Here is a 71444-nt window from a genome sequence, read left to right on the forward strand (position 1 = left end):
GAGTCCCCTCAGGGAAAAGGGCGGCCTATAAATCCCAATAAACTCAAACTCAAACTCTTGCGGCTGAAAACAAGGCTCGGGACGGCCACATGCACATTTGGGCATGCAAGAAGGGGCAGGAAAGGAGAAAAGGAAAGAGGAAAAGGAGAAAGAAAAGGAACAGTGGGAAGAGAGCCAGGAAGGAAAAATAAGGAAAAGGGAAGGAAGAAGAAAGAATGAAGAGAGAAGGAAAAAGAAGGGAAGGAAGGAAAGAAAGAATATAATGAGAGTGACTGAGGGTCTGAAGGAAGTCCTGCCTTGGCGCTTGGCCACCACAGGTGCCTCCGATACGATTGATGTCGAGCTGGCCTTGCCTATTCCAGCCACACCACTCCGGCCCTCCGAGGTCAAATGCAACCCCTGATGAGGCCCTCAATGAAATCGAGTTTGACACCCCTGGTATTTAGCATGTCTATATGGGTGTTATGTGTACCCTTTTGAGAGCAGGCAATAGAATTTCATTCCTAATGTGTGCCAGGGTGCTCACAGTAAAAATTGACAATAAAGGTTATCTTAACCAGTTACTACTGGTTGCTGCAGTACATCCCAATATTTGATTTCCATAATCAATGACAAAGTTTAGTAGCAGAAGTTCTCCCTTTTATTATGAGCTGAGTCATTTATCATTAGAGGAATCCTTTGCATCTGGAGTCCTTTCTGTGCCTGTGATGACTGCATCTGGATATCTTCTTGTGGTGTGACACTTGCTTTGGCACCATCGTACTGTCACCAAGAAGGATGATCTGATTCAAGTCCCCCCTTAATCAGGGGCTGCGGGATGAGCTACCCTGTAGCTAAAGGTAAAGTAGAAAAATATTAACCCACATATATCAAAGACGCAAAATCAAGGTATTTGTCCGTCAAAAAAGGGCTCCCTGGGTTTATTCTTCTTGCAAAGATCCCCAAAAAAATCCTTGTTTATTTTGACAAAGCAACAGAATTAATTTTCTGGAGTCGCCTGTTTCTGAGAATTGTTACTTTGGACTTCCTTGGAGTTCTTTTTCATTTTCTGGACAAGTGTCCTATTAAAAAGTAAAAGGAACAAGTAAGTTATAAGAAACACAGCCAACTTTCTGAAACTTTAAAAACCAAACCAAAAGTTAATTACCCCTTAACGTTTTTGTAGAAGGATATATACTCATTTCAATAAGAATAAGAATAAATTAAACCTATATGCCACCTGATTTCCAGAGACTCTGAGTGGCTTGTTTAGAGCTGAAAACCCCAAATCAGTGGTAGCAAACTACTTTATGTTCAGGTGGCTTGAAATTGATTCTCAAAAAGAATAAAGGATCCTTGGAAATAGATAAATGTGCTTGTTTAGCGACCACAACTGGGTCACACAATTCGGTCATTAAGCAAAATATTTGCTAAATGACACCATGACTGTGCTTATGATCTTACTTCCATTTTCCTTTACTTTACAGGCTTCCAAAGGTTGTAAATGCAAGGACCAACTGCAGAGTTACCTTTTCAGCAACTTTGTAACTCTGAACAGTCACTAAATGAGGCAGTCGCTAAATAAAGATTACCTTGATTCAAAACTTTAAAAATTCTCAGCCAGAAACAACAAACAAGGGCTATTTTCTGTATTTAACATAGCACAATTTAATCGTATTGTTTTTAACACTACTTATAACACAACTTGCCGGTGAAATATTAATACAAAGTAGAACAAATAGAACAGAGATCCTGTGTTTATATGCCAACAAAGAAGGGAATGGCATGAAAAGCCTATTAAGAGCTACTTTTTAAAAAGTCAACCTAAACAGTGACAGATTTATACCCCAAAAAAGTTGCATCTATTGCTATGTTAATAATAATGTTTCTGACACTGATATTGACCAAAGGGAGTTGCACTAGAAGACCTCCAAGGTCCCTTCCAACTACGTTATTCTGTTAAGGATCCACTGGGAAATGTTACATTCCTTAATAGGAAATTTGCAAAATAGCAAATTGAAAGCACTCTACTCTTAAATTTTTCTAGGAATGTTCTTAAATGTGCATGGCAGCGGTAGGATTCAAAAAAAATTACTACCAGTTTTTTTAGAGAGATTTTTAGAGATTTTATTAATATTTGTAGGCCGCCCTTTTCCCTGAGGGGACTCAGGGCGGCTCACATAAAATCAGGGAGGGGGAATACGAAACAATGACAAAGACACATATAATAAAAGTAATAAGCAACATACATTCATCATTCGGGAGGGGCGGCTATCCTTGTCCCCAGGCCTGACGGGCTAGCCAGTTCTTAAGGGCTGTGCGGAAGGCCTGGACGGTGGCGAGGGTACGAATCTCCACGGGGAGTTCGTTCCAAAGGGTCGGGGCTACTACTGAGAAGGCCCTCCTCCTTGTGGTTGCCAGCCGGCATTGGCTGGCCGATGGGATACGGAGGAGGCCCAACCTGTGAGATCTAATTGGTCGCAGGGAGGTAATTGGCAGAAGGCGGTCTCTCAAGTATCCAGATCCACTACCATGCAGGGCTTTATGGGTGACTAATAGCACCTTGAAGCACACCCGGAGATCGACAGGTAGCCAGCGCAGCTCGCGGAGGATAGGTGTTATGTGGGTGAACCGAGGTGCACCCACAATCACTCGCGCGGCCGCGTTCTGTACTAGCTGAAGTCGCCGGATGCTCCTCAAGGGCAGCCCCATGTAGAGCACATTTTTGGCGTGGCATGGCTTGGTGGGCATGGCAGAGGAAGGATACTGCAAAATCCCCATTCCCTCCCCAATCTAGGGGGAAGGATACTGTAAAATCTCCATTTCCACCTCATTCCAGGGCAAGGATATTGTAAAATCCCCATTCCTGCCCCACCCCCACTAACCTGCTTTCCAGCTCCATTCTCCTGTGCAGGGCAACAGAAGAAGACCCAGCCAATTAGCTGGGACTCCGATCAGCTGGGACTCGGGAGGCAGCGAATAGATGGGGGCAGAGCCAGCCAGAGGTGGTATCTGCCAGTTCTCTGAACTACTCAAAAATTCTGCTACCAGTTTAACAGAACCGGTCAGAACTGGCTGAATAGCACCTCTGGTGCATGGTGTTATTTCATTGGCTCCTGTATTCACCTACATTTGCATCTATATGCAGCACTTTTCAAAAAATCATTTGGATCCAGGAGTGTTTACTTACTTGTTTTTCTTGGCTTTCTTTTGTAAGAACTTAAGCGAAGTAAGGATGTGTGCCCTTTCCAAGGGCTTCTTTGTAAATTTCTTCTTTTGCTTGCTGAATATGACATTCAGGGCAGAGGAAAAAGAAAGGAGAAATAAAATAGAAACAGTTCATTAGCAAAGTTTACAGTCCAGTTTCCTTCCCTGCTCCCTTTCTTTTTCCTGTTCCTTGTTGTGAACCTGAGCTAGCAAACTATCAAATCCACCAGAGAGCTAATCTGAACAGAACTCCTCAATCTGATCTGGGTAGTCAGTGGAAACCATAATGTGGTTATAGGAACATCTGAACCCCCCCAAAAAAGGAGTCAAGAAGGAAGTGTGAAAGCATATGACATGTTTCAGTCATCTTGAAGTAGACCTAAGTGTGAAAAGTCAGTTGCAAGAACAGAAAACGTTTATATAAGTGTATAGAATAAACTGCCTACAGAAGTTACATTTGACATATTCAGTCAAATGTATGACTTGTGAGCAGCCCTCATTCAATTTCTAAAAGGAGGCAGATTTTCCAGAAGCCTGGAAACTAAAAAGAGAAAATGAATATTTATTTAATAAGGAAAAGAAATTGGGGAGAACTCAAAACAAATAACTAAATAAAAGGCAGCTTGAGTTGGGACCATAGTTGCAATTTTGAGAACATGTAGTAAGCACGCTAAAAAAAAAAGGCTGCCTTAGAAGACTTGCTTAATATGATGGGATGGATGGATGGATGGATGGAAGGAAAGATTGGTTGATTGATTTATATAGCTGCCCATCTCGTAAGAAGTTATTCTGGGCAATATAAAATCATAAAACATATGAAAAAGAATCCTTATTAAAAGGTTTAAAAAGCATATGGCACATAAGAGAATAAATTAGCAAGAAAGTAACCTAAAGATCTGACTGGTTAGTCACAAAGAGTTCATTTACCAGAATTACAGTAAAGAGCCGAGGTGGCGCAGTGGTTAGGGTGCAGTACTGCAGGCCACTTCAGCTGACTGTTATCTGCAGTTCAGTGGTTCAAATCTCACTGGCTCAAGGTTGACTCAGCCTTCCATCCTTCCGAGGTGGGTGAAATGAGGACCCAGACTGTGGGGGCAATTTGCTGACTCAATTTGCTAAAAATCTGTAAACCGCTTAGAGAGGGCTGAAATCCCTATGAAGCGGTATATAAGTCTAATTAATAAATAAATAATAAATAATACTCTACCATACTCAAAGATCTAGTGTAGGACTCATTTCTGACTATAGGTAGCCCTTGACTTACAACCATTCATTTAGTGACCATTCTTACAATGGCACTGGAAAAAAATGACTGTTGTTTAACACGATCGTTGCAACATCCCCATGGTCACATGATCAAAATTTGGAAGCTTAGGAACTGGTTCTTATTTATGACGGTTGCAGTGTTCTGGGGTCATGTGGTCCCCTTTTGCGACCTTCTGACAAGCGAAGCCAAAGGGGAAGCCAGATTCAATGAACGACTGTGTGATTCACTTAGCAACTGCAGTTATTCACTTAACAAACATGGCAAGAAATGTCTCACTTAGCAGCATACATTTTGGGGTCAACCGTGGTCATAGGTCGAGGACGACCTGAAAACGGTGATGCTCCTGGAGCTTGGTTTTGTACCACACCGCTTCCTATTTAGTTTGTTTTATTTCAAGAACCATCATGACTATTTGTCTGAAGTGGTGTAGGGTTTCCTGCCTAAGCAGGGGGTTGGACTAGAAGACCTCCAAGGTCCCTTCCAACTCTGTTATTCTATTCTATTCTAAATCATTAAAAGGATCATCAGGAATGAGGAACCTGGGAGACATTAAGCAAAGTTTCTAAGGACTCTGACCGGTGCCTTAGATGTGGTACTACTATGCGCTTAGAATGCAGCGGTAGGCTTTTGTCCCCATTATTCTTTTGGACTATGCCCCTGGGAATCTCCCATAGGAGGCTAACACAGCAAATAAATATGCAAAGCAGCAATCAGGCTGCTTATGCACGGGTGGGCTGCTGGGACTTCGCAGGGGTTCAGGAGAACCTCTAGCTAAGATTCTGTGCAGTTCGGAGAGCCCTCAAATCCCACACCTGGCTGACGCCAGCCCTGCCCCTCCCCTCCCAGGAGTCCCCATGCGGCCCGTTTTGGATGCAGGCAAGTGCAGGGTGCGTGCAGAGGCTCAGGGAGAGCGAAAAACGGGATGACCGGAAGTTTGAGGGGCCTCCGGAGCCAGGGGAGGCCGTTTTCGCCTCCAGAGCCCAGGAGGATAAAACGATTCCCCCTACACCGTGGTGCAGGACGATGACTAGGCCACGCCCACCCAGCCCACCCCTGCTGTCATATCATGATTTTTCCTAATGCTGACAGATCTCTCTCTCCCTCCCTCCCTCCCTCCCTCCCCCCCTCTCCCTCCCTCTCCTTCTCCCTCTCTCTCTCTGCTGGCTCTCAAGAGCCAAAAGTGGGCATGCCCGGGGCACCTGTTTGATCTTAACATCAGCAGTGAGAGAGCGCCAATGTGACTTCAGGCAATTGGGGACAGCCAGAACACAGTGTCCTTCCCGCCTTAGCTTCTTCTTTCACCTTGACCTCAGAGAACATACCTTTGCAGTTTGCGAAAGTGTTTTATGTAATCCGGGACAGGACAGCCAGCTCTCTGGATAATGGAGGCTATGCTAAAAGAGAACAAAACAGGGGATGAAAGGCAGGAGGAGAATAGTGAGAACAAACCTACAGCTGACGATTCCTACCTAACTGCCTAAAATTTGAGGATCAAATGCTCATCTGCGCCCTTGCAAATACAGAGATTAGGGATAGACAATCTGGGCCCAAACGTGCCTTAATAGCTTCTCAAGTACTGCATCCCATTCCAAAAATCATTCCTCCATGGACATGCTAAAACCCAGGAGACTGTGAGTTCTAATCCGGCCTTAGGCATGAAGGTCAAATGCATGACTTTCGACCAATCATCAGGAGACCGTGAGTTCTAGACTGGCTTTAGGCACGACTTTGGGCCTGACTTTAGGTGACTTTGGGCCAGCCTGTTCTGACCCAGGCTTCCCCAGCAGCCCAAAGCTGAGTCCCCGTCCCAATAAACCCTTTTATTTAATTGACAGTGAATTCCTCTCCAGCCAAGTCTTTCCTCTCCCACAGTCTTTCAAGATAGTTCGCAATTACCGATCTTTATCAGGCTTGGAGAGTGGCCAGGCCCATATCTTTCAGACGCCCACACTAATGAATTAATTGTCTCCTGCAAACTCCACTCCCCTTTCACTCCTCTTTTATCCACTATGGGAGGGGCAATTCAACGTCAAGCTGTGGCTTTACTCCCAAGTCGACCCTTGTTCCTTAGCTCCTCCCTTTGTCTCGCAACTCTGCACATGAGCACACTGGGAACAAGCTCCAGCTGTTTGTCTGCCTCAATGATGTCTGACTCTGAAAGCAGCTGATAACTGTCAGACTGCCCTGGCCCCATCTCTGCCTCCTGATGCAAAGCCCCCATCAGAGCTTTCCCCAGAGACTCCAGGACTGGCCCATCTTCCTCCCCAACCTCCTCCCTGTCCGAATCTGCTGCCAGCTCTACAACACAGCCCACTTTACAGGGTTGTTCTTGTTACGGGGAAAATAGGGGAAGGAAGGAGCATTGTGTGTGTTTGCTGCCTTGAGTTATTTATAAAAAAATAAGAAAGGCAGGGAACAAATAAAGAAGGGGGAACTAACCCCCAGATTCTTTCTACACATAAGCCAAGATATGCAACTCACAGCCAGAGGGTCAAGGGCCTAGTGCCATTTTGCCAGCAGACCAGGAGAGTGGAGGAGGAAATATCGCCAAGCCAGCCCATGACTCATTCTTGAAGCCTTGACTTGCTCAACGATGGTCAAGCTCACGAACAAGATAAACAAAGCCCTGAGTGGAAGAGGTACCTTCGCAGTAATGGCTTGTCATCTTCAGTAAAGAAGGTAATCGCCTTTCCTGTATGCCCTGCCCGCCCTGTGCGACCTGTTGCAAAGAGAACAGTATTTAGCCTCGGTAACAATAAAGGGGGAACTCCTGAAGAGAGAAGCAGGGAGGTTGCAAAGACATGTTACATCTATTCAAGTTACTGTATTTTTCAGCGTATAAGATGCACCTATTTCCCTCAAAAAAAAGGGTGAAAATCTGGGTGCGTCTTATACACTGAATACAGCATTTTGGGCCTCTTAAAACCTTTGCAAAAATGGCCGTGCATAGCCTTTAGGAAGCTTCCAAAGTGCTCCCGGGGGTTGGGGAGGGCAAAAATGAGTGAGAAAAAATTCTTTGCTCGTTTTTGCCCCCACCTCCCAGTAGCACTCTACAAGCCTCCTACGGTAATCAGATATCTGGAAACCAGCCCTAGTCAACGAGCCCCACCCATCACCCAGGCCGTTACAACACAAAACAACAACAGACACACAGCCAGCACCAATCAGCACCAATCTACCAATCATGATACAATCACACAGCCAATCAATCCACTTACTGAAACAAAGCCAGCACTCCATACACACACACACCAAGATGCATATATATATATATGTTCTATTTGTGCTAATAAATAAAGGGAGACTAGTATAGATCTATTTCAAGCTATTTAGCTCTCATCAGCTAGCCATACCCTTATTGGGATTTGAACCTGGGCTATATCACATACTAGGCAGACTTCTTAGCCATTAGGCCACAGGCTCTTATCCGTTATCAGCGAAGCCAGGGTGAAAGGTATCTATTAGATTTCTTTTACAACCCCCGGTATGCCCAAATATGGGAGGAAGATCACCACTTCTACACTCTGTCCTTCGGCTCGTCACAAGAGACCATCCAGGCAGAAACCCAATATTGTTACTGTTGCCTTTTTGTTACATTTTGTTCTATTTGTGCTGATAAATGGCTAACGGATAAGAGCCTGTGGCCTAATGGCTAAGAAGTCTGCCTAGTATGTAATATAGCCCAGCTTCAAATCCCAATAAGGGTATGGCTAGCTGATGAGAGCTAAATAGCTTGAAATAGATCTATACTAGTCTCCCTTTATTGATTTATCAGCACAAATAGAACAAAATGTAACAAAAAGGCAACAGTAAAAATATTGGGTTTCTGCCTGGATGGTCTCTTGTGACGAGCCGAAGGACAGAGAGTGGAAGTGGTGATCTTCCTCCCATATTTGGGCATACCGGGGGTTGTAAAAGAAATCTTATATATATATATATATACATACATACACACACACACACATATATAGATATATATATATATTTATATACACACACACTCTCTCTCTCACACTGTATATACTGGGTTATATGAGTCATCATAATAATATATGAGTCATCTCCACTTTGCACTTCCCAGTTACTAGATTACACATTTGAAGAACAACAGATCATACTTCAGTTGCAGCCTTACTTGTCAAGGTCATGCTTTTATGTTCCTTAAAAGAAAAGAACAAGAGGAAGAGAGAAAGAGGGAACAAATGGAAAAGCTCCAAGGGATAGGCTGACATCTAAAAGGAAGTCAAGTCCTATATTACAAGTTGCAGTGAAAAAAGGTTGACTACTAAGTTTGGAAGGCTGCAATGCCAAGGCAAAATTTCCCTGGTAATTATTATGACTGGGATACAATAGCTCCTTCTTTGACCAATATATCAGAAAGCCAGGCACTACATTTGGTGCCTGGCTTTCTGGCATACAAATATCCCAAAGAGATTTGGGATGTTCTCACAGCAATTCCAAACTTTTTAAGGCTTATCATAGTTTGATAAACATTATGACAATCCTTGGGGGAAATCGAATGGATGGATAAAGTAATGGAACTGGCAGAGATGGCAAAGCTAACTGTCCTTAACAAAGGAAAGAAGATTTCCAGTTGTGTTTCTACCTGGAGACCGTTGCTAGACTTTGTCCTCGGAACAGAAAAAAAATGAAATTCTATTTTGAGTTTTGATTATTACTGTATTTTTCGGACTATAAGACGCACCAGAGTATAAACCACACTATCATTTTGAAGAGGTAAATTTTTTAAAAAAAAGTTTTTGCACTCTGTAGGCCTCCCAAACCATCTGCTCGTCTCATTTTTGCAAAGAAAAAAAAAGGGGGGGGCATGCAGAGGCTTTGGGAGGCTTGTAGACTGCTCCTGGGGAGTGGGGGGGCATTTTTGCTCTTTTTGTTTTGCCCTCCCCAGCCCCCAGGAGCACTTTGCAAGCCTTCCAAACCCTTTGACGTCCATTTTTGCAAAGGGGGTGGGTTTTGGTAGGCCAAAAATGCTGTATTCACTGTATAAGACGCACCCTGATTTTCACCCCCCCCCTTTTTTTGAGAGAGATAACGTTGATGACAATTATGGCATCGTTAGGAAACTTGACAGTTGCGTCTTATACTCCGAAAAATACGGTAGTTCACTTTGTTGTTCTAGAAATGACTGGTAGTTATTGATTACAGGTAGTCCTCAATTTATGACTACAATCAGCTCAAACTTTTTATTACAGGTAGTCCTTGATTTAACAACAGTTCATTTAGTGACTGTTCCATGTTACAATGGCACTGAAAAAAGTGTGTCATGACCATTTTTCACATTTATGACAGTTGCAGCATCCACATGGTCACGTGATTTACATTCGGATGCTGGACAACTGACTCACATTTATGATGGTTGCAGTGTCCCAGGATCATGTGACCTTCTGACAAGCAGAGTCAATGGGGAAGCCAGATTCACATAACAACCACATTATTAATTGAATAGCTGCATTGGGCTTTAAAATGGCTTCTACTGTACTGCCGTAAAATAGCTTCTACTATACAACACAGTGGAGTTTCCATGGTTCACAGTGCTCCACAAGGGAGCTCCACAAGGCTCCCTTTGGTAAGAGGGAAAATCCAACATTAGAAATTACATTTGGTCCGGACATTTTCCCCCTATAAATAAATACCTGGGCAATGCCAGGTTTCAATAAAGTTTTTTTTTAAAAAAAAGGAAAGAATCAGATACAATGGCAAAAGTTTCCAAGCACTGATTGGTATTCTCTCTTTCTTGACTAAAAACTTCCAGGTGAGTCTCAGCTGTGAAAGGCCTGGCTTGGATTCTCCTGCACCCCAAGTCAAATGCTGGAATGACGAAATGCTCTTCTTTAAAACGCAGAACCCTAACTCACCTATCCGGTGGATATATTCCACGGCACTGCTGGGGAAGTCAAAATTGATCACCATGTTCACTCCTTTGAAGTCGATCCCTCGAGCCAGCAAAGCAGTGCAAATAAGGACCCAGATCTTCCCAGCTCTGAAACTGCGCACTACATTATCTCTCTAGGGAGAGGGGGGAGAAAATCATCATGTAAGTCGTGATTAAATTCCTGTGTCAGGAATTTATATATATATATAAAATTCATGACTGGGAGAGACATGGAAACAAGGTCAGCCAATGAATAGGCATAGCAACTAAATCAGCCAATGGGAGCTTAAATAGATCTGAGTCTGTGCAGAGAATTGAAACAGAAACTTAAGCCGTCTGCTGCTCTGAGAAGTAAACTAGCAGTCTGTCTGCGCTTGTCTGCTGAAATGAAACTAACTGCTGAAAAGAAACTAACTGCTGAAATGAAACTAACTGCTTGTGTTTGCTTGTAACTCTCCTGTTGGTATTGTACATTTATTCATGTATTATTATGTATATAAAGAAGTTAATGAATCCATCTACCGTATTTTCACCCATATAACCCGCCCACGCAAATAACCCGCCCACGCAAATAACCCGTGGGTTTTCCGGATCGTGTAAAATATTTTCCGTATACCCCGCCCACGCATATAACCCGCGACGAGTAAGAGAGAAGGGAAACAGCTGAGATGGGGGGGGGAAGAAACGGAGAAACAAGCCTGCGCAAGCTGGGGAAGAGGAAAGGAACGGAGGAGAAGGAAACAGCTGAGATCGGGGTGGGGGAAGAAACGGAGAAAGAAGCCTGTGCAAGCCTCCGATCGTGTAAAATATCTTCCGTATACCCCGCCCACGCATATAACCCGCAGGGGGGCGCTGTGCATGTAAAAACCGCGCGGGTTATATGGGTGAAAATACGGTAAATCAGTTATCTGTGTATGCTTCTGGATTTGAATTTATGCAACACTGACAATATAGTCATAATAACACTCCTTTCTCAGAGAGTCAAGGACATCTTTCCCTGCACCTGGAGTGTTGTGACTGGGAGGCATCACCAGTTGGGATGGTGCCTGATTGGGCCATGTGATGGACATGTAAGTGCTGGGAAGGGGCTTGGACTTTCATTTGGTTGGGGAAAACCCGGAAGCTTTCAGAGTCAGGTTTTCCCAGATGTGCCAAAATGATATCTCTAATAAAATGGAACTTTGAGGAACTTTAAACCTCAGAGTTTTCTTTTGTTGGGGGTGTTACTTGGAACCCTGACAACCTGCAGAAAGAACTTCTCTTCCACCTGAACTCAAAACACACCCTCTTGAAGAGAGCCAGTTAGCAAAGCTCTCCAAAAAGCAAGAAGCAGGAGGGGAAAAAAACAAGACAAGACAAGCAGGAACTAACAATGGATGTAGTGTAAGACAACAGTGTAAGATGCACTGGAGTAAAAGGCGCACCAAGGTTTTAAAGAGGCAAATTAAAAAAAAAAGTAAGTAGATAGATAGAGGGATAGAGATGGGGAGAAATACAGTAGGTAGGTAGGGAGAGAAAGAGAGTAGGCACGTAGGTAGAGTGAGGGAGGGAGGGAGGGAGAGAGAGAGAGAGAGAGAGAGTGTAGAAGGTAGGGAGATAGAGTAAGTAGGTAGGTAGGTAGATAGAGGGATAGAGAGAGAGAAAGAGAGAAATACAGTAGGTAGGGGGAGAGAGAGAGAAGGTAGGTAGGTAGATAGAGGGATATATATATATATAGAGAGAGAGAAATACAGTAGGTAGGGAGAGAGAGAGAGTAGGTAAGTAGGCAGATGTTTCCAGGTGTATTTATCCATGTGGTGATGAAGGAAATCGCTGACAATCTGCAGCATCTAAGACTTTGTTTCTGCTGGCACAGCACTTTATCAATGTAATTCTTATCAATCGGGAGTGTGAGCTGACGTCGCGACAATACGATGTGTGATCTTGGAGCTCCAAGATCGCAGTCAATATTTCTGCCACTGGACGGTCCTTTTGGACCTAAACCATCCCGAAGAGATGGTGATAGAGAAGAGTACGTCCTGCTGATCTCAGGGACACCGCAAAGTCCCTGATTGAGCCAGGAGAAGCTTTTTTTTCCAATGACAGAAACCCAACTCTGAAGCTGCTAAAGTTGGGACAGCTCCAAAACGGAAAGAAAACTGAAGAGAAAGTGTGTCGGTTTGGTGAGGAAATTTTATTATTAAAAAAGAGACTACCTTAAGAAAATTAAAACTAAATTAAAATTGAAGACAAAAGAAAACAAGCAGCGAAATTAAGCTACATTAGACTTAGTGTGTTATCCTTTTTTTTAATTTTTCTTTTTATGAATGGAAGTTCTGCAAATGTTTCCTATTTTTTAAATTGGAAGGCTCAGTTTTTCTTCTTCTATTTTTTCTTCTTTATTTTTTCTATATATACTGGTGGATTGAAATTTTCTTTTTTCTTTTTGTTTTTTTACAAAGTTTGATTGGATTTTTTTTATTTATTTAGAATTTTTCTCCGTAAGTTTGCTATCTAAAGAGGGCTGTAACAGCAGAGAGAGAGAGAAAAGTAACACTGCCACTTTAAGGCTGGAGGCTTGGAAACATTGTTTTTTTCTTTCTTTTCTTTGATCATCGGAGTTACACTTCAAAGCCTTTCAGTTTGTTTATTGAGAGTGATAGTGGAAAGAGCACGTGGAAAGAGCACGGATTGTTTACAGAGGTGCCCTTTTGGAGTTTCTATTAGTACCTGGACTGCAGTGAAGATAAAGCTTTGACCTGAAAGACTATAATGAATTTGGTTGGAATGCAATAAAAGCCTTGAATGCTATAGTGGCAGTGTTTATAAGCTGGAAGACCTCAAAGTACAGAAGAAGAAAAAAGAGAAAATTTGATGGAAGTAAGAAGAAAAATCTTGATTGAAACATTGGTGATAACCAAACAAAAGTTGATGAAAGGAACAGATGGAGGGATTCGAGTGCTCATAAGGTATACAATGAGCAACAAGCTTTGAAAAGAAGTTCATAAAAGACCTACTAAGAAAACAACTAGAATATTAATTCCACAAATGACACGAGATATAAAACTGCACTACTACTGGAAAGACAAGGGTTAATGTAGTGAAAGTTTACAATAAAAATTAAGTCAAACTTAGTTAAACTTAGAGTATTATATATAGCCATATAAATGAGTAATAATGATAATAATACATATATAGGTACTAGTTTGAGGATATGAAATTTTATACAAACTGCAAATGAGGACTATGAGAGGAAATTTAAAAGTATTTGTTATTAATCAATTTTTATTTAGAATATGTTAGAAAGATGAAATGTTATTGGATGATTTTAGGAGGATCTAATGGAATGCTATTATATAGTTTTACTTGAAATTTAGGATATTTCATACAAAAGGATGTAAAAGCAATTTATAGTCAAATGAATGTTTAATAATTATAATACTTTTTTATATAATATACTGGATTGATATGAGAATTTGTTTGAAATGAGTTGATAATTTGTGAGTTCACATACATTTGAAAGTGAAGACTATGGAAGTGATGCACAAAAACTTTACAACCAAATGACATGCTGTACGTGATTGAAGAAGGTTCCGTGTGTTATGTATTATCTGTCTTTGTCTGACCAAAAAAGAAAAATATTCTTTTTTTAAAAAAAAATCAAGAAATGATAAACAAAGATTTTTGGGTTTGCGGAAATACCACCCCAAGAAAATAGAAATTAAGAGCTGGAAGAGACACCTGCAGCAATCCAAGTTCCCTTCCAACTCTGTTAACTAGCTTATAAAATGTTCTTCCATACCCCAAAAAGCCTGCCCCCCTACCTGTTGTTGAGTCCTGTCTGCATGAATGACGTCCACATTGATGCCTTCGTAAACAAGCTCATGAAAGAGCTCTTTAGCCCGTTCAATAGACTGGACAAACACCAAGACTGGAGGTGTGAAGCCCTGTAATAGAAGGGAAAGAAAAGAAGAGAGCCAGGGTGAGGTGACAATCCAGACAGGAAGTGCTGTGATGCTGTGACTGTCAGCTAGCCTAGTCAACTCCCTCTTCAGATTCAGAAAGTACTCTTAACTCTACATCCACACAATCCTGTTCTGACCGAGGCTTCCCAAGAGCATGAAGCAAACTCCTTGTCCCGACAAAAAACCCTTTTTATTAATTTACTGTGAATTCTTCTCATTCACAGCCAACAAAGTCCCTTGAAGATTTACAGTCGCAGACCTTACCTGGCTTAGAGAGCTGACAGGCCGATATCTGCAAAACTTGGCAAGGAGTCTCGAACTAATTAAGTGAACTAATTGTCTTCTGCAAACTCCACTTCCCTTTTGCTCCTCTTTTATTTCCTCTGGGAGGGGCCATTCATTGTCCACTTGTGGCCTTACTCCCAAGTCGACCCCTGTTCTTTAGCTGTTCCCTTCGTCTGGCAAGTCTGTGCATGCGCACACTGGGAACATGCTCCAGCTGTTCTTCTGCCTCACTGATCTCCGACTCCGAAGGCAGCTGATAACTGTCAGACGGCCCTGGCCCCCTCTCTGCCTCTGACACAGAGCCCTCATCAGAGCCTTCCCAGACTCCAGGACTGTCCCATGTTTCTCCCCAACCTCCTCACTGTCCGCTGCCAGCTCTGCTCGCTGCTGGCAGGCCACAACAAATCCTATCATATTCAGGGTATTCTGAAATAAGTCCAACTAAGTTTTAAAATAGTTGAGCCCATGGGATTGGGACTTGCCTGAGAAAAATGAATCGTTCTAACCCTGGTTAGAGACATTGGTAGTCAAAACAGACAAAAGCTTTCCCCAATCCGGTGCAGAAAGGAAGGGGAAGAAAAGAGAGAGGGTGGGCTGGCAAAGGGAGGGAGGGAGGGAAGGTAGAGAAGGAAGGAGGGAAGAAGAGAGAGAAAAACTAAAGAAGGAAAAGGAAGAGGAAATATACTGTATACATATACAGGTAGTACTTGACTTACAACAGTTCATTTAGTGACCATTCAAAGTTACAACAGCACTGAAAAAGTGACTTGTCACTGTTTTTCACACTTAAGACCGTTGCAGCATCCCCATGCTCATGTAATCAAAGTTCAGATGTTTGGCAAATGAGCCATATTTATGACGGTTGCTGTGCCCCGGAGTTATGTGATCAGCTTTTATAGTCCTCTTGCAAGCAAACTCAAATGAGGAAACCAGATTCATTGAACAACCATGTTGCTAACGTAACCACTGCAGTGGTTCACTCAACAGCTAGGGGAAGGAAAAGTCATAAAGTGGGGCAAAACTCAAATGAACAAATGTTTCACTTAGCAACAGAAATTGTGGGCTCAACTGTGGTCGAGGACTACCTGTATCAACCAAGTCAAGGGCTACCTGTATCAACAGACTAAGTTACTAAGAATATTTATTTCATTCTCAGGATGACCAGGCCAGCTTTCCTTGACTTGAAGCCAAGGCTGTTTGAAGGACCAACTCTCCATTCGCCCAGCTGATCAGAATGGTAAGGCAGGGAATGTTGAGGGTTCCATCTATTAGGGCAGTGTTTCTCAACCTTGGCAACTTGAAGATATCTGGACTTCAACTCCCAGAATTCCCCAGCCAGCATTCGCTGGCTGGGGAATTCTGGGAGTTGAAGTCCAGACATCTTCAAGTTGCCAAGGTTGAGAAACACTGTATTAGGTAAGTACTATATTTTTCCGAGTATTAGACACTATAAGATACACTTTTTCCCTCAAAAAAGAGGCTGAAAATCTGGATGTGTCTTGTACATTGAATACAGCATTTTTTTGCCTCCTGAAGCCCCGCCTCTTCACCAAAATGGCCGTGCATAGCCTTATGGAAGCTTTCAGAGAGCTTCTGGGGGCTGGGGAGGGCCATTCTTTTGCTCAATTTTGCCCTCCCCCAGCCCCCTAAGAGCATTCTATAAGGTTCCATAAGACTATGCATGCAGTTTTCTTGACCAAAAACAGGCCCGTTTTTGTGAAAAACGGGCTGTTTTTTGCTTGTTTGTGCCCCTTCCCCCCGAGCACTCTGCAAGTCTCCCAAAGGCTTTTTATGCCTTTTTTTGAAGAAAAAAAAAACAGGCCCGTTTTCGCGAAAAACAAGCCGTTTTGGGGAGATTTGCAGAGTGTAAAAAAGAGTGGGGCTGCGGAACTTGTTGCCCTCACCTCCAATAGTGCCGGAAGTACAACCGGAAGTCTGTGGATTTTTTTATTGTAAGCCACTTAGAATCATCTGCAAGTTGGGTGGCCGTATAAATTTGTTTAATAAACGAACAAGTAATATGAATTCCAGTGTTTCCTCCTGTGTTTCAGCTTCAAGAGGGTGGCCCAACATTACCCAGTGATCTCCAAGAACCAGCAGAGATTTGAGAAGTGTCTCAGCGTCTCAACTGGATGTTCTAATTCTGATACCACATAGCACCAGAAGAAAGATTAGATACAAAGAACAATAAAGCTCATTCTAAAATTCTGCCTTGATTTGCTCATAGGCTGCTATCTCACGAGACGAATAATCTTTGACTTGTTGATATGAAAATGTTAGTTATGTATCTGAGGCCTATCTAGGTTTTTCCTCCACTTCTCTCTCTCCTTCCTTTCTTCCAATATGAAGGTATCTTAAAGAAAGCATATTCTCACGGCATTTCAAGTGAATTCTGTATATTCTAAAACATCTGCATCTCTCAAGGTGTTCTATTCATTTATTCTGCTTTATTAACACACTAGCTGAGAACCCGGCATGGCCTGGGTATTTATTTATAGAGGGGAAATGTCCGGACCAAACGTAATTTCTAATGTTGGATTTTCCCCCTTACCAGAGGGAGCACCCTTGTGGAGTATTGTGAAGCCATTCCTATGGCAACTCCACTGTGCTGCATGGTAGAAGGCATTTTACGGCAGTACAATAGAAGCCATTTTAAGGCACAACAGACTGTATCTTAACAGAACACACACCCCGAGGAGTTTTAGGGGTGTCTTACCCACATAGTATTTGTTTCCAGAGAGTCATCTGTGTACCAAGTTTGGTTGAAATTGCTTGGGGTGTTCCAGAATTATACTGGAACATACACACTCACAGCTGTTTTTATTTATGGTACACAGATCAGGTTGATTCAGCGCAGAAAACTCAGCATGAAAAACAAATTACCTTTTTCACAAGATCTCTCATAGCTAACAGTTTTCCTGTCTCTGATCCAACAAATAAGAGCTCTTGATCCACTGTCTCGACTGCAGCATTTCTGAAGCAAAAAGTCAAAGACCTGTGTCAGTTCTGAAGACAGCTCAGGCTTAATAGACATTTTTTTAAGGTGAACTGAAGTCCCTTCTGTATTTGCCTTGTGCCATTCAGGAAATATTACAAGGGGTTTAGAAAACGTCTTTCATCAAAATATCCCAAAGGCGCTTTTCCAAAAGGCAACTGGACTTTCTTGGCTTTTTCCTTGAAAATGTTTTGTTTCTCACTCAAAAAGATTCTTCAGTTCTGAACTGAAGCAGCTTGTTGGATGAGAAGCAAAACCTTTTCAAGGAAAAAAAACCCCAAGAAAGTCCAGTTCCCTTTTGGAAAAGCATCTTTGGGACGACCATGACTTGGATGATTGATTCTCAATCAACCAAGTCATGGTCGTCCCAAAGATCCCATAGATTTTCATCACAATGTTTTCCTATTCCTCCTCCCCAACTAAAAAAGGATCATAGTTGGGTAATGTGTTTCTTTCAGCTGATAACATAGAACAGGGGTGTCAAACTGGCAGCCCGCAGGCCAGATGCATTACACACAGGCCACACCCACCCCAGCTCCATAAAGAAAAAAGACCACATGGTGATATGTCACATGACATGGAGTTTGACACCAGTGACATAGAAACAACGCATATGGAATCATATTTTTGGGTGGTGGTGGGGGTCTTACCTTCCCCTGTGTTAGGAATATAATCTAGCGGTTGGGTTGACAATATATAAATCATGTAACAATGCTATACCTGTTTCTTTAAACCATACTGTAAAATGTGATTGGTTGCTGTTTTCCTCAATCGGCTATAAGAGGGAGCCAGAATGACTGTTAGCTCTGTTAGATGCTGGGCTGATCTGAGTGTTTTGGAAGCTGGCTATTAGAAAGTGCTGTGAGCTATTGTAAGTTTTGCAACTGCTAGCAAACTTTGAATACTGAACTGATTATATGGTACTGGACTATATTATTTGGATTATCCCTTAACTGAAAGACATTGATGACTCACTGTCTTATACGTGTATGACTTGGACTGTTTGATGGACTCTGATACCTCTATTTCCACGAAAGTAAAAGCCTATTTAAACTGCAGTGTTTCTGTATGCTGGTTTGTGTGTTCTCCAACACAACTCTCACAATGCTTTGCTGAATGTACTCGCTCTCCCAACGGGGTCGTTACCTAACACCCTGTTCTCAACAGAATGGCTGTTAGTTTACATTTTACAGATGCCAAATCCTTGAAAGCACAGCCTATTTTACATTAGGAAAAGAACACTATATATTGCAACCTGCTGCTTTGTTCTACCTGCAAATTACAATCAACAAAATAAAGAGAAGTGAATATATGCAGCTCAGGATTGAAATATGGAGCTCCTGGTGGTCTCCGAGCTTGGCTGCAGATGTTTCATTACCAATTAGATAGCATGCATCATCAATGTCACTGAATGTGGGACCGTTTATATACTCTAGCTTGGCTTGCCAGTGTTACTGGAGCTCTATTTTTTTCCATTGTAATACATTTGTAATATTTTCTGCTTGATAATTTGTCTGGTGTCAACCCCTGCTTATCTGGGTGCTGGTTGCTAGAAATGATGTGCAAAATATTTTGGGCTCAATTGTGTCGATTTCATTCTGAGCAACTATCAAAATGAAAATGACCAATTTGGTCTTTTATTTTCTTCTAAGTTTATTATCTTTCTGGAATGGCATGAAAACACACTTTATCTCAATGTGTCTATTGATGGTTGATTTGTCTGAGTGCCAGGCTTCCAGCAATTCTCTAGAATTTTTGGATTTAGCCTGGTCTAGGATGCTTGGTTTCCTAGTTGAAAGTATGGTTGAGTCTGTCCAAGTGTTGTGAGATTAAGGAGAACACCAAAGACTTCACAAAATAAAAAGAGTTTAGTGAGCAGAGTTCACAGAAGAAGACGCAGCTCAGCAGCAGCAGCCACTTAGAACAATCTTGCTCCCTTTCTGTATGTGGGACCTTGGGAGACAGGAGGAAGAATGGCAGTCTAGACAACACTCTTAATAAATGAAATTTGAGTCCAAAGGACTCTGTACATCGAAAAGCCAAGCAGCCTCTTCAGCTTAACTCAAAAACTGCTCATCTCTTCAGCAGGACCAGCAACGGCAATGGAAAGTGCCCAGAAAAGGAAGGGGAGCAATGGAACTCCATGGGAAGAATTTGATTCCAGAACAGGAAGTGAATGAGCAAGTGACTTCCCTTCTGATAGAGACCAGGCAAGGAGAATGAATCAGGGAGAAGCAACCTTTAATCCCAATACTCACCTTGCTCCGATGGATACAGATATGATATTGTCAAGGTTGAGTTTACACCACTGTTCTACATCATGTGCAAATGTTGCGCTAAACATGGCTCTCTTGACCACGTGGGAGGAACACGCCAAGAAGATGGTTGCCAGCTGGTCTCGGAATCCTGTCTTCCCATCTTCAAACAATTTGTCTGACTCATCGACTACCAGCCATTCAACTCTAGGGCAGAAGATAAGGCTGCAATTAGGTGGTGATACATGTCTTGCATAGTAACATCAGATCACTGCTCACTGCCACATTCCAGATGGTCTTATTAAGGCTGGTGAGCAAATATCAGAAAGAGTATAGATGTTTAATTATTTGCTAATATATAGTCGACTCTTCTTAAAAGTTCCTTGTCAGCGTTCCAAGTATCATGTAGAATTAAATCAGAGTCCAAGGCAAAAACGATCCTTAAAATTCCAAATTAATAAAGCAGACATCTTAGCACATCTGTGTTAATCCCAATACTGGAAATGACATCAGAATTCCACCCAGTTAAAAGTTCATGATCTTGTCCCCACATCCACAATCCATCACATGGTCCAATCTTCTTCTTCCACGCTGGCATCCACACCCAGCTGCTTCCGATCAGGTGTGAAGATGCGGAGACAAAAGACGACCTTGGCTTCTAGTAAAGAATGAAAACAATACATTCCACAATCTCACTCCTGTCTATTCCCCCCCTCCCATCAACTATACTAAAGAAACAGCATAATGAAATAAGAGAAGGTGTGGCAGGCCAAAATTCTAAAAAGAATATAATTGCAGGCCTGACATTCCTGTGATAAACACTGTTTCTCCTACATGTTTCTTCATAACCATCCTGGAAGATCATAACTTGCTGAGATTTTCTGCCATCGGCTAGCAAAATCATGCAACTTTTATGGACTTTTATGTTATGCATACATTATAAACTTTAACTGGCATAGGATTTATTTGGATCAACATCTTTAGGCAAAATTAAATCTACAAACAGTACCTGCAGGTCCACCTTTTAGCAAATACGACCTTGTTTCCCTGAAAATAAGATCTATCCAGAAATAAGCCCTACCATGGTTTTTTTACACGTGCACCTATAAGCCCTACCCCCAAAATAAGCCCTACTTAAGAGCCTGTGCAACCTCCCAGCCTCCCATTCCATTTGGTTGCTCATAGTGCTGTGGCCATGAGGCGAGGCGCTGTGATGGTTGAGCTGCCCCATGCACCTCGCACTGGCTTATTTCAGCGCCCCCACCCCCCTGCAGCCAGGCCACCCACGCCCCGATACCCGCCTCGCAGCAGTAGAACCACTGCAGCAGGAGCCCACATGCCACAGGCCCACTTCTTCTGCTTGCAGTGTTGGCACATCTGCTGCACAGCCTCCTGCTCTGCCACAAGTAAGCAGAAGTGGGTCTCCCGTATAGCAGGAAAAAATAAGAACCCCCCTCAAAAATAAGCCCTAGTGCTTATTTTGTGTCCCAAAAGAAAGTAAGACCTGGTCTTATTTTTGGGGAAACACGGGGTAGCAAATACAGGAGTACATTTTTTAAAAAAAGGAGGGGGGGTTCTATTCCTTTTACCTGGTCAGATCTATGGCTGGGGGGTCTTGTTTCAACAGATAGATAAGTCGGTTTGGAGTAGTCACCAAAATATCTGTAGAAAAAGCAACAGTTAAGAAGAGCTAGAAGAAGCAAGTAGATGGGAGTTGAATACAGATCCCTGTTTATTTCTGCCTTACCAAATTTCTGAGAGGACTTCGGCCCAAACTTCTTCGCTGTTTCAGCAGCTTTGTGAATCAAATGTATCCTGAAGCCGATACCCTCAGACAACTTAAGTAGCTCTCTGTGAGTCTAAAAGGGAGACGAAACAGGCACATATTTACACAGCTGAAATACAGATTTAAATATCCGAAGAGTCACCATTATTTTCAGAAGCAGCAAAACAAAGCAGAGAAAATAAATACACAAGGGGGTACCATCATCATGGAATAGCGGGAAATGAAAGCCTTTTGCTGTTCACTGGGATATTGACTAAAGATTATTTAAATAATTTTCAACTTGATTTGCTACGTTATTTGCTGCATTCTAACCACTGACCCGCGGTGGCGCAGTGGTTAGAGTGCAGTACTGCAGGCTGCTTCTGCTGATTGCCGGCTGATTGCAATTTGGCAGTTCGAATCTCACCAGCCTGAAGGTTGACTCAGCCTTCCATTCTTCCAAGGTGGGTAAAATAAGGACCCTAATTGTTTGGGGGGGGGGCAATGTACTGACTCTGTAAGCTGCTTAGAGAAGGCTGTAAAAGCACCGTGAAGAAGTATATAAATCTATTGCTATTATCTGGAGAATAGTCACTGAGGAGATACACGCAGTCCTTGTTTAATGATTGCCTGTTTTAAGCAACAATGGGATTTTTAAAAAGCTACTTACAACCTGTACTAAAAGTTATGACTGCTGCACCCCCCCTAAGGCCACATTTTCACATTTCAGGCACTTGGCAACCGGCTCACATTTACAACTAGTTGCAGTGTGATGCAGTTACATGAGTGTGATTTGCGATTTTTTTAATTATTTTTTTGCTGCTGCTTTCTGGCAGAAAACCTAAAAAAACATTGGACATGCTGGATTTGCTTAGCAACCACGTGATTAACTTAATGCCCAGGCAAGTCCCTCCAGAGCAGCAGCAGCAGACAACAGTTCTGCATGTGTGTGGCCAGTGCATGGAACAGGGCGGCGGCGGGTTCAAGAAGTGTAGTGGCTCCGGTAATTTTTGCTGCAAGAAGCCTGCAGCCGCTGCATCTTTTGGCGCAAGAAGCAGCTCCAGGTGCACCGAAAAAAAGAGGAGGCAGCTGCAAGCATCTTGCGACAAGGGGGGGGGGTGAGATGCGGGCTAGTGGGGAGCCCATCAGCGACGGCTCAGCCCTGGCTTGGCTTCTCTGGTAAGAATGCATCGTGTGGCAAAGGGAGAGCAGGAGGCCTTTGATAGATTAGGCCAGACCTGGGCAGAAAATAGAGTAGAAATTCAATTTTTTTTCCTACCAGGTTCTGTGGGCGTGGCTTGGGGGGGTTCATGTGACAGAGTGGGTGTGGGCCATGCCTACTCACTCCCAAGACACACACCCCAAGCACGCCCACAGAACCGGTAGGGAAAAATTTTGAATTTCACCACTGCATCAAACCTCAACTTTTTACTTTTACATACTACTTTAAACTAGCCATTCCTAAAACAACAACTCAATCTAATCAGTAAAATTTCATTTTCATTTCATTTTACTATATATATATGCTGCCCTTTTCCCCGGAGGGGACTCAGGACGGCTAACAAATCAAATCAGGGAAGGGGGGGTACAAACAAAAAATAAAATAAAAAAAAACGAAACATAACAATACATAATTTAAAAACACACAACAGTCATACCATTCGAGACGGGGGCAACAGCTCTTTAGCCCCAGGCCTGTCGGAACAGCCAGGTTTTAAGGGCTTTGCGGAAGGCCTGGAGGGTGGTGAGGGTTCGAATCTCCACGGGGAGCTCGTTCCAAAGGGTCGGAGCAGCCACAGAGAAGGCCCTCCTCCGCGTAGTCGCCAGTCGACACTGACCGGCAGATGGAATTCGGAGGAGGCCTAATCTGTGGGATCTAATTGGTCTAGTGGAGGTGATTGGCAGCAGGCCAATTTTGGGTCAAACCCAAAATCAGTTTCATTCCCTCCCTCCTCCCCATTTGAATGTTATCTTTAAGCCAAATTTAGAAAGATGAAAAGTCATCTTACCTGACTAGCAAGTTCTCGCGTGGGCGAGAGCACAAGAGCTCTGAAACCTTTGTTCATGGGCTGCTTCAGGTGGGTTAAAATGGGAATGCTGAACGCCAACGTCTTCCCTGAGCCGGTGGGAGCACAAGCCAGGAGCTCACGACCCTGGGATGCCAAAGGAAAGCAACAAGGCTCAGCTGAACTCAGAGTATATAAACGGTGCTCGAAAAGGGGCAAAGGAGGGGGCCATAGCAGGTGGTGAATGCCAGCTGCAGGCTGGCATTTCTAATATCTTAAGGGCACTAAGCACTTGCAATAATTAAGCCAATCAATCTGACATCAGCCTCCCCCCCAATCAATCCTTCCACTAGAAAGGCAACAGTGAGATGTTTATTATAGTTACGTTTGCTCATAGGCAGCTACTGCACTGTACAGCTAACTCTTGACTTTATTTATTTTCTTTATTTAGTCAAACATGTACAGGTTAACAGTTATAAGTATAAACACAGGAAATGGGTACGAATAAATGGGGACAGTAGGACAGGGATGTTAGGCACGCTAGTGCACTTATGCATGCCCCCTACAGACCTCTTAGGAAAGGGGTGAGGTCCACACTAGACAGTTGAGGGGTAGTTACGGGAGTTTAAGGATGTAACAACATAGTTGAGTAGTGCATTCCAGGCATTGCCCGCTCTGTTGCTGAAATCCCTCTGCACATGCTTCCCCCACATGCATGCACGTCCTCCTGCCCACACCCTGCCACCACCACCCGCATATGTGCACGGCTTCCCCGGATAGGCCCCGGTTCCCCTGCGTGCCCCACAAGGCCCTGCGCCCATGCAGGTGCCCCCCTGCATGCACCCTGAACCCGCACACGCATGCCAGAGACCGGCGGAGCTGAACTGGGGCAACAGCTCGCGTGCCCACAGATTGAGCACTGCACGCCACCTGTGGCAGGTGTGCCATAGGTTTGCCATCACGGTCCTAAAACGTATCATGGCAACAGTATCCCCATTTTCTCTCAGAGGGAATTTGAAGGGAGACACACATGAAGCATGACGGGAATAGCTTGCATCTGAATTGGTGTGGGAATCTGGAATCCAGCAGCTTCAACATTCTGCATAATCTTAGAGTGGATTTTATATTCTCTCCCAAGTTCTTCAAAGGAAGTAATTGGGTCTGGGAGATCCGTGCCTTGAATGTAGATTTTATGCATATTTCTAAAATGATTTATCTGGGAAAAGGCAAGAGAAAGATTAAGTTTTATTTACATGTAATTTTCATAGTAAATATCAATAACTTAGATGAAAACTTCATCTCCGTTTCAACTGGACGCCTCATTATCTTGAAAAAATATATTATTTTGAAAAAATAGCATTTATCCTCGTTCAGTGACCATTTATTTTTAGAGAACATGCCAAAAGAGAAGCAACTCACCTTTTCTTGTCTAATTTGTTTTAATTTCTGTGATTTGGGTCCCTTTTTACCCTTGCTTTTTGGAATGTCAAGTTTTGCCTCCAGAGTGGACATCCATAATATGCCATCATTTTCAGTACCAGGAATTACAGCAACTGTTTCTGAAAGTTACAAGAACATCATCAAACAAGTGCTTCTCAACCTATAGTCTGCGGACTAATGGGGGGGCCACAATGTTGTCACAGGGGGTCCGTGAAGGCTTGCAGAAATGTTGATTTAAATCTTAAATCTTGGGGGGGGGGAGCACAGCCACAAAAGGAATTCAAAGGGGGTCGGTGGTGAAAAAAAAGGTTGAGAACCACTGAGCTAAACCTCTAATAAGAATAAAACTAATCTGTTGCAATGGCCACTATTTAAGATATTTTGTATCAGACTTTGCAACCTGGTCTTCTTTAAGGACAGTATTTTTCGGACTATAAGGCGCATTTCGTCCCCCGGCCCCGAAAGTGGGTGGAAATGTCTGTGCGTCTTATAGAGTGAATATTGCAACGCGGGAGAATGGGTTTGATGGGTGCCGATCAGCTGTTCTGGCGGCAAGCGGGCTGCAGAAAATGGGCTGTGGCAGCGGTGAAGGGGCCACAGTAAACGGGCCTTGGTGAATTGGTGGCGGCATTGAAGAGGCTGGGGTGAAAGTGAACGGGCTGCGGCCAATGGGTGAGGGCAGTGAAGCTAATGTGTGTCTTATAGTCCAAAAAATACGGTACAATGCACCACAACACATGTTGCTTCAAAAGTAATGGGAACTGAATTTCATTTTATACACGTTGTACATTTTATAGGATCCAATCTGAGTCGGTCACCAGGACCAGAGGTTTACTGTACTTTTTGCACTTGTGCTGGAGCCCAGCCTCAGAGAACTTCTCTCTGGCAGTGTGTGTGCTCTGGGCTATTCTTTGTGTGTTCTTAATACAGTGTCTGTTGTGTGTGGCTTTTTAGATGTTGATTGAGGTGTTGATGGCTGGCTATTAAGTTGTTGGCTGTTGTTTCCTTTTGATGCCAAGTCCTCGACTCCTAAGTATTTGATATGCCATAGACCACATGGGTATGGGTATGCTTGTGTAAGGCCAGTGTTGGGATGAATGGTCTAGGTCAGCGGTGGCGAACCTTTTTTGCCTTGCATGCCATAAGGGGGGGGAGTGCAGGGGGGGGGTCGTGCGTGGGCATGCCACACCCATAATGCAATGCGTGACACACACACCCCAGAGCGCATGCGCACATGAGAGGCACTCCCCCCCATTTTTTGCATGCTTTTTTCGCCCTCCCCAGGCTCCAAAGGCTTTATAGGAGCCTTGGGAGGGTGAAAACAGACTGCCCTGCCCCCCCCCCCCAGAGACCTTCCAGAGGCTTCAGGGACCTTCAGGAGGCTTACCTGAAGCCTCCGGTGGGCAAAAAAATGACCCTACGAGCAAACAAAGTCACTTTTTAGTCCTGAAGCCTCTGGAGGGCTTAAACCAACTCTACGAACAAACCGGAAGCCGTTCCCAAACTTCTGGTTTGCCCATTGGGCCGTTTCTTTGCGCTCTGGAGGCTTCAGGGAAGCCCCTGAAGCCTCCGGAGGGCCTCTGGGAGGGCTGGGGGGGGCTCTTTTTGCCCTCCCCGGGCTCCTATGAAGCCTTTGAAGCCTTGGGAGGGCGAAAATGGCTTTAAAAAAAGCTGGTCAGCTGGCCAGAGCGCGCATGCGCAGGGCAACTCCTTGCATGCCATAGGTTCACCATCCCGGGTCTAGGTGATGGTTCTAACTCTATGAATAAGTTTAATCTATATATTCTGGTTAGGTTTTACATACACATTTATATAAAACAGAACTCTAATAGCTAAATTCTAAGCCACATACGTCAAAACTGTAATAAACAAAGTGAAAAGTATCAAGATACCAAGAAACAACTGCAACTTTCCCCAAAGTGCTTTTTCAAGAAGCAACTGGACTTCCTTGTTTTTCTTTGAAGACGTTTAGCTTCTCATCTAAGATGCTTCTTTAGTAAGTGAATCTTCAGAGCTGAAGAAGCAAAAACGTTTTCAAAGAAAAACAAAGAAAGTCCAGATGCCTCTTGAAAAAGCACCTTTGGGACAACCATGACCTGGATGACTGAGAATCTCCATGGGCAACTACAACTTTCATGCAACTGAACGAGAACCAAAAATAATTCCATATTTTTTGCAGCTGATGGGTAGCCAGCCTTTCATTACCTTGGCCTTTTTTCTTTTTTCCTCTCTCTTTAGTACTTTCTCCATCTCCTTTTCTCTTCTTTGCAGCCTGTGTTTTCTGTGGTGCTGCTACCTCTTCAAGGGGCAAATTAGACAGTTCCAATGTTTTGGTTTCAGCTTCATGAAGTTCATTTTCTTTTCTTTTCTTTCCAAAAAAATCAAGAGATCCAAGAATCTCTGATGTTTTGGTTGTTTCTTCTTTAGTTCTTAGTACCTGAAATTAAATAGAGCCACACGCTTTCTTCAATGTAAAGCTAACAGAAACCCTTAATTGTAGTTTTTATTTGGCTGCTATATTCCCAGAGAGAACTAAGAGACAATAACACCTATCGGCTTGCGACCAGCGGATGACAGGGCCGGGCCAGGAACCCTCTCAGCATTTTAAAGCAAACCTTTACGTATATTCTTGTAGACAAGTGGAGAAGAAAGATGGTCAATTTGGATTTGGGAACCCCAGCCTATCTGTTCTTGGACTGGAGCACTCCCAAAACAGTCCCAACGGGCAGACTCAGTTTTTAAACTGGACATGGAGAGGCAAAGGGAGGCGTGGTCAAGAAAAACATTACTCAGTCCAAGGGCAGATAGGCTGTGTTAACCCACACTTGGACTCTCCAAGCAGCGCACTGGAGAAATTAGTAGCAACTTTTGATCAATTAGCACTGTCCTACTTTATCCCTCTTACAGACATATTTTGTGTTTGCATGTGTCTGCTTGCTCCAGCTGGCTTCTTTCACCATATTTAAACTTACACTCGCATTTTTATACAGTTTGTTCTACAACATTTTGTAATTTAGAGGTTTGTTTTGTGTATTTTGTTATTTGATTTTAATTAGTTTGTCTCACGAAGGCTGGCAATAGATCTAAAGTACTGTCTTCCTTGGATTTTTAATCTTGTTTAACAAATATACTTAATCCTAAATTGCTGGCTTCCTTGGAGTTGTAATCCTGTCTTGAACAGATTAACAAATCTGCATTTTTAAAAGGTGGCCTCCTCAGTTTCTTTGAGGGGAAGGAGGGAGGCTGAGTCTGCTTTCTGTCTTTTAAGAGCATGTTTCTCTATTTCTCCTTTAGGGAAATATAATATACTGCTTTTTTAATATTTCTGAAAATATTTCATTCTTCTAGGGTGGGGACTTCCCTCAATTGGGGTGTGGGAAATATTTTACAAAACATAGGATAGGATAGGATAGGATAGGATAGGATAGGATAGGATAGGATGGAAGGTAGGTAGGTAGGTAGGTAGGTAGGTAGGTAGGTAGGTAGGTAGGTAGATAGATAGATAGATAGATAGATAGATAGATAGATAGATAGATAGATAGATAGATAGATAGATAGATATGGATGGATGTTGACACTGGTGTAATGGGACTGGGTGTTTGTTAATATGATTTAATGGGTTAGGGATATTTTTTCTGTTTTCTTTTTTGTCTTCACTGTGAGTTGTATTATGTCAGGGAGGAGGTGCAATGAGGGAGCTCAACCAATCTCATTGTACATGTTGTGCACAGACAATAAAGAATTATTATTATTGTATAGATATATGTATGTATATATGTATATGTAATGTGTCTACATACACAAACAGATAAACATGTATATATAACTACACATATACACATATATACATACATATACACAAATATACATGATCAGCGTCTCTTCGCACTTCTACCATCAGGCAGAAGACATCGAAGCATAGTCAGCCGAACAAATAGGTTTAGAAATAATTTCTATCCTTGGTCTGTCAGACTCTTAAACACTGCCACAATCACCACCTACACACGGAAACATGTGACTAGTTTTTCTTCTTTTTTCTTTTCCCCTAATTACTTGCATTGGGATTATTCTTTATACTATTTATGTTGTTTGTATTTGTGGTCATGTGATTGCATCAGTGAGGCTAAAACCAATTTCGCTGTATGTATTTTGTACAATGACAATAAAGACTGCACTATTACTACTACTATTATTGTTACTACCACTACTGCTTACTACTACTACTATACCACACACACATTGTTAGAGATACAAAAACTTTCTCTTAAAATAAGAGAGTTTTCAAATAATGATCATAGCGACAAAACGCTTTCTGAGAGGCTGCCGTCCATTCATTTCGGACTCAACGCCAATCAATGGAGGGAGAATTTCCCACGGTTTTGCCATTCCCCCACAGTCCTCCCTCGCCCAGCCATGCGGCCTCCGCTCCTCACCCCGAAACGCTCCGCGTCCCGCCTGAAGCGCCTCACGTCGAATTTGGCTCCGGCACCCAGTTTCCGGAAGAGCTCGTGGGCATCCATGCCGCTCGCCTCTCTCTCCCGGCCTGCACCGCGCGGCCGCACTCGTGTTGCCCGGCAACCGGGAACTGGCAGGACCAATGGGAAGAGGAAGCGACGCGAAAAAAGCCATAGAGACGATAGGCGCGAGAGAGTCACTCTTCCGTCCTTCTTAGGCCGTAGAGATAATCAAGAGCGGTTAAAGACTTCCGGTTGTCATTCTAAGGTCTTAAAAAAATATTTTGCCCTGTAATCCTATGCAGATACGCACTTATGAATGGAATTATTGGGATTTATTCCCAATAAGAAAGTATAATAAAGTAGTGTTTTTCAAGCTCAGCATCCTTAAAATGCGTGGACTTCAATTCCCAGAATTCCCTAGCCAGCCATAAGGTGGCAAGAGAATTCTAGGAGTTAAAAGTCCATATATTTTAAAATTGCTGTGTTATTTTTAACAGTAACACAATTGCTGTGTTATTGTGAGAAACACTGGTATGCAATATAGGGATAGAGATTCAGACTGCATTAGATAAAGTCTCAGTTGAATTCAGTGGAGCTTACTCCTATGGTCCTAATACATCTTCAGAAAATGTTTTTTTTTTAAAACTTCTAACTCTTTGAAAGCAGATACACAAAGAATAAACAAGCCCTTCTATCCCACTACATCTAGGTTGCACTGCCCTTTTTTAATATACATTTTATATGTTATTCGAATTCATTACCCACTCAACTTCAATAGACTCTTTTTTATTTGGCTTTTCCAAATCTCCTGCTTTGAAATGGGACCCAGAACAACCAAGTTTACAGTTGGGAGATTGTTTTCTCTTACTTTCAAGTGCCTTTATTGGTACTAGTGCCAGGCATTTATTGGTCCTAGTCTTCTGAGCACCAGGAGAGGGCGCTTGAGGCATACAACAAACTTATTTCTGCTGAAAAAGCAGGATTTTCTCCAGCCCCTTTTAATAGCGTGCATCAGCACGTATTAATGACCAAAAGGCTCTTTCCATTTTCTGAGCAAACATTGAATTATGGTTTGATAAATAAGCATCCTAAACCAGAGGGTTGTAATTTAGCAGCTATGCATTCCTCCTTATAAACAGGATTTGCATAAACATTATTCCAAATGTAATTGAAAATATATAACATTCATTATAAAACATCGTTTATATTACATATAAATTATACTATATATAAATATACTATTTCCCCAGACTCTGTGAAAAGAAACTAGGTTTAAATTGTGCATTTTTCTGCAGGGTCCCTGTGATACTGACTTCCTGTCTTTTCAGCCCAGGTGTGAGATGCCTTAGATGTGGCATAGTCAGGGAATGGTAGAGAGTTATGAGCCCCAGATCTCCTTTTTGCCTTGGGCTACTGTTGTTCATGCTTCAACCCCTTGGATATATAGGGCTCTCTCCACCGGTCAGGGTTACCAGATGTCTGGCATGTGATTAAGTTACCTATGGAACCACCTTCACTCTATTACTGGTAGTTCTCCTCTTATGACCACAACCGAGCCCAAAACTTCTGTTGCTAAGCAAGACAGTGGTTAAATACCGCTCACAATAGAATCCCTTATGCCACCAGGCTTGAAATTTTGGGCTTGGGCAATCTGGAACCGCGATGCCTACGGTCCTGATGAAAGAAATGTCCTTCTTTGTTCGGCACCAAGTGGGGAAAAAGACACTGGAGACATGGAGGCTGCTTGGAAAGATGGCTTATTGTTGGTCAGGGCCACATGGCTTGAGCCCTGAACATGCTTCAATGTTGGTGGAGAAGAGGAGAAGGGCTGAGGGAGGGGCTTGCTAGGCTTTTTATAACCTCTTCAGTCCCACCTCTCTGTTTCCTGTTCCTGTGTAAGAAATGTATTCTGATTGGTTGTCAGACTCCCATGGGGGCATGCAGGGGCAACTCTCTAGGCTGCGTTTGGAATCCAGGTTTGGTTGAGTTCTCAGATGCCATGTGGTCAGTTGGGGCCAATATTATCATGCTTTAATCCCATCTCCCTGGAACTGAAGTGGAGAAGCCTTTGTTATGTAAAGTGGACTAGCTTGGCCTTCTTAATGGCCCATTGACAAAGTGGGGGTGGGCGGGAAGCTACAGGCAGCCATTCTGTCTTTTCAAACCTGTTTCTTTCTTTTCACATCCAGAGAAATATTCTGCCTTTTCAATATTTCCTAGGATATTTCATTTTTCTGGGAGAGGGCTGGGTGATAACTTCCTACAGTCCGAACTAAGCATAGTACACAAAATTGTCTGCTCCAACGTCTTGCCTGTCAATGACTTCTTCAGCTTCAACCACAATAATACATGTGCAAAAAAAAAAATTGATAGAAACTCAAGGTAAACTGCTTCAAACTCGATTGCAAAAAATATGACTTCAGCACCAGTGGTCAACACCTGGAATGCTCTACCTGACTCCGTTGTTACAGCCTCAAACCCTGACAACTTCAGCCTTAAACTGTCTACTGTGGACCTCACCCCATTCATAAAGGGGGCGTGCATAAGCGCACCAGTATGCCTTCCGACCCTGTCTTACTCTCCCCATGTATCTGTATTTACTTCCTTTGTTCATGTTTATGTTCATCCTATACTTGTTATCTTTTACATGTTTGACAAACTAAATAAATAAATAAAAATAAATGAATGAATGAATTGTGCCCCATTTTACACCCTATCTTGCCACCGCTGTTAAGAAAATCACTGCAGTAGTTGAGTTAGTAACACAACTGTTACTTACAACCTTCGATCTTTTGACAAGCAAGCCAGATTTAATTAACAACCGTGTTACTAGCTTAACTGCAGGGATTCACTTAACAACTGGGGCAAGAAAGGACGTAAAATGGGGCAAAACTCACTTGTGAGTCACCTGTGGCAGTGGTGGGATTCAAATTTTTTTTACTGTGGGTGTGGCTTTGTGGGCGTGGCTTTGTGGGCATGACTGGGGAAAGGTTACGATACTGCAAAATCCCCATTCCCTCCCCACTCTCATGTACTTGAGAGACCGCCTGCTGCCAATTACCTCCCACAGACCCATTAGATCTCACAGGGTTGGCCTCCTCCGGGTGCTATCTACCAGCCAATGCCACCTGGCTATTACCCGGGGGAGGGCCTTCTCTGTGGCAGCTCCGGCCCTCTGGAATGAACTCCCCGCAGGGATTTGGACCCTCACCTCTTTCCAGGCCTTCCGAAAAGCCGTCAAAACCTGGCTTTGCCGGCAGGCCTGGGGGTGATGAGTTCCCTCCTCTCTCGACATGTATGGTTGTGCGACTGTTGTCTACTTTTATTATTTGTATTTTGTCTTTTTATGTTCCCCTTTTTCTTCCCCTTGAATTGTTCGCCGCCCTGAGTCCTCCCGGAGAAGGGCGGCATACAAATAATAAAATACAAATACAAATACAAATACAAACCTACTTTCCAGCTCCGTTCTCTTGTGCAGGGCAACAAAAGAAGATCAGCTGGGAAGCAGTGGGAGTGGGGCCAGTCTATTTGCAGGTTGTCCAAACTACTCAAAACTTCCGCTACCGGTTCTCCAGAACTGGTCCAAACTGGCTGAATAACACCTCTGACCTGTGGTCATAAGTCAAGGACTATCTGTAGTTGGTCCATGCACCTTAAAGCCGCCAAGATGAGAAATACTGCTTTATAACTTTTCAGATGCCATCATGGTGGGATCCACACAGATCACAGGGGGAATCCTATTTCAAAGGGCACTACAACAAAGGAAGTACATTTCCTGGATCTTCCTAGATGAGATGATGTAATGGAAGAGATCCAAAATATGTCTGCTGTGTTGACTCTCACCGGCTGGGCAGAAACCCCATGAGATAAGAAGTGCCTAATTTTATTGGGGATTTTCCAGAAACATATAATAGAGAATTGAAATATTTGATTGTAAATGTGTTAATAGCTGCTAGAATTGTATTTGCTAAAAACTGGAAAAATGAGAAAATACCAACGCGGGAGGAAGTTATTCATAAAATAATGGAATGTGCTGAAATGAGTAAATTAACATTTGAAATTAGAGAACAAGAAGATAAACAATTTTATATGGGATTTATTTTACCAATGGTTAGACAAAAAAAAAATATGGAAATGAAATATGACTGGGAATTTTGCAATACAAGGACAATGGAATGACACAGAATATAACATAAAGATGTACTATTATTGGATGGATTTAGGAGGGCATAATGAATTGTTATAATTTAATAGCAATAGCAATAGCAGTTAGACTTATATACCGCTTCATAGGGCTTTCAGCCCTCTCTAAGGGTTTACAGAGTCAGCATATTGCCCCCAACAACAATCCGGGTCCTCATTTTACCCACCTCGGAAGGATGGAAGGCTGAGTCAACCTTGAGCCGGTGAGATTTGAACAGCCGAACTGCAGAACTGCAGTCAGCTGAAGTAGCCTGCAGTGCTGCACTCTAACCACTGCGCCACCTCGGCTCCTTAAATTAATTCAAAATTTGGAATAGCTCATATAAAATGAAGGAATAATAGTTATAGTCATATAAAAGATTAATAATGATAATAATGTATACATATATATTAGATTGATAATATGAGATTTTATATAAATTGTAAGTGAGGACTATGGAGGGGATGCACAAAGGTTTTGTAATCAACTGACACGCTGGATGTAACTAGAAGATGTTTTTATGTTTTATGTTTTGTGTGCGTAAGTTTGTCTTTAAAAAGTAAAAATTCTTTAAAAAAAAGAAGTGCCTCAAATAACCTGCCCTACACCATGTAGGATTTTAGAAAGGATGACCAGCTCCTTGAATCACACCTAGAATGCACACTGGGGCAACTCCATCAATGCTAGGAGTTTTCCAATATTTGTGGGCAGTGATGTGCGGTGAGGTTTATGGCTGGTGAGGCACTGACACAATTTTTTTAACTTGTGGACTTCAACTCCCAGAATTCCACAGACAGGCATGCTCAGTTCCGATTTAAAGCGACAGCATTTGTTTTTCTCCTTTGCGAAATAAGTTTCCTTCTTTCTTTTTCTTTTTCTTCTCCCTTCCCCTCCTCCCTCCCTCTCTCCCTCCCTCCCCCCTCTCAAACACACACACAGAGACACAAAGTTGGATTGGAGGGAGTGAGGGAGACCACAGGAGGAGGCAGGAAGCCAGTCAAAGAGCCATACTGGAGCACACACACTTTCCCCCAGCCCCGGAAGGATCCAGCCCAGCTTCACTGATTACAGGTTTGAAAAGACAATGTGGCTCTGCCTGCAATCAAACTACACTTGGGGAGGGAGAGCACTTCCCTCCAGCCTTTGCCCAAAGCCCCGCACCAGGAGGATGAAGTTTGAATTCCTCCCCCTCCCTCCGACCCACACGTACCTTTTCCAGCTGTTTCAGAGAGGATTTCAACTCTGCTTTTGCCTGTCATCATGAAAAGAAAAAAATGTAAAAGGAAAAAGGCAAGAGCTGAGGTCAGGCTGAGCTAGTTGCTGCCAGAGTCACCGTGGATGATTCTGCTTAACTGTTTAAAAAAGCTTCTAAAAAAGCGCCCTCTACAGGAGGAGGCAGGAGAACGACGTGCCTCATCTACGTCAGGAATTTTTCGGCTTTTAACCCTTGCTTAACTCTGCTCGAGTGATCATAAAATGCCTAAAGTCAGACTAGATGAGGCATGTCGTTCTCCTGCCTCCTCCTGTAGAGGGTGCTTTTTTAAACAGTTAAGCACTAAGCAGAGTCATCCACGATGACTCTGGCAGCAACTAGCTCAGCCTGACCTCAGCTCTTGCCTTTTTCCTTTTACATTTTTTTTCTTTCCATGATGACAGTGGAGAGGCTCTGCCTCCCCTGACTGCACGTCACTGTTTGAGGGGCTGCCACAAAGAAGAGGGGGGGGGCAACCTATTCTTCAAAGCACCAGAGGGCAAGACAAGAAGTAACAGATAGAAACTTATCAAGGAGTGATCCAACCCACAATTATAGAGAAATTTCCTAACAGTGAGAACAATTAACCAGTGGAACAACTTGCCACCAGAAGTTGTTGGTGCTCCAACACTAGAGGTTTTGAAGAAGAGATTGGACAACCATAAAGGGCTGTAATGGTGTATATGAAATGGTGTAGGGTTTCCTGCTTGAGCAAGGGGTTGGACTAGAAGACCTCTAAGGTCCCTTCCAATTCTGTTCCGTTAGATCCAGATTCCCTTTCTTACAGATGGGAATTGATCAACCTGAAGGGTGAATAGAAGGCCAACCCCAAAACCAGCTGATGCTGAGAGACAATTCAGGGGTCCTCCGTGCTTCCTTTAGCCCTCTGACTGTATTTTTCCGGCCAGTGATGGATTCTCCCTGGGTTTCCAAGTTGATTTATGGATCTTTGTTACACAAATTTCACCCTTCCCCCCCCTTCTTTCTCATACCTTGCCACAGCCATTAGTCATCATCCGTCTAAATGAAGAAGGGATCCGAGTTAATAAGCCTGATGGGAAGTTTTTGAAAACTTCTCTCTTGTGTTGGGGCTGTTCTTTGTTTTCTGCATAAAGAAAATGAAAAAGAAGAGAAGAATTGTTGCCATTTGAGAGAAAGAGAGCCAAACGAAACGGATTCGGGGTGCCTTGTCCCAAGCCCACCCACCCAAGCCCCAAAATGTTGCTTTTTCTCCCTTCCCAGAGTCAAAAGGTTGGCAGCAAAAAGGCAGCCATTCATTAGGTGGGGGGGAAAACACAGACAGAGAGGGAGGGAAGCAGCAATGTGATTTTTCACCCAGTGGCTTGTTATTAAAAGCAGTCACGCTAAGGAGGAAGGATAGCAGCGATAAATCTTCCCATCCAAGCAATCAACACCTATTTAATTACATTTCCTGAAAAGGAACACTGGTCAGAAAGCAGCTAACATGCTAAGCCACGATTAAACAGATTTGGGGTGGGGAAAGAATGCACGGAGTTTGCATTTCCATGTAACCATGAATGAACTTGGCTAGCTGAATTTTAATCATTGTTTTGTGACTGCAGCTCATGACAGCTGAATAGCAATCTACAGATGAGAGCCAGGAGAGTCCACAGGGGTTTTAAAAAGTCAGGATGGTGACCCAACTGTGCAATCAAAAAGCCTGCCCCCCCCCCCGTTTTTAATATAAATGTCATCATCTTGTGGGTTTTTTTTTAAAACCTCTTTTCTGTGGACATCCTAGATGAGGGAAAAATAGGGCACAAAAATATGTTTTAGAATAGATAGAATAGAAATAGAAATGGAAATAGAAATGGGAAAGGAATGGAATGGAATAGAAATAGAAATAGAAATTGGAAAGGAATGGAATGGAATAGAATAGAATAGAACAGGGAATGGAATGGAATAGATTAGAATAGAATAGAAATAGAAATGGGAAAGGATGGAATGGAATGGAATGGAATAGAAATGGAAATAGAAATGGAAATAGAAATGGGAAAGGAATGGAATGGAATGGAATAGAAATAGAAATAGAAATTGGAAAGGAATGGAATGGAATAGAATAGAATAGAACAGGGAATGGAATGGAATAGATTAGAATAGAATAGAATAGAAATTGGAAAGGAATGGAATGGAATGGAATGGAATAGAATAGAATAGAATAGAATAGAATAGAATTCTTTATTGGCCAAGTGTGTTTGGACACACAAGGAATTTTGCTTTGGTGCAGATGCTCTGTGTACATAAAAAGACAAGATACATTCGTCAAGAATCATAAGGTACAACACTTAAAGATAGTCATAGGGTACAAATAAGCAATCAGGAAACAATCAATATAAATTGTAAGGATACTAGCAGCAAAGTTACATTCATGCAGTCATCAGTGGGAGGAAATGGGTGGTAGGAACGATGAGAAGACTAATAGTAATAGTAATGCAGCCTTAGTGAATGGTTTGACAGTGTTGAGGGAATTATTTGTTTAGCAGAGTGATGGTGTTCGGGGGGGGGGGACTGTCTTTGTGTCTAGTTGTTCTGGTGTGCATTGCCCTATAACATCGTTTTGAAGGTAGGAATTGAAACAATTTATGTCCAGGATGCGAGGAGTTTGTAGATATTTTCACAGCCCTCTTTTTGACTCGTGCAGTGTACAGGTCCTCAATGGAAAGCAGGTTGGTAGCCATTGTTTTTTCTGCAGTTCTGCAGTTACATATGAGCATGCCAAATTATAATAATATCTTAGTCGCAAATTCATTTACCTATTTATTTATATATTCCTCCAATATTATATTTGTAAATAATGTAGTGAACATATCCCATACTTCAATTTCCCCCCCCCCAAAAAAAAACAACCTTGTGAGGTCAGTTAGTCTGAGAGAGAATGATTGACCTGTCACCCAGCCAGCTTTCATGCCTAAGGTGGGACTAGAACTCACAGTCTCCTGGTGATTGGCCCAAAGTCACCCAGCTGACTTTTATGCCTAAGGCAGGACTAGAATTCATCATCTCCTGGTGATTGGCCCAAAATTACCCATGCTTAAGAAGGGACTAGAACTCACCATCTCCTAGTGATTGGCGCAAAATTACTCAGCTGATTGTCATGCCTAAGAAGGGACTAGAACTCACCGTCTCCTAGTTTCCAGCCTGGAATCGTAACTTATACACCAAACCAAAGAAATCCAGAGCACATGCCAAACATCTGGTTAAAACATCTTCATGAAAACAGTTTAATAAACTATCTACCACCCTACAAAGCAATGGAAAGAATAAAAATCAACCACGAGAAAGTTGTTTTTAAAACACAGCCTAACATAGGGGAAAAATCTCTTATAAAAATGTGCATCTGCACCATGAGTCGTAGTGGTGCAGTGGTTAGAATGCGGGATTGCCGCCTAACTCTACCCACTGCCAGCAGTTTGATTCCCATGTGCTCAAGGTTGACTCAGCCTTCCATCCTTCTGAGATGGGCAAAATAAGAATCCAGATTGTTGAGGGGCAATATGCTGACTTTGTAAACTGATTATAGCATTGTGAAGTGGCATATAAGTCTAAAGGCTATTGCTGTTTTAGAAGACATGTATCAGAGGTGGGTTCCTACCAGTTCGCACCTATTCGGTAGAACCGGTTCATCAAATCTACCGAACCAGTTAGAAGAGGTTCCACCAGGGTACCTGGAAAGCAGGCCACACCTACAGAAGAGGTTCCAAAAATTTTTGAAGCCCACCACTCGTCCTTGGATATGATTATTCTACACTATCATGCTCATATTTATAAAACTCAGTGCCTCTGTGAAAGGTAAGGATGACTACTGCGTTTGTGGTGCAATCAGAACATTGCGTGTGTTGAAGTTGTTTTAACGCAAACCAAAGATGCCTTTTAAAAAACAAGTTGACATCATATTCTTATGCATGCCAGTGCTGTGTGTGAGGTAATTTAAGGTGGTTCTGACAAGTGTCGTCGGCATCTTCATATCCGGTCACATGGGCAGCAAGCCACTCCCATCCGGTCACGTGGATGGCAAGCCACTCCCACAAAGGAGGCCACACCCACAGAGTAGGTTCGAATAGTTTTTGAAACTCACCACTGGCCTGTAGGGCCGTTTTTTGCCCTCCGGAGCCTTCAGGGAAGCTCCCGAGGACAAAAAACGGCCCAATGCGCAAACCGGAAGTCCGTTCCCAAACTTCCGGTTTGCACATTGGGTTATTTTTCGCCCTCCGGAGGCTTTGAGGAAGCCTCCAGAGGGCAAAAAACAGCCTTAAAAGTAGGCCAAAGTCAGCTGACAGGGCAACCCCTCGCGTCCCCTAACAAATGGCTCTGTGTGCCACCTGTGGTACGCATGCCATAGGTTTGCCATCACAGGTATAGGGTCTCCTGCTCGAACAATGGGCTAAATTAGAAGACCTCAAAACTCTATTCTGATTGATTGATTGATTGATTGATTGATTGACCTATTCTGGGTCTTTGAAGTCCAGTTTTCACTTCCATAAAGTTTCACAGAGAATATGATGGCTTGCAGAGTTCTTATCACATAATTGGTACCCATCTGTTTCCAAACTTTGTCTTCCTTCTCAGGGTTTCATCCCGTCTCATGTCTTCTCTGCTTGAAAAATGGGACACACATTGGCTGGAGAAAGCCGAAATGGAAAGGGACAGAAAAGCCGGAGTCTCAGAGGGAGCCGTTCTTCAACTCAGTCGTGACAGATGGGATTCTGAATAGCACATCCGTGTCAGGTCATGTAAGCACAGGCTGGGCTACCACCTCTGAAGACCCTGTTGGGGCAAAGGTGGTCTTGTCAAGCCTTTTGCTTCGGTCTGAATCTAAAAAGGAGGCTGGGCAGTTGGTGGGATGAACTCACCAGTGGAATGATACAAAGGCTACAAAATGCTCATTTTGGACTATAAAAACGCTCCGGACAGTTTTATGATCCGGTGCAGCCATTAAACTGGCTGAGTTTCTCAGGGGGAGACAATGAGAATGAAGACAATGGAAGGGGGGGGGGGTTGAGGGAAAAGAGAGAGAGGGAGGGAGAGACAGACAGACAGAGGGAGGGGGAGGGAGGGAGGGAGGGAGGGAGAGAGAGGAGGGAGAGAAAGTGTTGAGGAGTGTTGAACTCCACACATTTTAAAGCTGTTGGTTTTTTCTTTTTTTGTTTTATTTTCTGGCTAAACCCGTTAGGCTAGATTCTTGTTAGGAACGCTGGGCTAACGTAGGATGCTTTCGACTGCTCTGGACTTTCTTTTGCAACCCAAAACACACGCAGAGGGTCATGACCAATATTGAATGGGCTCTGTTTGTTTGCTTGCTTGCTTGCTAACTTATTTACTTATTCAATTATTTATTTATTTGAGGGAGTTTTGCCCCCATTTTACAACCTTTCTTGCCACGGTTGTGAAGTGAATCACTGCAGTTGTTAAATTAGTAACACGGTTGTTAAGTGAATCTGGCTTCCCCATTGACTTTGCTCGTCAGAAGGTTGCAGAAGGGGATCACGTGGCTGCCAGCTATTGCAAGTGTCATAAATATGAATCAGTTGCCAAGCTGTTTTCTTTGTAAACAGTTCTATTCTGTTCTGTTCTGTACTGTTTTGTTTTGTTCTGTTCTGCTCTAATTTTATTCTACTCTACTCTACTCTACATTCTATTCTATTCTATTCTATTCTGTTCTGTTCTGTTCTGTTCTGTTCTATTCTATTCTACTCTGTTCTGTTCTACTGCCTACTGCCACATATCTCCCAGCGGCCGGTGAGATCCCACAGGGTGGGCCTCCTTCAGATGCCGTCAGCCAGACAATGTCGGCTGGTGGCTCCCTGGAGGAGAGCCTTCTCTGTGGCTGCCCCGACCCTTTGGAACGAACTACCCCCAGAAATCCGGACCTCACCCACTCTCATGTCCTTCAGAAAAGCTGTCAAGACCTGGCTATTCCGGCAGGCCTGGGGCTGTTGACCTCATTGTTGAGGTCCAGCCCCGACTGAAATGAATGGATCTGTGTTGTTTTTTAACTTGTCTATTTTATTTTTATTTTCTTTTGTTTTCTTTTCTTTCCCCTCTCTGTAAGCCGCCCGGAATCCTCCGGGATTGGGCGGCCTATAAATAAAATTAAACTTGAAACTTGAAAACTTGAAACTTCTGTTCTCTTCTGCTCTGCTCTGCTCTATTTTTATTCTACTTATTCTACTCTACATTCTGTTCTGTTCTGCTCTGCTCTAATTTTATTCTACTCTATATTCTATTCTGTTCTGTTCTGCTCTCTTCTGTTCTGTTCTATTCTGTTCTGCTCTGCTCTAATGTTATTCTACTCTACATTCTATTCTATTCTATTCTATTCCATTCCAACAACCGTGTGAGTAACTTAACAACTGCAGGGGCAACAGGGGCAAGAAAGGTTACAAAATGGGGCAAAACGCACTTCACCAATGTCTCGCTTAGCAAGAGAAATGTTGAGCTCAATTGTGGTTGCAAGTCGAGCGTTACCTGTATTACATTCTAGTGCATTCAATGGGCCCCAAAAATTGTTTTACTTCTCCCAGATTATGTCCTTGTTTAAAAAAAAAAAAAAGTTCATGTACTTAGGATGAGATTTACCTTCTGCATTCTTACTTGTCTTCCTTCAGATGGCACTAAACTGATTGCTCCAGTCTTTCTCTCCATCCTTGCTTTTGGTCACCACCACCCCCCACTCATTCTCCTCCCCCCCCCACCCGTCAATTGTTACCAGTCTGTTAATTCATCTCCATTATTGCCCTGCTGACCTCTGACCCCTGCTGTGTCCCCCATCTCTTTACCGGCCCCTGGTCCTTGGCCTGCGATGTGTATTGATGTCCCTTCCATTCTCTTCTTGGCAAAGAAACATGCTGCCCGCATTCAATGCCCCCTCCCTCCACTCCACGGCTTTTGTCTTGCCCGGCTGTTTCCCGTCTTGCAGCTAACCCACCTTGCTGCTTCTTGACCTCCTGTCCTCTCCAGGATGAGCTCCAGGATCGGCTTCGCTGGGATGGGGGGGGGGGTCAGGGGGGAGGAAGACTGTTCCGCTGCCCTTCTTTTCATCAGCGTCAATTCCCTTTTCAAAGCATCCTTTGCTCATAACATTCCAGCTTTTCCTTCCTTCCTTCCTTCCTTCCTTCCTTCCTTCCTTCCTTCCTTTCCTCGTCTATGTCCTTCCTCCCTCCCATTCCCTCCTTCCTTCCTCTCTCCTTCTCTCCATCTTCCCTTTCTTTCTGTCCTTCCTTCTTTCCTTTCGCCACACAACATGAACTTTGTAGTATTATTCCTTCCTTCCTTCCTCTCTTTCCTCCCTCTCTCCTCCCTCCATCTGTCCTTCCTTTTTTTCCTTCTTTCCTTCCTTCCTTCCCCCACACTACATGGACCTTGTAACATTATTGTACTTGCAGGGGAACACCAGGCTAAAGTACTTAGCCATGATTTATGGTCTACTCCTTCCTTCTTCCATCCTTCCTTCTTTCCTTCCTTCCTTCCTTCCTTCCTTCCTTCCTTCCTTCCTTCCTCTCTTTCCTCCCTCTCTCCTCCCTCCATCTGTCCTTCCTTCTTTCCTTCTTTCCTTCCTTCCTTCCCCCACACTACATGGACCCTGTAGCATTATTGTACTTGCAGGGGCACACCAGGCTAAAGTACTTAGCCATGATTTATGGTCAACTCCTTCCTTCCTTCTTCCATTCTTCCTTCCTTCCTTCCTCCACACAACATGGGCTTTGCAGTAGAAGGAGAAGCAGAAAGAGGGAGAGGGAGAGGGAGAAGGAGAAGGAGAAGGAGAAGGAGAAGGAGAAGGAGAAGGAGAAGGAGAAGGAGAAGGAGAAGGAGAAGGAGAAGGAGAAGGAGAAGGAGAAGGAGAAGATAAGATATTCTTATCTCATTTACAATCCCAGCGCTGGGAATCTTAAGAGTTAAGGAAGGCAAGGAATAATATCTAAACTTTGGGAAGCTTCAGGTCTCTTCAAAGGGGATTGGGGGGTGGGGGGGGAAGGTTGCTTTCTGATTCTTCTTTGTGTTTTGTAGGCTGAGAACCACTGGAAACAGGCGATGCCGATCTCCTTGGTTTGAAGCCGGGCTTCTTGTGAAAAAAAAGAGCCTCCTTGTCTGTCTTTCTTGCCATCTCAGCACTTACTCAACAGTTTTCTTTGGGGCTCAGAAAAGTGGCGTGGAAGGAAAGCTGTCTCTCTCTCTCTCTTTTTCTTTTACATGACTATGCAAATCCTTTGTCCCCCTGTTTCCCCTAAAGCCTCAGCGCACCTCTGGAGTTCCTTTGAACGCCCCCCCCCTCTGGATTTTTCTTTACACGAGACTCTTTGCTTTGTCTCGGTAGCGTAAGGAGATTTTAAGAGCCAAAGGAAACAACTCAGCTTTCTGGGACAGGGATCTGCCTTCTGTTATGCTGCACCTCACTTTAGCCCCCTTCAAACACGACCCTCCTGCTTTGTGTTGAATTATTTATTGCCACGGCCCTTCCCCCTCCCCACCCAAAAAAAAACACTTTATATATAGATCTATATGCATGCTTGGGGGAAATCGGGGGAGGAAGGAGTATTAGGAGTGGAGTATTTGATATGTTGAGTTCTTTATAAAAAAATAAAAGCACGATGGTAGATGTGTGAGAGATGATAGTAGTAGATAGATGAGAGATGAGAGAGAGAGAAAGAGAAAGAAAGAGAGAGATGATAGAGACAGATGGATAGATGGATAGATGGATGGATAGATAAGTAGATAGATAGATATAGATAGATAGATAGATAGATAGATAGATAGATAGATAGATAGATAGATAGATAGATAGATATAGATAGATAGATATGGATAGATATATATGGATAGATAGATAGATAGATAGATAGATAGATAGATAGATAGATAGATAGATATGTATAGATGAATGGATGGATGGATGGATGGATGGATGGATGGATAGATAGATAGATAGATAGATAGATAGATAGATAGATAGATAGATAGATAGATAGATAGATAGATATGATAGAGAGATGGATATATGAATGAATGGATGGATAGATGTATGATAGGTGATAGATGAATAGTTGGATGGATGGATGGATGGATGGATGGATGGACGGATGGACGGATGGATGGACGGACAGACAGACAGACAATGATAGACAGATGGAGAGAGAGAGAGAGGAGGGAGGGAAGGAAGGAGAGAGATCTGAGCTTGGTTGTTTTCTTGCAGACCTTTCATTGCCCAACTAGGCAACATCATCAGTGCTGGTGGTTTGAAGTTTTTCCTGGGAAGTAAAAGTAATGTCACAGCATCTGCTCTCTGGCATCAGATACCCCCTCCAAGAATAATAGAATAACAGAGTTGGAAGGGACCTTAGAGGTCTTCTAGTCCAACCCCCTGCCTTGGTAGGAAACTCTATACCGTTCCAGACAAATGGCTATCCACCATCTTCTTAAAAACTTGCAGTGTTGGAGCACCCACAACTTCTGGAGGAAAGTTGTTCCACTAATTAATTGTTCTCACTGTCAGGAAATTTCTCCTCAGTTCTAAGTTGCTTCTCTCCTTGATTAGTTTCCATCCATTGCTTCTTGTCCTGCCCTCGGGTGCTTTGGAGAGTAGCTTGACTCCCTCTTCTTTGTGGCAGCCCCTGAGATATTGGAACACTGCTATCATGTCTCCCCTAGTCCTTCTTTTCATTAAGTTAGACATATACCCAGTTTTCTCCTCCTTTCATTCCTGAAATTGCCCATGGTTGCATGTGAGTTTCTATTACGTTTCCAGTGTGCTACAGTTCTTGGCAACTTGAAAACAGCAAAATGTTCATTTTAGGAAACAAACTTAAGAAGACTTCTACTGGGAGGTGGGGGTGTCCTTGGGGCCCTCTGGGCTTGGTTGTTTTCCTGCAGACATTTCATTACCAAACTAGGTAACATCATCAGTGCTAGAAGGGAGTGGGGTTTGCTCTCTGTTAATGCGCAAATGGCTTGCCCTGTCTGTGTTAGCCGGAATATTCTTGTTGGTTCCTTGATTAGGCTGCTGTTTACTATTTGATTGTCTGAGTTGGTAGTATCTTGATTGGGTTATTGTTTACTGCTTGGTTTTGTGGCTAGTGTTAATCTTGGTGTTAATCTCTAGTTATCTAGGTGTTGATTATTGGTGAGGAGGTGTCATCAAAAAAGCACAACAAAGAATGTTCTTTCTGCACCAACTCAGAAAACGCAAACTGCCCAAGGAGCTGCTGATTCAGTCCTACAGAGGAATTATTGAGTCTGTCATTTGCACCTCTATAACTGTCTGGATTGGCTCTGCAACCCAACAAGACAGACACAGACTTCAACGGATAATTAGAACTGCAGAAAAAACAATGGCTACCAACCAGGGGTGGGTTTCTCGCCCCGTTCCAACCGGATCGGTTGGAACGAGGCCCGCAGCGTCCTCACGCACGCACGCGGCGCGCACGTGCACGCACGCGGCGCACGCATGCGTATTAGCGTCTGCGCGATGCTCCAGCTGCTCCTGGAGGATCGCGCAGGCGTTCTGTGCATGCGTGGAAAGCGCGAAATTAAAAAAAAACGGGTAAGGAGCGGGCGCGGGTGTGCGGGCGCGCGCGGGCACGGGGGGGGGCTTCGCCGTTCCCGGAAGTTACTTACTTCCGGGTTCGGCGACCAACCGGATCGCAGGGACCGGTGCGAACCGGTTGAAACCCAGCCCTGCTACCAACCTGCCTTCCATTGAGGACCTGAGTCAAAAAGAGGGCTGTGAAAATATCTACGGACCCCTCGCATCCTGGACATAAATTGTTTCAACTTCTACCCTCAAAACGATGCCATAGAGCACTGCACACCAGAACAACTAGACACAAGGACAGTTTTTTCCCCGAACGCCATCACTCTGCTATACAAATAATTCCCTCTGTCAAATTATTCACTAAGTCTCCATTAGTCTTCTCATCGTTCCTACCACCCATCTCTTCCCACTTATGACTGTATGACTGTAAGTTTGTTGCTTGATTGTTTCCTAGTATGATTTGATTGCTTACTTGTAACCTATGACTATCATGATTATCATGACTTATGATTTGTGATGAATGTATCTTTTCTTTTATGTACACTGAGAGCATCTGCACCAAAGACAAATTCCTTGTATGTCCAATCACACTTGGCCAATAAAGAATTCTATTCTATTCTATTCTATTCTATTCTATTCTCTACTCTGCTCTGCTCTGCTCTGCTCTGCTCTGGTCTTTTTTGTTTCCTCTTAAGCTTTTTCTACTTCTGCTAGGGTTATATGTGCTCTGTAATAAATGCAGCTGGACTTTCCTGCAAAGAAAAGGAACATAACTGGACAGCCCCCTTTTAACCTTCTTCACCACGCCTCCTGGGAGATGAATTATACAAATGCTGAGTTCCCACAATTGATTGACTACAGGCAGTCCTCGACTTACAACAGTTCATTTAGTGTCCGTTCGAAATAACAAAGGGAAAAAAATAAAATCTGTCACTACCTCCATTTCTTCCCCTTCTATTTGCCAGGAATTGAACGGGCCGGATACCATAATCTTCATTTTCTTAACGTTGAGAAGCAAAATCAACGGGGAATCCAAATTCACTTGCAACCGTGGTTATAACTTATCAACTGCAGTGATTCACTTAACAACAGTGGCAAGAAAGGTTGTAAAATGAGGCAAAACTCACTTAACAACTGTATGGCTCCTGCTTCAGAATTTCTCTGAGCCTCCTGCCTGAAAAAAGTGACTGAGGAGGATCACTGTTCACACTTATGACCATGGCCGCATCCCCATGGTCACGTGATTTACATCTGGATGCATGGCAACTGACTCACATTTATGACGGTTGCAGCGTCCCAGAGTCACATGATCCCCTGTTGCGACCTTCAGACAAGCAAAGTCAATGGAGAAAGTCAGATTCACTTAACAACCGTGTTACTAATTTAACAACTGCAATGATTCGCTTAGCAAATGTGGCAAGAAAAATCGTAAAATGGGGCAAAACTCACTTAACACATTTTTTCACTTAACTACATGAATTTTGGGCTCAATTGTGGTCGTAAGTTGAGGATTATCTCTAAAATAAGGTGTAATTGTTTGTGTTCATGACATAAATTGTTTCAACTTCTACCCTCAAAATGACTGTGCACCAGAACAACTAGACACAAGGACAGCTTTTTTTCCGAATGCCATCCCTCTGCTAAACAACTACCGTAATTTCCAAACCACTGCTGCTGTAACTTTAAATGGTTGTAAGTCGAGGATTACCTGTATCTGTTCAATCTCTTGTCTTGACTTCATTTCTGGTTGTGAGATATTTTCCAGCAGCCTGAGCTTTGTCTATATAGGAAACCTGCAAGTATATTTTGTTTTCCAGGTCTTTGATGGATAGAAAACCTGTAGGGTTGTAAGGGCTAAACAGCCTTGAGTATCTCTGGATGATTTTTTTTTTTTTTTTTAATGCCTGTAGATAGGTAATAGTCAATAATCACTTTGAATTCCTAGCCCACATGGATAAATCTTAAGGTAGAATTCCTTTTTCAGTCATACTTTATTTTTTATTTCCCAACTACATATGCTAGATATGTGATTTATTTTGGCACTTTTTGGATATAAGACTGTATTACTATTCTTCTTCTCTTCCTTCCTAGTATCTTATCTCTTCCCAATTATGACTATAACCATGTTACTTGTTTCTTTCAATTTATATTTGTTTTTATTTGTTTCCAATTACGATTTGATAGTTTATTAGTAACCGTGACTATCACTAAGTGTTGTATCTTTTTATTCTTGATGAATGTATTTGAGTGGTTTAGTGGTGGTTTATTTGACTTGTATGCCACCCTATTCCCAAAGGGACTCAGGGCGGCTGACAAACCAAGAGGGAAGGGGCACAAATACAAAAAGAGTAGAAACAGAACAAAACGACAATACAAAACAATTTAAAAAGTCACAACAAGCACAACCAATTCGAGTAGGGGTGGAACTCAGGAGCCCCAGGCCTGCTGGAACAGCCAGGTCTTAACGGCTTTACGGAAAGCCTGAAGGGTGGTGAGGGTCCGAATCTCCACGGGGAGATCGTTCCAGAGGGCCGGAGCAGCCACAGAGAAGGCCCTCCTCCGGGTGGGTCGACAGCCGGCATTTGCCGGCAGATGGAATTTGGAGGAGGCCTAATCTGTGGGATCTAATGCAGTGGTCCCCAACCCCCGGTCCGTGGACCGGTGCCGGGCCGTGGAGTACCTGGCACCGGGCCGCGCAGCGGCCGGGGGCCATGATCGCTGCAGCGGCCGGGGGACATGATCGCTGCAGCGGCCGGGGGACATGATCGCTGCAGCGCAAAAGCTCCTGGGCCGTGCGCAAAGGCTCCAGGGAAGAGAGCCCCGCGCTGGTACGCACGTGATATATAAACAATCAATGTGTCGTCGCGAACAACGCCCCCCCACCCCTGCGCGCGCTCAGCGGGCCACGGTAAAATTATCAAAGGCTGACTGGTCCGCGGCGATAAAAAGGTTGGGGACCACTGATAATGGGTCTATGGGAGGTGATTGGCAGAAGGCGAGAGCATATGCACCAAAGACAAATTCCTTGTGTGTCCAATCACACTTGGCCAATAAGGAATTCTATTCTATTCTATTCTATTCTATTCTATTCTATTCTATTCTATTCTATTCTAGGCAAAGCAGGTCATGTGAATATTGCAGTTGCTAAAACAGGTTGTGAGATTAGCGTATTGTATGAATCCTGCTCCAGAGTTGCTGAGTTTCACTAGCTTCCGGGCTGATTTATAGGCAAAGCATGTCATGTGAACCCAGCAATTCTCTGTCACTAGCCCAAGTTATGGATGTAGCCCTCAAGTTACAACAGTTCATTTAGTGACTGTTCAAAGTTACGACACTGAAAAAAGTGGCACATGACCATTTTTCACACTGATGATCTTTGTAGCAGCCCAACGATCGTGTGATCAACATTCAGATGCTTGGCAACTGGTTCATATTTATGACCACTGCTGTCTCCTGAGGTCATGTGATCACCTTTCTCAACCTTTTGATAAGCAAAATCAATTTTGTTGTTGTTAGTTGCGAAGTCGTGTCCGACCCATCACAACCCCATGGACAATGTTCCTCCAGGCCTTCCTGTCCTCTACCATCCTCTGGAGTCCATTTAAGCTCACGCCGACTGCTTCGGTGACTCCATCCAGCCACCTCATTCTCTGTCGTCCCCTTCTTCTTTTGCCCTCAGTCTTTCCCAGCATGAGGCTCTTCTCCAGGGAGTCCTTCCTTCTCATTAGGTGGCCAAAGTATTGAGTTTCCTCTTCAGGATCTGGCCTTCTAAAGAGCAGTCAGGGTTGATCTCCTCTAGGACTGACCGGTTTGATCACCTTGCAGTCCAAGGGACTCTTCTCCAGCACCAGAGTTCAAAGGCCTCAATTCTTTGGCGCTCAGCCTTCCTTATGGTCCAACCTTCACAGCCATACATTGCAATTGGGAAAACCAGAGCCTTGACTAGACGCACTTTTGTTGGCAGGGTGATGTCTCTGCTTTTTAGTATGCTGTCTAGATCTGCCATAGCTTTCTTCCCCAGGAGCAAGCGTCTTTCAATTTCTTGGCTGCAGTCCCCATCTGCGGTGATCTTCGAGCCCAGGAAAATAATATCTGTCACTACCTCCATTTCTTCCCCTTCTATTTGCCAGGAATTGAGAGGGCCGGATGCCGTAATCTTAGTTTTCTTAATGTTGAGAAGCAAAATCAATGGGGAATCCAAATTCACTTAACAACCGTGGTAATAACTTATCAACTGCAGTGATTCGCTTAACAACGGTGGCAAGAAAGGTTGTAAAATGAGGCAAAACTCACTTACAACAAATGTAGGGCTCCTGCTTCAGAATTGCGCTGAGCCTCCTGCCTGATGGGCTTTGTAACTCTTCCAGATTGTTCAGAATCCATTCTCCTCCTCCACACCAACCCAGCATATTTCCTTTTTCAGGAAAACTTTGAAGTGACTCCATCTCTTATCAAGCGGTCCCCGGAGAATCAGCCCTGTTAGAGATGCCACGTTCATTAGCATAAACTTGTCAAACAATTGAATCAGATAAACGGAAAGCACTTCCTTAAAGAGAGGGGGAGAGAGATCGTCTCTTCTTGCTAATCTGGGGTAGAAATCTGGCCCTTTTAAGCAGCCCCAGAAATAAGTGAAAGAAAATAGGTAGTCATCCTGGCGGGGTATCCAGATCAGCCTTAGCAGGTAAACAGAAGAGATGGGTGAGAAAAGTTTTACAAGGTTTACTCAGAAAGTCTGCCTTGTGATTTGGGGATATAGTAAAACGAAGCTTAAGTGATCCAGGAGACGAAGGAAGTCAAGAGTTGGCCAAAGATGAGGGACAGATGCATTTGGACTCTTAGGAGACCACGGGAGGAAAAAAAAATGAGTCCCACTGACTTGGGAGGAATCCAGGGGAAGTCTAGATTAGCCCACAGCAGTGTCCCACCCAATTGTTCCAAAACATAGAAGAAAGAAATACAGAATAATAAGAGTTGGAAAGGGACCTTGGACGTCTTCTAGTCCACCCCCTGCCTATACCAGTGGTGCTAACCTTTTTGGTGCTGAGTGCCCAAAGGGCGCACGCGAAACCCCCAAAAGCAATGTGAGCACCCCCACACATGTCCCCTGCACATGCGCTTTGCGTCCCCCCCCCCTTGCCCATTTTTGGCTTCCAGGTTGATGCAGGAGGCTTTCCAAGCCCAAAACAGGGGGGGTGCGGGCGCACGAACTCACATGAACCTCCCAAATGCAATGTAAGCGCCCGCTGCACGTGTGCCCTGCCCTGCACATCCACGGCAGAGACCTGAAGAACAGCTGGCCAGCGGGAGGCACAGGTGCATGCGTGGTGAAGCTGGGCTGGGGTGACAGCTGGCTGTGGCCACGCGTGTGGCATGCGTGCCGTAAGTTCCCCATCCCAGCCCTCTACCATTTCAGACAAATGCTTGTCCAGTCTCTTTTTGAAAACTTCCAGGGATTGATAACTTGATAATGGGGAGCCGCGTTATAGAAGCCTACGTGTTATTGCTATAATAAAAGCGTGGCAAGACAAAAACGAGCTCGACTAAGCCGCGCCCGATTAAACCGCGTCGCTGACGTCATCAACAGGGCGACAACAGCGAGCACGGAGAAAGAAGGGCGCTTTAAATAGTGCTTTGAAAGCAAGCCGATTCAACTTAAGGTAAGGGTTAGGTTTAGGGTTAGGTTTAGGGTTAGGTTTAGGGTTAGGTTAAGGGTTAGGGTTAGGGTTAGGTTTAGGGTTAGGTTAAGGGTTAGGTTTAAGGTTAGGTTTAGGGTTAGGTTAAGGGTTAGGTTTAGGGTTAGGTTAAGGGTTAGGGTTAGGGTTAGGTTTAGGCTTAGGCTTAGGTTTAGGGGGGGTAGGCTTAGGTTTAGGGGTTAATTTTAGGTTTAGCATTTACAGCGTGCTTCTGTCTCCGCGCTGTTGATGATGTTAGCTACGCAGTTTCGGCGAGCGCAGTTTAGTCGAACGCGGTTTTGTGGTGGAACCAATAAAAGGAGTATCAGCATGACTTTGGTTTCCTAATCGGATCTACCTTGAATGGTTGGCCACCAAGAAGCTATGGGTACAATCTGAATGCCATTTACTAACAATTTTGTCAAAGGGCCTGGCATGTATCGGCTAGATTAAGTTGATGCAAAAACACTGTCCCTTCTGGCTTTAGGGCAGGGGTGTTCCTGGGGAATTCTGGGAGTTGAAGTCCATAAGTCTTAAAGTTGCCAAGGTTAGACACCCATTCTCTAAGGCAGGGGTGTCAAACTCAAGGCCTGGGCCCAGAGCTGGATCCGGCCCACAGGGTATTTAGATCTGGCCCTCGGGGCTGCCCTGGAAACAGCAAAGGACCAGCCCGCAGTGCTTCTGCCAGCGAAAACGGGTTCCCGAGCTGTATTTTCGCTGGCAGAGGGTTTCAGGAAGCTGTGGCAGCCGAAAATGGACCTCAGGAGCCCGTTTTTGCTGGGAGATTGCTTGGGCCGCAGCAGGTGTCCCCAACTGGGGTGACATTGAGCTGGACATGCCCACCTGGCCACACCCACCCCGTCCCCCAGAGGTCAAACACAACCTTAATGCGGCCCTCAATGAAATTGAGTTTGACACCCCTGCTTTAGGGCCAGCCTATTTCAGGCAATGGAAAAGTTTTATCTTTCAAACCCAGCTCTTGCCTTGTGCATGTCTGAATTCCTAGCTTGGAGACCAGCATCAGTTGGTTGGGATGATCGGGGTCTCCGGGAATTGACTTGTAGACCTGGTGGGTGGAGGGTCTCCTCTCCAAGCCCAGACAGCTGACTTCTAGGTTGGGAGAGGTGGTGGATGAACAGAGAGCCATTTCTGACCAATAGCGAAATCTGTTTCGAGTATAATAGAATAACAGAGTTGGAAGGGACCTCGGAGGTCTTCTAGTCCAACCCCTGCTTAGGCAGGAAACATTACACCACTTCAGACAAATGGTTATCCAACATCTTCTTAAAGACTTCCACTGTTGGAGCATTCACAACTTCTGGAGACAAGTTGTGATTAATTGTTCTAACGTCAGGAAATTTCTCCTTCGTTCTAAGTTGCTTCTCTCCTTTATTAGTTCCCCTCCATTGCTTCTCATCCTACCCTCAGGTGCTTTGGAGAATAGTTTGACTCCCTCTTCTTTGTGGCAACCCCTGAGATATTGGAACACTGTTATTATGTCATCCCAGTCCTTCTTTTCATTAAACTAGACATACCCAGTTCCTGCAACCGTTCTTCCTATGTTTTAGCCTCCTGTCCCCTAATCTTCTTTGTTGCTCTTCTTCTTTGTGGCCTTATCAAGGCCTTATAAAGTGATATTAACACTTCACGGGATCTTGATTCTCTCCCTTCCCATCACAGGAAAGATTGTATGTGAGTCTTTGTTCACATGTGTTATAAGAAGACATCAGCAGTGATGGCCGAAACAGGGAGCTGGTTAACGCCATAATATGTTGGCTTGCGTCTTAGCTTATTGTGTAACGTTTGGAAACATGGCTTGTGGCATTGTCGGTAGATTGTATAAAGCCACAATCAACAGATGATGCAATAAACGATGGATAAGCAAACCATGGTTTAGTGCAAAGTGTGAACCAATTCATTACTTGTGTTTAGACAATACAGTTCAATAAAGACATGTTAGATACATTAAGGCAAAATACAGGTAGTCTTACAATCCTTGGTTTAGTGACTGTTCGGAATTACAACAGCAATGAAAAAAGTGACATGACCGGTTTTTCACATCGGTGACCATTGTAGCATTCCCATGGTCACATGATCAAAATTTGGACATTTGGCAACTGGCGCAGTGGTTAGGGTGCAGTACTGCAGGCCACTTCAGCTGACTGTTATCTGCAGTTCAGCGGTTCTAATCTGACCGGCTCAAGGTTGACTCAGCCTTCCATCCTTCCGAGGTGGGTGAAATGAGGACCCAGACTGTGGGGGCGATATGCTGACTCTGTAAACCGCTTAGAGAGGGCTGAAAGCCCTATGAAGCGGTATATAAGTCTAACTGCTATTGCTATTGCTATTGCTATGTTGGTTGCAGCATCCAGAATGGCAAAATGAATCTGGATTGCAAACTTTTGACAAGCAAAGTTAATGGGGAAGCCAGATTCATTTAACAACTGGCAGTGATTCACTAAACCAGTGGTTCCCAAACTTGGCAACTTTAAGACTTGTGGACTTCAACTCCCAGAATTCTCCAGGCAGCTCTTGAAGTCCACAAGTCTTAAAGTTGCCAAGTTTGGGAACCACTGCACTAAACAACTGTGTCCAGAAAAGTCGTAAAATTGGAGCAAAACTCACTTAACAAATGTCTCGCATAGCAACATAAATTTTGGGCTCAATTGTGGTTGTAAGTCGGGGACTACCTGTGCGCTAAGCTGGGGTTAGTTTGTGATCTTCGCAGTCAGGGTGGGACAAGTTGAGTCAATGGGAGGAGCCCGATTTGCTTAACCCAGAATTCATTTACAACCACAGTGATTCACGTAACGACTGTGGCCAAATAAGTTGTAAAATCAGCCGTGATTCACTTAACAACCGGCTTGCTTTTCAACAGAAACTCTGGTTCCAAATGCGGCCATAGGTTGAGGACTAGCTACATCAACTCGCCTCGCTTAGGTTACGCACGCCCCAAAAATGGATTTAAATTCTTCCACTAGGTTAAGTGTTCAGGCATTAAATACTCAATGCCTCCTTTCCCAACATCCAAATTCTGCTTCCTGTCCCCCTTTTTGAAATTAGCCAGCCCAAAGCTTAAAAAAAAAAGGCCAATGAGCCGAGGTGGTGCAGTGGTTAGGGTGCAGTACTGCAGGCCACTTCAGCTGACTGTTATCTGCAGTTCAGCGGTTCTAATCTCACCAGGCTCAAGGTTGACTCAGCCTTCCATCCTTCCGAGGTGGGTAAAATGAGGACCCGGATTGTTGGGGGCGATATGCTGACTCTGTAAACCGCTTAGAGAGGGCTGAAAGCCCTATGAAGCGGTATATAAGTCTAACTGCTATTGCTAATTTGTGGCGTGCCAATAAATTTTGGATTTGGATTTAACTTTATTTGTATGCCGCCCTTTTCCCTGAGGGGACTCAGGGAGGCTCACAGTTCAGGGGGAGGGAAGGACAAAACAAGTTATACACATGAAGACAATACATCGTTAAAAAAGCACAACAGTCATACTATTCGGGTGGGGTTGAAGTCTTTAGTCCCAGGCCTGTCGGGACAGCCAGGTTTTAAGGGCTACGCGGAAAGTCTGGAGGGTGGTGAGGGTACGAATCTCCACGGGGAGTTCGTTCCAGAGGGTCGGAGCAGCCACCGAGAAGGCTCTCCTCCGGGTAGTTGCCAGTCGACATTGACCGGCTGATGGAATTCGGAGGAGGCCTAATCTATGGGATCTTATTGGTCTAGTGGAGGTAATTGGCAGTAGGCGGTCTCTCAAGTACCGAGATCCAATACCATGAAGGGCTTTGTAGGTGACAACTAGCACCTTGAAGCGCACCCGGAGATCAACAGGCAGCCAGTGCAGCTCGCGGAGGATAGGTATTACGTGGTGAAACGAGGTGCACCCACGATCGCTCGCGCGGCTGCATTCTGGACTAGCTGAAGTCGCCGAATACACTTCAAGGGCAGCCCCATGTAGAGCACATTGCAGTACTCCAGCCTAGAGGTCACAAGGGCACGAGTGACTGTTGTGAGAGCCTCCCGGTTCAGGTAGGGACGCAACTGGTGCACCAGGCGAACCTGGGCAAATGCCCCCCTGGTCACAGCTGACAAATGGTGTTCAAAAGTCAGCTGTGGGTCCAGGAGGACTCCCAAGTTGTGGACCCTGTCTGAGGGGCGTAGTATTTGACCCCCCCAGCCTGAGAGATGGAACACTTGGCCAATTAGTGGGAGGGAAGCACAACAGCCACTGGGTCTTATCTGGATTGAGTACAAGCTTGTTAACCCCCATCCAGTCTCTAACAGCCTCAAGGCCCTGGCTCATCACGTCCATCGCTTCATTGAGTTGGCACAGGGCGGACAGATACAACTGTGTATCGTCCGCATACTGGTGGTATTTTATCCCGTGCCGTCGAATGATCTTGCCCAGCGGTTTCATGTAAATATTAAAAAGTAGGGGGGACAGGACCGAACCCTGCGGCACCCCATATGTTAGGGGGCCTAGGGGTCGATCTCTGCCCTCCGACTAACACCGACTGCGACCTGTCCGAGAGGTAAGAGGAGAACCACCGTAAAACAGTGCCTCCCACCCCCACCTCCCGCAGTCGTCGCAGAAGGATACCATGGTCGATGGTATCAAAAGCCGCAGAGAGGTCAAGGAGTACCAGGATGGAGGCGTGGCCTCCATCCCTGGCTCTCCAGAGATCATCGGTCAATGCGACCAAAGTGGTTTCTGTGCTGTAGCCAGGCCTGAAGCCAGACTGGAATGGATCAAGATAACTGGCTTCCTCCAAGGACCGCTGGAGCTGAAAGGCCACCACCTTCTCAACAACCTTCCCCACAAATCAATGTTGCTTTGCCCAAATATTTTTGTTTCCCTTTGATTTTTCTGATCTGCCAATCCAAAATGTTGCAACATAAATCCTGTCCTTACAAAAACACAAAATACAACAATGAAGAGAGACGTAATAGGAGGCTTCGTGATCCTATATACAGGTGGCATTGCACTTAATTTCTTAATACATCCATTTGATAGACAACATTAACTTTAAGTTTAATATAAATCTCTGCGGGTAGGTGTAGGGGAAGGGAGGGGAGAGCCGGAATACCGAGCTCCTCATATATACAGTTCAGTAGGTTCCGTTCAACAGCACAGATGGTTTCCCCCTTCGCAACCTGACGTCACAGCCCCAAGTCCTCTCTCTGGTCCTCTCCAGTAGAAGTAGGTCACTTTATAAATATGATTGATCTCCAGCTTTAAGGTTCTTTTCCAAAGCTTCTCGTTCGGCATCCATTTTGTTCCGGTGTTGGTAAGAAACAAACAATGCCCCCCCAAAAGGAAAATATTTCGGCATATTTTGAAGCGATACGTCTTGGGAAACACCACGGGAAACGCTTCGTCCGGCTGACCACCGTTCCGGATCCCTCGAAGAGAGCTACAACAGCAGCAGCACAGAAACTTCTAATCTTCTTTCCAGGCTGAGCCTGGGATCTCTTTGGGATCGAGCTAAGCAAGCTACTCGGCCTTTGATGCAGCCTTCCGCCAGATCTCATGGTGGCCAGGCAGGATGTTGTGGAAAAATAATTTCCAGTTGCTAAAGGCACAGGGAATGGGACGGAGTATCACCAGGCTTGTAACGGACACTGCGGGGGGAGAAGAAAAAGAAGGTTAGCAGTGATTAGAAGGTGAGGAAGCGACTTAGACCAGGAGAGAATCTAATCAATGGAATGAAGGAGAAACTTCCTAACAGTGAGGACAATTAACCAGTGGAACAACTTGCCACCAGAAGTTGTGGATGCTCCAACACTGGAGGTTTTTAAGAAAGAGATTGAACAACCATTTGCCTGAAATGGTATAGGTAGGGTCTCCTGCTTGAGCAGGGGAGTGGACTAGAAGACCTCCAAAGTCCCTTCCAGCTCTGATTTATTTATTTGTGGATGAGCAGACTAAGGCTGTGATGCCAAACCTGTGGCATGTGTGCCACAGGTGGCATGCACAGCCCTCTCTGTGGGCACGCGAACCGTCGCCCCAGCTCAGTTCCACTGCGCATGCGTGCCTCCCGCTGGCCAGCTGATTTTTGGGTCCTACATGCATGCATGGGAGGGTCATGCATGCACGCATGGAGGCGTGGGGGTCCTACGTGCATGCGCAGGGGCTCGGGGGTGCTTGGTGAAGCACTCCCCCCCCCACGGCCCATTTCTGCGCCCAGGAGGCTGCAGGGAGGCCTACTAGGTCCAAAATGGGGGGGGGTGTCATTCGTGCGTGGGGAGGGAGGGTTGGCACACGACAACAAAAATGTTAGCCATTACTGGAGTAAGGCCTACGGGGGGCCTGTAACTCATCAATTATTCTCTGAATTGACCCAGTTCCTATCCTTTTGAGGCGGGAAACACAACACTGAAATATAAGATCGAACATAATATAGGTCTTCCTCAACTTACGACCAAAATTAAATTCTGCTGTTAAGCAAGATAAGTGAATTTTGCCCCGTTTTATGATTTTTTTCTGCCACGGTTGTTAAGCAAACCACTGCGTTTGTTAAGTGACTCATGCGGTTGTTAAGCAAATCAGACTTCCCCTCCCCCCCACCCCAGGTGACTTTGCTTATCAGAAGCTGGCTGGGAAGGTTACGACCATAACTGAGAGCAACATCTCCATTGTTAAGCAAGACGGTTGTTAAACGGTTTCTGTACCGTTTTTACGGTCTTTCTTGCCACAGTTGTTAAGTGAATCCTGCACTTATTAAGTTGTTAAAACACGGGTTGTTAAGTGGATCTGGCTTCCCCGCTGACTTTGCTTGTCAGAAATTCGCAAAGGGGGATGACGTGACCCCGGCACGCTGCGACCGTCATAAATACCAGCCAGTTGCAAGCATCTGAGTTTTGATCACATGACCATGAGGCTGCAATTTGTGAAATCATCATGTCACTTTTTTCTGGAGCTTTTGTAATTTCCAATGGGCGCTAAATGAATGGATGTAAGTTAAGGACTATCTGTAATACAATACCATATTTTTTGGACTATAAGACGCACCATGGTATAAGACACACCAAGATTTCGAAGAGGTAAGTAAGAAAAAAAGTTTTTGTTCTCCCCGGCCCCCAGGAGCACTCTGCAGGCTTCAGCAGGGCTGGGGGAAGGCAAAAACACCCCCGTTTTTGTGGAAAACGGGCAAAAAAACGAGGTGCTTTTTGCAAAAAATGGAAGCGTTTTTGCCTTCCCCCTGAAGCCTGCAGAGTGTTGGTGGGGCCTGAGGGAAGGCAAAAAGGCTTCAGTTTTTGCAAAAAAAATGGCCCGTTTTTCACAAAAATGGGCTTTGGGAGGTGAAAAATTGCTGTATTCGGAGTATAAGACATACCAACATTTCGACGCTCTTTTAGGGGGGGGGGAAGGTGCATCTTATATGCCGAAAAATATGGTAATTTGCTTCTTTTTCCCTCTTCCTCTTTTGGTTCCATGTAGCGCTCTTGTGTTTTTCAGCTAGCAAACCCTGTGTGCCGAGATTTAGCGCTGAGCTGACAGGAAGCCTATCTGAAGAAGATCAAAGCAGAAATGCCCAAATGTTGACCGCCATCAAGATGACGGCCGACAACCTTTTTTTTTCAAAGCTAGGAAACTGAATTTTCTTCCCTGCTTCTCAGGATCACGAGCAAAGGCTCAACAAGTCGTGTCTTGCTAAGGTTTTGATGAAGGAAATGCTTCCTGAACGCGGGCAAGCTTGTTTGAACAAGCCAGCATCAAAGTTAACGGGCGGGCCGGAGAGAATCATCTATCAAGGGCAAAGTTAGGGTTGAGTGCATGCTAGATGAATCAGCAAGGCCTGCTAAGGAAATGGTCTCCTCCTGGAGCCTGGATGCGCGTGACTGCCTGACTGATGGAGATAGGCGGGTTAGAGGCTCCTACTGCTCCATCTTTCGTGTGAAAATATTGGATATTGCATTTACTGGAATAAGCCACGTAGCATCTACATTTTTTTCGCACCTATGAGTCAGTCTTGACTCCTGGCCTGGACAAGTCTTTGTGATTAAATGGTAGACAACCATTTAAATATGAGCCAGCCGTGTGCCGCAGCAGCCAAAAAAGCCAACACAGTTCTAGGCTGCATAAACAGAGTGATGGAATCAAGATCACGTGAAGGGTTAATACCATTTTATAAGGCCTTGGTAAGGCCACACTTGGAATACGGCATCCAGTTTTGGTCACCACGAGGTAGAAAAGATGTGGAGACTCTAGAAAGGGTGCAGAGAAGAGCAACAAAGATGATTAGGGGACTGGAGGCTAAAACATATAAATGTGTTTTATGTAGGAACTGAGTATGTCTAGTTTAATAGAAAGTAGGACTAGGGGAGACATGATTAAGGATGATTTCCGTGATTTGGTGCTGTTTCCACCATCCCTGCAGGTTTTCAAGCCAGTCAGCTTTCTCCACCTTTGCTTTGTGCCATGACCAATTAAGAAAATGGTCTTTATGCATATATTTTAGCAGCATGTTCTTTCAAACAATCAACCCGCCCCCTTCCCCCCCAAAATCCACCCGAAGCATATTACTTCCTCACTGGAGCCACAATGTCAAAAAGATGCTGAGACTCTGGAAAGAGTGCAGAGAAGAGCAACAAAGAGGATGAGGGGACTGGAGGCTAAAACATATAAAGAACGGTTGCAGGAACTGGGTATGTCTAGCCTTATGAAAAGAAGGACTAGGGGAGACATGATAGCAGTCTGCCAATATCTTAGGGGCTGCCACAAAGAAGAGGGAGTCAAGCTATTCTCCAAGGCACCTGAGGGTAGAACAAGAAGCAATGGGTGGAAACTAATCAAGGAGAGAAGCAACCTAGAACTGAGGAGAAATTTCCTGAGAGTTAGAACAATGAATCAGTGGAACAGAATTTGCCTCCAGAAGTTGTAACCCACCACTGCAAGAAAGGTAATAAAACACACTTAAGAATAGAAATGTTGGTCTCAATCGTGGTCGTATGTTGAGGACTACCTGCATCAGAATTCAAAAGTGCATTCCAAACATTGGTGAACACACCCCATTATTACGATTTTTGGCACAAGTCTATCCAAGGGGGCGGGGAGGGGGGGGGAAAGCCCCACATGCCAGCTTATCTGTTGAGAAGTTCAAGGTTTTCTCTTCAAGCTATCTAAGGATCGATAGAGGCCACATATTTCCCACAGTCTGCAAAGCTGCCTTTGAAAAATGAAAAAAAGGAAGAAAAAAGGTGTGTGTGTGTTTTTTGTCAGCTCTAGAACGATTTTTCATTGCAAAAAAAAAAAAAAGGAGCAGACAGGTTTACACCAAAGGACTCTCGGGTTTATTTTTCATAAAGACGCTAAAGTGCTATAATATCAAGAAGTGTAAAAACCAGGATGCCTTCATGGGTGTTTCCCCCCCCACACACACACTTTGTGTAAAGTTAGCTAATTTCTTCTTCTATCCAATTGCTGAGGAAAAAAATAGAACCGTTTAGGATTAATCCCTCTGAAAGATTCGCTTTTTTTGGATTCTTTCATATTATTAGATTTATACCCCACTTTTATTTTGTACTGTGAAGACGGCAAACATAATAATGTTGGCTCCTGTTTTCTCTACCACAGTAACCCTTTGAGATGTGTTGGCTTGAGAGAACAACTTGTCCAAAGTCAACTTTTGGGCCTAAGGTGGAACTAGAACTCACGGTCTCCTGGTTTTTAATCCAGCACCGAGCTGGGTTTTTCTGGTCCTTCTCACTGTTAGCTAAAAACAGCTTGTGCCTAGTCTGACATTCTGTGTAATTTGCTCTCCCTTATGCAGAATTTGAGGCTCTAGCAATAGTTAGACTTATATACCGCTTCATAGGGCTTTCAGCCCTCTCTAAGCGGTTTACAGAGTCAGCATATTGCCCCCAACAACAATCCGGGTCCTCATTTTACCCACCTCGGAAGGATGGAAGGCTGAGTCAACCTTGAGCCTGGTGGGATTTGAACAGCCGAACTGCTGAACTGCAGTCAGCTGAAGTAGCCTGCAGTGCTGCATTTAACCACTGCGCCACCTCGGCTCTAGAAAGAGTGCAGAGAAGAGTATCAAAGGTGGTTAGGAGATAGAGGCTAAACACACACAAAGAAGGGTTGCAGGAACTGGGTACATCTAATTTGGTGAAAAGAAGTGATGAAAGAAATGTCCTTCTGGGTTCAGCTCCAAGTGGGGAAAAAGACACTGGAGACATGGAGGCTGCTTGGAAAGATGGTTTATTGGTGGACAGGACCACATGGCTTGAGCCCTGAACAGAAAAGGTGATCACATGCTTCAATGTTGGTGGAGAAGAAGAGAAGGGCTGAGGGAGGGGCTTGCTAGGCTTTTTATACCCTGTTCAGTCCCACCTCTCTGTTTCCTGTTCCTGTGTAAGAAATGTATTCTGATTGGTTGTCAGACTCCCATGGGGCCATGCAGAGGCAATTCTCTAGGTTGTGTTTTGAATCCAGGTTTGGTTGAGTTCTCAGATGCCAAGTGGTTAGTTGGGGCCAATATTATCATGCTTTAATCCCATCCCCCTGGAGCTGAAGTGGAGAAGCATTTATTATGTAAAGTGGACTAGCTTGGCCTTCTTAATGGCCCATTGACAAAGTGGGGATGGGCAGGAAGCTACAGGCAGCTATTCTGTCTTTTAAAACCTGTTTCTTTCTTTTCACATCCAGAGAAATATTCTGCCTTTTCAATATTTCCTAGGATATTTCATTTTTCTGGGAGAGGGCTGGGTGATAACTTCCTACAGAAGGATTAAGGGTGACATGATAACAGTTTTTCAATATTTAAGAGGCTAACCACAAAGAATAATCTATTCTCCAAAGCACCTGAAGGCAGGACAAGAAGCAAAGGATGGAAACTAATCAAGGAGAAAACTAACCTGGAACTAAGGAGAAATTTCCTGACAGTTAGAACAATTAATCAGTGGAACAGAAGTTGCCTCCAGAAGTTGTGAATGCCCCATCACTGGAAGTCTTTAAGAAGAGATTGGACAGCCATTTGTCTGAAATCGTATCGGTTCTCCTGCTTGAGCAGGGTTGGACTAGAAGACCTCCAAGGTCCCTTCCAACTCTGTTATTTTGTTATTCATCCACTGACATCCACTGAATGCCTTAGCTCTTGAACTTCACCCTACAAGTATTCCTCAAAATACGGCCATAATGGGGCCTTCCCATTATGGTCCTATGTCCTCATGGTCACAAAAATGAGACAGTCATTTGATCAATTCAAATTCCTCCTGCAACCGGTCCATGCACTTACGACTGCTGCAGCATCCCATGTTCATGCGATCAAAATTAGGGTGTTTGGCTGATTCCAATTGTGGTCGTAAGTCAAGTACCGCCTATATTAATTTTCCACAGTAACATTACATCAGTTTACCTGTTTATTGGAAGACATATTGGTTAGTGAACTGAGGCTGCTGGTATCCGTGACCACCATCGCTGAAGGAAACCGTGATGTGTGGGAATACTGAGGAGGTTCTTGCTTGTGCGCGTACACTGTGGAAAAAGGCCAACAGTCATTCTTTACTCTCTATGTGTGTTTGTGTGTGTGTGTGTGTGTTAGAGACAAAGACAAAAGACTGACAATGATTTCAGACTACAGCCATAAATTGCCCTCCCACCGAGTATTTTATTCCAAACAGAACCAAATTGCTATACCTTCAGCAACTTTTGGAAACCTCAACATATGTAATTAGAATAATTATAATTACAAATTAGGCTGCCACAAAGAAGAGGGAGTCAAGCTATTCTCCAAGGCACCTGAGGGTAGAACAAGAAGCAATGGGTGGAAACTAATCAAGGAGAGAAGCAACTTGGAACTAAGGAGGGATTTCCTGACAGTTAGAACAACTAATCAGTGGAACAGAATTGCCTCCAGAAGTTGTGAATGCCCCAACACTGGAAGTCTTTAAGAAGATGTTGGATAGCCATCTGTCTGAAACGGTATAGGGTTTCCTGCCTAGGCAGGGGGTTGGACTAGAAGGTTCCTCCCAACTCTGTTATTCTATATATTCTAATAAAAACATAAATGGGACTGTGAACATTGATTCCCTAATCCAAGGTTCTCCAAACTTGGCATCTTTAAAATGTATGGACTTCAATTTCTGGAATTCCTCAGCCAGAATGCTGGGAGTTGAAGTCCACTAGTCATAAAGTTGCCAAATTTGGAGGCCCCTGCTCTAATCCATTAAATGCTGGATATCCCACAAAAGGAATGTTTCCTTCCTTTTCACCTAGGGATTTCTATCTGGGCAGGGAGTGGAATAGAAGACCTCCAATGTCCCTTGCAGTTCTATAACTCAGTAATTTTAAGTCCAACCTCAGAGGCATTCATGTTAATAAAAGTGCTAAGCAGACTCAGATCAGGAATAAAACAACTTTTATTAAGGCTAAAACATATGAAGAATAGTTGCAGGAGCTGGGTAAGTCTAGTTTAATGAAAAGAAGGACTAGTGGGGACATGATAGCAGTCTTCCAATATCTTAGGGGTTGCCACAAAGAAGAGGGAGTCAAGCTATTCTCCAAAGCACCTGAGGGCAGGACAAGAAGCAATGGGTGGAAACGAATCAAGGAGAGAAGCAATTTAGAACTAAGGAGAAATATCCTGACAGAACAATTAACCAGTGGAACAACTTGCCTCCAGAAGTTGTGAATGCTCCAACACTGGAAGTTTTAAAGAAGATGTTGGATAACCATTTGTCTGAAGTGGTGTAGGGTTTCCTGCCTAAGCAGGGGGTCAGACTAGAAGACCTCCAAGGTCCCTTCCCTTGACGTTTTTGAAGATGTCACGTTTGTTCCACTACTACGATTTAACTTATGCTGTTTAATTTTACCTACATGACTCCTTAAGACATCATGTATAACAAAAGTTCTCAATAATACTTCACCAGCTGCAAAATTCTTTCCTTTTTTTGATAAAGAAAAAATTATGGGGAGCTAAACATTGCAGAATGCTGGTTCCAATGATGATAGAATGCTCTTAGCTTACAAACAGTCTTTTTCTTATGAGTATATCTGTTTGAAAAAAACAATTAAACTCAACACTACCTGAATATGAGAAAAAGGATTACCAATAGAATAACAGAGTTGGAAGGGACCTTGGAGGTCTTTTAGTCCAACCACTCCCGCTCCCCTGCTCAGGCAGGAAACCCAATACCATTTCAGATAAATAGTTATCAAATCTATTCTAGAATCTATTCTATTCTATCCAGTGTTGGAGCACCCATGATTTCAGGAGGCAAGCACATCAGGTACACGGGGATCACCTGTACATCAGAAAAACAGAAGGGTTTTTGGGTTGCACAGTTGTGGCTACCTTCCTGATTGAGACAGAGGCAAACAGCTTGCTGTGCTTACAGCCTCTGTTACCGTTGCTTCTCCCAGGTTTCACCCTTCTATTTCAGCCAATGCCCCAAAAGAATCTTACTGTGTGAATTCTGCAGCTGTGTCACCGCCGCCATGAACGGCTGTTGAGCCATCGGATTGGCCGACTGCTGCATGATTGACTGCTGGTGTGGGCTGTGCAGCTGTTGGGAGAACTGGACCGGTTGTAGGGCGACGCTGTTGATAACGGGGACGCTCTGGGCCTGCGAACTGTTTAGGCCTGAAAGACAAAGAGACAATCAGAGGCGTTTGATTACGAAACTGCAAAGTCTTCGGATTTTCCCTGTAACAAGCACAGCCTCTCTACAATTTTCCAAGATGAAATTTCTCAATTTGAATAGTCTGGAACCTGATTTTTCCAGGGCATTATTTTTTTAATTGGCGCGTGATTGTCTTTTTGTTGATATCAGTTAAAGATGTTTGGTTGCTTCTGGCTAAAGGTAATTAAAAGACAATCTCTCGCGGGTTGTTTTTGGATAATGGTGTGATTCTTTTAATAACAGCCGTGTTCAAAGTTACGATGGCACTGAAAAAAATAACTGTACACCCGGTCCTCACATTTACAACCATCACAGCAACCCCAAGGTCCTGGGATCATGGTTTGTGATCTTCACACAGCCGGCTTCCCAACAAGCAAAGTCAGCGGGGAAGCCTGTGGGAAGTCGCAACTCACAGTCACATAACATTTTGCTTAACAATTGTAGGTGATTCACTTAGAAACTGTGGTGAAAGTAAGGTCGTAAGCCCATACCAGTCACATGGCATTTTGCTTAATGACTGTGTGGGTTCCCCCCCCCCCCGTTTTCTTTGCTTGTTGGAAGCCAGCTGGGAAATTTACAAATGGTGATCACATGACCCTGGGACAGTGCAACTGTCTTAAACTCACGCCGGTTGCCAAGCAACCGAATTCTGATCATGTGACTGTGGGGTTGCTGTCATGGGTGTAATTGTGGAAAACAGTCGTAGGTCACTTTTTTCAATGCTGTGGTAAGTTCAAATGGTCACTAAAGAGAAGGTTGTAAGTCGAGGACTACCTGTAGAAAAAAAAGAAAAAGAAGGATATAAAGCACCAAACAGAAAAGGGGAGTTGGTTAACCTGGGGCAGGGGTCGGCAAACTTAAACACTCAAAAGAGCCATTTGGACCCGTTTCCCAGGAGCCACAAAGGTCCTAACCGGAAGCCCCCTGTTCAATTCTGGAGCTGACCGGAAGTTCAGTTCCCCCACCATAGAGTCTCCTCCTAGCACGGCGTCCTTTTTCCTCTACCTGTCATAACCGAAAGCCCTATCAATTGTGGAGACAACTGGAAAACCCTCCCCTTACCATAGAGTCTTTTCCTGGCACACTGTGCTTTTCTCTCCCCCCCCCCCCCCCGTCCCCCACCGGAAGCTCCTCTCAAAATTGTGGCATCGACCGGTGACGGAGCTGCAGCAGAGGGAGGAAAGAGCCACATACGGCTCCAGAGCCGCAGTTTGCTGACCCCTGACCTGGAGGAACAAATGTCCACTAAAATCCATAATGCGCCTGACAGAATCTCACATCCCCACAATCCAGAATCTGGAGCAAGAATTTGGTCTTCCAAGCATAATTTAAAATAAAGCTAGGATTCTTCACCATCTCACGAATCAGGTTCCACTTGATTTAACTCCCAGTATCAACCAAGGTTAGTTAGGGGTTACTACCACTTTTAAATGTCTATGGCGATTGTCTGTCATCCATCCATGTCATGGTTGTCCCAAAGGTGCTTTTTCAAAAGGCAGCTGGGCTTTCTTTGGTTTTCCTTGAAGACATTTCACTTCTCATCCAAGAAGCTTCTTCAGTTCTGACTGAACGATGGGGAATAAATCCTTCTATTCTCCACCATTCAGACCGAAACGAAGAAGCTTCTTGGATGAGCAGCGAAAGATCTTCAAGAAAAAGAAAGAAAGAAAGCCCAATAGCGTTTTGAAAAACACCTTTAGTACTACTTTTTAAATCACTATTATTGGAATGACATGATTGAAGCTCTCTCCCTTTTTGCAAAATAAAAAAAGGGGATAGGGCTTTAACCCGGAGATGTGGGCCACCATTTTCATTTTTTGATCACCTCTCCTCTAGCAGAGTTCCTCAACCTTCAAGTCATTTTGGGATGAGGCACAAAAAGTATTGTCTCATTCTCTTTCTCTCTTTCTTTCTTTTCCTTCTTTCCTTCTTTCATCTTTTTCTACTCCTTCCTCCCTTTCTCTCTCTCCTTCTCTCCCTTTCTCTCTCCCTCCCTCCTTCCTTCCTTTCTATCTGTCTTTCTTTTTGTCTTTCTTTCACTCTCTCTTTCTTTCTTTTCCTTCCATCCTTTCTCTCTCCCCTTCTCTCTTTCTCTCTCTTCCTCTCTCCCTCCCTCCTTCCTTGTAACGTTCCCGTGGTTCACCCATGAGGCCAATGTTGAGAAAAGATAGGAGACAACCTTTCTCGGGATGGAGCGACGACCCAGATTGGGGGTCTGGTAGCCCCTTTTATTGAGATAGGACAAAGGCAGGAGGAGCAATAGCATGTGGGTAAAGACAGCCTGTAAAAGTACAATTTCTAATCTACTGCTCAGTCTATATATGGTCAAACCTGGACGTCATTGGTAAGAATGTTATGTTATGAACTATCAGGATGTTATGGCGTTCTAGGAGTTTGTTTTCTCCTGTGTGATTCAGCGTGACTCTGCAAGCCCTAGTATGAACTGGGCCATGGAGGACACACACCTACACAAGGAACTATATTACAACACTTCCTACCTTCTTTTCTTTCACTCTTTCTCTCTTTCCTTTCCTTCCTCTTTTTTTTCTCTCTCTTTTCCTTCCTTCCTCTCTCCCTCCCCCTCTTTCTTTCTTTTCTTTTTCTTCCTTCCTTCTTTTCTTTCTCTTTCTTTCTTTTTCTGTCACTCTCTCTCTTTCACCTCTTGATTTCATCACGGATTCATTTTTTTAAATCTCAATTTCCTTCTTTTCTCACAGTGCACCAAAATCAATATTTCTCTCTTCATATTTACTGAGCAATTGGAGACTAGTACCCATGGAAACCAGTGCCGTGCTACAATAGGCAGTCACAATTGCAGGAAGAAGAAAGGAAGAGATAGTAAATATTCTGCAAAGTCTCTCAGACAGGATCCTGCCCTTTTGGACTCTGCAAAAAAGCTCTTTGCTTCCTCATGGTGCTATACAAGGAAAGAGGTAATCATGAGTAATTCTAAGAACAAGAAGGCGTTTGTCTAACTCATAAAGCACTTACTTTGTGTGATAGCCATGACTCCTGATAAAGGTGTCATAATGAGGTTCTGGGATTGTTGTGGGGTGTGATGGGAAAAGCTGTGGATATTGGTGAGGGTACTGACTGGGGGGAGCCCACCTCCAGAAACTGTAATCTGTCAAGGAAAGAAAGAACAAACAAGTCAGAATTCAGGAATAGGCCATCAACAGTGCAATATTATCAACCCACAGAAACAACGTGCCAAAGCCGAGCCTATCAGGGAGATTTTGCTGATTTCCTGGCTGCGACATATGAAGTTAAAAAGCTATATTTGTAACTTAGATATCTCTTTGTAATCTTCCTGTTAAGATTTCAGTTTTTATATTCTGCGCTTTCTCTTTTACCTCTGTTCCTTTTTACTGAAATATGATGTGAATACGCCATATGATAAATAAATAACAATATTATCCACCTTGTGCCACTCTTGTTAATGCAGAGTAGCACAATCCAAACTTATTTCAATCAATACGTGATTTGATTTATTCATCCAAAATATTTGGAGCGTGCCCATCTTTGCCCTTTTTACACATCCTCAACTTACAACAGTTCATTTAGCGACTGTTCGAAGTTACAACGGCACTGAAAAAACTGACTTATGGCCGTATTTCATACTTATGACCATTGCAGCATCCTCATGGTCACATGATCAAAATTCATTTAGCAACCATGAGAGTCCCTTAATGACCATGGTGATTCGCTTAATGACCACAGGGGGGAAAAAGATTGAGAGCAGGTCAGGGATGCTTTGTGAGTTGACACTAAAATTGGATATGCCTTAATTAAGAACTGTTTTGCTTAGTGGCTGAAGTTCTGGTCCCAACTGTGGTTCTAAGTCAAAGGCTACCTGTGGATCAAGAGCTCCAGACTTGGCAACTTTGTGGACTTCAATTCCCAGAATTCCCCAGCCAGCATGGTTAAGTCAAAGGCTATCTGCAGATCGGGGACTCCAAAATTGGCAACCTTGAGACTTCTGGACTTCAACTCCCAGAATTCCCCAGGCAGCATGGTTGTTAAGTCAAAGGCTACCTGCAGATCAGGGACTCCAAAATTGGCAACCTTGAGACTTCTGGACTTCAACTCCCAGAATTCCCCAGGCAGTATGGCTGGCTGAGGAATTCTGGGGGTTGAAGTCCACAAGTCTTATATTTGGAGATTTCTACTATAGATGAAAGAGGCCCTCGGCTCCCATTTTGCTTTAAGGGAAACTCACCCTAACCTCCTCCAACCCCTGAGATACTTTGCTAAGCCTGATTTGAAATTCCTTTTAACTTCACAACCTCCTACAAAGGTTTCACTTGAGGTGGGGGGGGGAAGCCTCACATTTCATTTAAAGGGGGTGGTAGGAATCTGTCTGGAGGCCCAATTGACCCTGGATTCAAGCGTCAACAAATGACTTTCTGGATGGAAGACCAGGCTGTCTCAGTCAAGAACTATGCATCCCCAACCAGGGAGAGAGAGAGAGAGAGAAAAGGAAGGCCATAAAAACCATCCAGTGTGACTTGAATCAGTCAAGCTAGGCCAAGAAAAATAACCCCACCAGATGAATTGCTCAAATATTCTAAGTTTGCTGCCACCGAAGCCTTGCAGAAGAGCCCAAACAACGAGGAAAAAAACAGATACATCACAGGGAGTCCTGGACTTACAACCATTCATTTAGTGACCATTCATATCGTGTTTCCCCAAAAATAAGACACCCCCCCAAAATAAGCGCTTGGCCCTTATTTTGGGGGAGGTCTTATTATTTTTGAGGTGCAGGAGGCTGCTGCAGTGTTGCAATATTTTCGGGGAGGGCTTATTTTCTGGGGAGGGTTTATTTTAGCACATGCGCTCAAAAGCCCGACGGGGTTTATTATACAGGGAGGTCTTATTTTCAGGGAAACAGGGTAGTTGCAACGGCACAAATACAACCATTCGTTTAGTCACCGTTCGAAGTTACAACAGCACTGAAAAAAGTTGTGACCAGTTTTCACACTTAAGGCCGTTGCAGCATCCTCATCGTCATGGGATCAAAATTTAGGTGTTTGGGAAGGAAGGGAAGGAAGGAGGGGAGGAAGGAGGGAAGGAAGAAGAGAAGGAGAGAAGAAAGGAGGGAAGGAAGGAGGGAATGTAGGAGAGAAGGAAGGGGGGAAGGAAGGAGGAAAGGAAGGGGGAAAGGAAGGAGAGAAGGAGAAAAGAAAGGAGGGAAGGAAGGAAGGAGGGAAGGAAGGAGGGAAGGAGGGAAGGGGAAGGAGGGAGGGAAGGAAGGGGAGTAGGAGAGAAGAAACAAGGGAAGGAAAGAGGGAGGGAAGAAGAAGTAGGACCGTTGTAAGATAAGATGGATCTATGGGATGTTAAAAAAGCAATCTTCAAGTATATTGTTAACAGTAGGGAAAAATTGTTATAAATACATATTATTAATAACAGTTATGAGATCATATAATTGTGAATGTATATATGAAATTGATAAAATAAAATAAAATTTAAAAAAATGAAAAAAATTTTTTTAGGTATTTGGTATCTGTCGTGTATTTAAAACAGTCCCTGGGTCGTGTGGTCTCCATTTGCGACCTTCCCAGCCGGCTTCACAACAAGCAAAGTCAATGGGAAAAATCCAGATTCGTTTAACGACCACGTGATTCACTGAACAAATGTAGTGATTCGCTTAACAACTGTGGCAAAGAAAAGTCGTGAAAGGGGGGCACAACTCACTTAACAACTGCCTTGCTTAGCGACGGAAATGTTAGGCTCGGCTGTGGTGGGCAAAGGTATAAAGGTAGTTAAAGGGGGAAAAAATAGAGAGAAATTGACTTCAGACGAAGTGATAGATGTTTGAAATTGAAAGTATTTTGCCAAGTGTGTTCATAGGAAGGTTTTTGGGCATCAGAGCAATGACTGTTTTCATTGTTGATTCTAGCAGTCTGGCACTGTGGCATCTTCCTATTTTGAAAGTACATATTTTGCTCACACAGAGGGCACCGGTCAAGGATGGGTCTCCGTTTACCCTGCCAGCTGGCGGATGGGAAGATCAACAGTGGTGGGAAAACTGTTTTCTAGAGAGGTTCATGAGGCTTGGTGCCTAGTATTTGGTTATTCTATATGAGTGTTCTTGATGTCAACAGAAGTCTCTTTCGGTCCTCTAACGCTGTGCGTTTCTCAACTTCCACAACTTAAATACCTGCGGACTTCAACTCCCAAAATTCCCCAGCCAGCTATGTTGCAGTTCATAAGTCTTTGAGAAACACTGCTGTACAGATAGTCCTCAACTTATGACCACCGTTGAGCCCAGAATTTATGTTGCTAAAGCAAGAAATTTGTCAAGTGAGCTTTGCCCCATTTTACAGCTTGTTTGCCACATTTGTTAAGTGAATCTCAGCAGTTGTTAAATTAGTAAAAAGGTTGTTAAGTGAATCCCCATTGCTTTGGCTTGTCAGAAGGTCGAAAAAGGGGATCACATCACTCCGGGAAGCTGAAACAGTCATAAAAATGAACCAGTTGCCAAACGTCTGAATTTTGATCACGGGACTATGGGAATGCTGCAACAGTCATAAGTGTGAAAAATGTTTTTTTTTTCAGTGAGGTTGCAACTTAATTAAACAAGTGGTTGTAAGTCAAGGGCTATTTATATCTGATAACCCTACATTCATATCAACCTCAAAGAAACCTCTAAGCAAGACTGAGGAGAATAGT

The 71444-nt window shown here is 43.9% G+C and overlaps 2 protein-coding genes across 5 annotated transcripts in view; both read right to left on the bottom strand.

Annotated features, from left to right (window-relative positions):
- Positions 1 to 617: 617 nt before the first annotated feature.
- DDX52 (DExD-box helicase 52) lies at positions 618 to 29620 on the bottom strand. 3 transcript variants are annotated; one of them, XM_087717136.1, is made up of 15 exons: positions 29470 to 29620; positions 27242 to 27473; positions 25016 to 25155; positions 24627 to 24812; positions 23600 to 23743; positions 21573 to 21684; positions 21415 to 21487; positions 19829 to 20032; positions 17459 to 17549; positions 14150 to 14272; positions 10330 to 10480; positions 7097 to 7172; positions 5776 to 5847; positions 3170 to 3262; positions 618 to 1061 (listed from the first exon to the last, which is right to left on the bottom strand). In XM_087717136.1, the coding sequence occupies exons 1-15, from the start codon at positions 29554 to 29556 to the stop codon at positions 980 to 982; spliced, it is 1866 nt and encodes a 621-aa protein (XP_087573262.1). In that variant the 5' UTR covers positions 29557 to 29620; the 3' UTR covers positions 618 to 979. The 3 variants fall into 3 exon arrangements, 2 of the variants coding, with proteins under 2 accessions (XP_087573262.1, XP_087573263.1); XM_087717137.1 differs by lacking the exons at positions 5776 to 5847; positions 7097 to 7172; XR_015696860.1 differs by lacking the exons at positions 618 to 1061; positions 7097 to 7172 and having other exon boundaries at positions 3201 to 3262.
- A 25533-nt stretch (positions 29621 to 55153) lies between these two features.
- HNF1B (HNF1 homeobox B) overlaps positions 55154 to 71444 on the bottom strand; it is a 101549-nt gene continuing 85258 nt past the window's right edge. Inside the window, exons 6-9 of one of the 2 annotated variants that reach the window (XM_087717139.1) lie at positions 67761 to 67893; positions 64553 to 64729; positions 62504 to 62622; positions 55154 to 56762 (exon numbers count right to left, since the gene is read on the bottom strand). In XM_087717139.1, the coding sequence (XP_087573265.1) occupies positions 56742 to 56762; positions 62504 to 62622; positions 64553 to 64729; positions 67761 to 67893 (450 nt within the window). In that variant the 3' untranslated portion in view covers positions 55154 to 56741. The remainder of the gene's footprint in view (positions 56763 to 62503; positions 62623 to 64552; positions 64730 to 67760; positions 67894 to 71444) is intronic. The other variant, XM_087717138.1, reaches the window with a different exon arrangement.

This window comes from Thamnophis sirtalis, unplaced genomic scaffold (genome assembly GCF_051295495.1).
Source record: "Thamnophis sirtalis isolate CommonGarterSnake01/CBP01778 unplaced genomic scaffold, rThaSir2_p1.2 scaffold_6, whole genome shotgun sequence".
Lineage (NCBI taxonomy): Eukaryota > Metazoa > Chordata > Lepidosauria > Squamata > Natricidae > Thamnophis > Thamnophis sirtalis.

Excerpts from the sequence above, each read along its gene's own strand:
- DDX52 (XM_087717136.1), bottom strand. The coding sequence starts at position 29,556 with ATGGATGCCCACGAGCTCTTCCGGAAACTGGGTGCCGGAGCCAAATTC. Across the intron at positions 14,273-17,458 it reads TGAGAGATCTTGTGAAAAAG|GGCTTCACACCTCCAGTCTT; the intron begins GTAATTTGTTTT and ends CTTCTATTACAG. Across the intron at positions 7,173-10,329 it reads GGAATATATCCACCGGATAG|GTCGCACAGGGCGGGCAGGG; the intron begins GTGAGTTAGGGT and ends TCTTTGCAACAG.